General features: G+C 55.4%; 1 protein-coding gene and 1 long non-coding RNA gene across 3 annotated transcripts; one reads left to right on the forward strand and one right to left on the reverse strand.

Annotated features, from left to right (window-relative positions):
- Nucleotides 1-8473: 8473 nt before the first annotated feature.
- SIRPA (signal regulatory protein alpha) lies at nt 8474-49092 on the reverse strand. 2 transcript variants are annotated; one of them, XM_040638084.1, is made up of 9 exons: nt 48945-49092; nt 47843-47930; nt 30465-30818; nt 25620-25940; nt 24694-25032; nt 22729-22836; nt 19798-19822; nt 13307-13358; nt 8474-11056 (listed from the first exon to the last, which is right to left on the reverse strand). In XM_040638084.1, the coding sequence occupies exons 2-9, from the start codon at nt 47919-47921 to the stop codon at nt 10802-10804; spliced, it is 1533 nt and encodes a 510-aa protein (XP_040494018.1). In that variant the 5' UTR covers nt 47922-47930; nt 48945-49092; the 3' UTR covers nt 8474-10801. The 2 variants fall into 2 exon arrangements, with proteins under 2 accessions (XP_040494018.1, XP_040494019.1); XM_040638085.1 differs by having other exon boundaries at nt 13319-13358; nt 48945-49091.
- Nucleotides 49093-57895: 8803 nt separating this feature from the next.
- On the forward strand, nt 57896-60414 carry LOC121104545. The gene is made up of 3 exons (XR_005836857.1): nt 57896-57996; nt 59682-59941; nt 60121-60414. It is a non-coding gene; the product is annotated as an uncharacterized LOC121104545 (long non-coding RNA).
- Nucleotides 60415-66772: the final 6358 nt, after the last annotated feature.

Genomic DNA, 66772 nt, shown 5'->3' on the forward strand with positions numbered 1-66772 from the left:
TATGAAGCTGTTTAAAAGCGTGCGGTCGGTCTCTGCGTGTTACTTGGAAGGGTGCCGCAGACATATAAAGCCATCGGGAGGAGCCCATTTATGCCGACAGCAGTGAGCCTAACAGGAAGAGCGGCCGGGTTTGGAGGACTCGCAATCCTCGGGGCCCGGCTGTAGCCGTGTGCACACTTCTTGTCTCATTGGAGCTTCACGGCAATCCGCTGTTGTAAGGAGAGTTTTAGGGGCCTTTCTGCAGAGGAGGCCGCTGACACAGAGAGGTGGAGAAAGTTGCCCAAGGTCGCACAGCTGATGGAAAGTAGGGGGTGCAGGAAACGAATCCAGGGTGTCTGACTTCCAGAAACATATGCACTCAGTGGTGTAGAGCGATGATCTCCGCGGGTGGAGACGGGCCGAGGTGAGATTCGGGAGACGATGGATGGCAGGAGAGGGGCCCAGACGCCAACACTGTGTGATCTCCGGCAACTCACTTCCCTTCTCTGTGCTCACCTGGGAAGCCAGGGTGGTGGTCTGGGGCTCCCGAGAGGAATACGTTGGATGATGTACCCAAAGTGCCCGGGCCGGGCCCCAACACGTGGTAGCTGTCAGCAAAGTTGTGAATGTTCAGGGAATGGGCGTAGCCTTCATAGCCTGAAAGCCGTGTTCGATTTCCCAGGCCACGCGGGGTCTCCAAGGGGCCTGGGTGCTTGGCTCAAGGCAAGGGTCTTCCCTTCGGGGCCCAGGCACTCCCAGCTGTCGCCCCCGACCCCACCCCGGTGCTGTTCCCACCGGGCTGGAATGTGACCCCCGGGGGCGGCCGGGCCCTGGGAATGCGCAGGGGCCATTCCCGAAATAGCTGAGCTGCAGGCCAAGGTGCTCAGAGCGGGCGGCGATTTCAAAGGGCCGTTGGCACATCTCTTCAAAGACAAGACTTCAGAACTTGTTCTGCGTCAGCAGAACGCACGGCTTGGAAGGGAAATCAAGTGAGGAGATGGTGGTTCAGGACGGCAGTGCGAGCCCGAGCAGCACTGTTTCCACACAAATGCGAGCGGAGAAGAGAGGCTGTGGTCTTGGGCTCACTCCCCGTTGGCTTGGATGGTGCATTTGGGTGCCCTGCGACCTCCCCTTCCAAGCGCACATCGCTGACCACAGCTCCACATTTATTGCTGTGATTATGTGGTGATCCCCTCCCCCGTAGACACCCCAAGGGCCTGGGACTTTTCTCCGGCTCCCCCTGCGTCTACAGTGTAACCTACGGTAGATGCGGGGTAAATCTTTCTTGAATGAATGAGTTTTTCCCTCCCGCCAGCTTTGCCATGTTGGAGAGGCCCTGGGATTTAATCCTGCCTCTAAGACTAATTAGTTGGGTGACTTTGAACTTTGCTTTCAAAACTATAAGGCCCTGTTGTCAGCCTGTCTGGATTTGAACCCACGCTCTGCCTCTTTCTAGCCTCCTCACCTTGGGAAAATTCCTTAACTTTCCTTGTGCCTCAGTTTCTTCGTTTGGGAAACAGGGGCCCTCACAATGCCTGTGTCACAGGTCAGTGTGGGGGCTCAGTAGCTTAGCCCATGGAAAGAGCTTACAGTAAGGACTGGCACGGAGGAGTCTAGATGAACATTAACTCACATTATCTTATTATTATTAAATCTACTTTATGGAGATATGACTTACAAACAATAAAATGCGCTCATTTTAAGTATACCATTCGATGAGTATTGATGGCTACGCCCACCCACGTAAGCACCACCTCAATCAACCTAAAGGACATTTCCATCTCCCCAGAAGTGCCCTCTGCCCCTTCGGCCAAGCCCTTCCTTTCCTCTGCTCTGTTTCGCTGGTTCTAGAACTTGGTATCAATGGGATAACACAGTGTTCACCCTTGAGTCTGGCTCCTTCTGCTCAGCATAACGTTTTTTGTTTTTTTTTTTTTAAAGATTTTATTTATTTATTTATTTATTTATTTATTTATTTATTTATTTGAGAGAGCGAGAGAGAGCGAGAGAGGGAGAGAGAGAGAGAACACGCAGAGGGAGAGGGAGAGGGACAAGCAGACTCTCCACTGAGCAGGGAGCCCGACTCGGAGCTCGATCCCAGGACCCTGAGATCATGACCTGAGCCAAGGCAGACGCTTCCCTGAGCCGCCAGGCGCCCCGCATAACGGTTTTGAGGCCCATCCGTGCTGTTGCGCGTATTGGTATTTGTTCATTTTTATTGCTGTCCTAGTACCAATATTTTCTCATCTGTAAAACGAGGGCAGTAACTTCCATCTCGGGGCAGGTGGTGAGGACCAAGCAGGACCCTGGAGCCACACCCAAGCAGTGCTCTCTCCCCCGGCCCCCAGCTGTCCCCACAAGAGGGGGCCCCCTCCACCGCGTGTGGGAGCCCGGAGTGCAAAGGGTCAAGTGCTTTGCGGAGCAGCCCTCTGAATAGACGCGCTGTGGCGAGATGATGGCTGTGTTTATAAAGCAGATTTGTTATTTTTTAATTCTTCGCCTCGTGTCCTTTCCCCTACTTCTCTCTTTTAAGGATAATTAAAATGCAAGCAGGCACTCCCTGCGAGGAGACAGCTGAAGATGTAATTGCCCCAAGAAAAATTTTCCAGCGAAAGTTCCTGGGGTAATGGCAGCTCCTGGCCCGGCCGCCGCAGCACCTCGGCCTCCCGCACATTACCTTGGCGGTAATGCGTTCATCTGCATGTGTGCGGGGCGCATTTGCTGGCACCCTGGGAGCCGGGGCAGGACGGAGCCGACAGCCTCTGTCGGGCCACAGCCCGCTCGCCATTAAACCCTCATCCCGCCTCCTTCTGGAGACAGGTCCGTGGCCCAGAGCCATGTGACCATGACCGGCTGCCACACCAGCTGACCCTGCCCGGAGCGGGCCCATGGAGGAGAAGGCCTGGATGGCCGTGAATGGCACCTTCCCCCACGAGGGCTTGGCCTGTTCTCCTTGAAGCAGGGCCAGGAGGACGCGTCTGCCGGCCAGTGGCTGAGCCCCACCAGCTTCGAAGCTGGCCCGGCCGCCCTGGGGGTTGGGCCATCTCAGGGTAAAGGAATATCTTCAAGATCTCTCATCATGTTTTCTACGTACGGCCCCGGTCTCCCCGGAGGAGGCATCAAAGGCTCAGACAAGGGTCACTGGCTCCTTGCCTGGTGGGAAGCACACATCCAGTTTTTAAAAAGTGATTGCTCTGAACCCAGGATCACGATGAAAGGCAGAGTGACTCCGTGGGAAAAGTCAGCTGGCTTGGGGTTTGAATCCTAGTTCCAAACCTGTCAGCTGGGGCACTTGCTGTTCTCCTAAGAGGCCCCGCAGTCTCCAGCTTCTGGGCTTTTCTACGTGTTCTCCTTTCCTCACCTTTCCTCCCTTCCTCCCTCCCTTCCACCCACCCACACATCCATCCTCCATCCACCCAGTCATCCTCCCTCCCTCCCATCCTTCTCTCCCTCCTCCCATCCATCAAACAAGTATTTATTGGATGCATTCCCTGGGCTAGGCGCAGGAGTGTCCCTGGTGAGCAAAGCCAACACCCTCCAAGGCCTGAGGCAGCTCCCAGGACAGTGGAGGAAACAGATGTTTTTTTTTTTTTTTTTTAAAGATTTTATTTATTTGACAGAGATAGAGACAGCCAGCGAGAGAGGGAACACAAGCAGGGGGAGTGGGAGAGGAAGAAGCAGGCTCCCAGCAGAGGAGCCCGATGTGGGACTCGATCCCGGAACGCCGGGATCACGCCCTGAGCCGAAGGCAGATGCTTTAACGACTGCGCTACCCAGGCGCCCCGGAAGAAAAAGATGTTAATCAAGGAACCACAAGGTCGACACCTAGCTACAAACAGTGACAAGGGTTGCAAAGAGAGTTTCTGGACAGGTTCTGGTGGTGTTTAACAAGGGAACTCAGCCCAGTCTTTGCATTGGAAAATAAGCAGGAAAGAGACCCAGCAGATGTTCCAAGCAGAGGGAGTAGTATGTGCAAAGGCCCTGTGGTTCATTCCAGGAACTGTCAGGAGGTTAGTGTTTCCAGTGCAAGGAGTGATGGGGAGAGTGATGCAAGATGGGGTGGACAAGCTTGGCAGGGCTGGAAGGATCGCTTCTGCTCAGTGCTGGTTCCAGCACACCCTCTTTATCTGGCTCATTCTTACTCATCCTTTAGGCCTCAGCTTGGGGTTTCCTCTTCAGAAAGCGTCGATTGCCCTATGCACACTGAGTGAGGCCTGTGTACTTTCTCCTAAAAAGAAAAAGTATCCAATACTTGGAAATAAGGCAAAGAAGGTGGAACTTTCTTTCAATGCCTACTGGGGCATTGTTTAGAAAGGCCCACTGAAGGATTGGTTAATTCTACAAGGAGTGTGGCTGAGTTTGGCTTTGCCATTCTGAATTTGCATCTATCCCGTTTCGCAACTTCCTGAAAATTACACACGGACACCCCCTTGTCCAGATGCTCTGGCTCCCTTGCACCCCATGAGCTCATAAGGGTGTGGCCTAGCTTTAGTCAGCGTGTTTTCCCCAGAGGTTGGCAGGGCCAGGCACACAGCAGGAGCTGGAGAAATAATCACTGGCTGAATGAGTGATCTTGTCTCTTCACCTCTCTGAGCCTCAATTTTCTTACCTGTGAAATGGACAACATTGTGCCCATCTTCAGAGGAAGTAAGAGGTCGGTGAAATAAAGAATTCAAGTGCCAAGATCTTGTCTGTCACATGGCAGGCTTCAGTCCCCTTTCTCCCAGGGGCTGGATCCCAAAGGCAGGAAGTGACGTTTTGGTGTTGGGGAGCTCCTGGTCTGGTTGGGGGGCAGGCAGGAGGGAGGATGACTCACCGTGGGGCCAGGGCACTCACAGGTAGCTCCACCTGGTACCTGGCGGGACTAGGCTGGTCAGAGAGTCCAGTCCAGGCCAGGCCTGGGAGGAGCAGGAAGTGTCCTTAAAGAGGTCAGGTGGGCTGTGGGGAAGAGGAGCCTGAAGGCCAGGCTGGGTGTTGGACTCCCCAAAGTTGGTGAGAGGGAGCCACCCCAGGCTAATGAGGGAGGAGGGAGCTGGTAATATTGCTTCAGCCACAAAGGGAGACCCACCACTGTTGAGCTCCTCTGAGACCCTGGCCTCAGTGTGAATGGGTGTGAATGGGTGTGAATGTGTGTGTGAGTGTGGGGGGTGAGTGTGACTGCGTGTATGGATGTGTGCGAGCGTATGGGTGTGAACGTACAGGAATGTGGGTGGTGTGTGTAAATGCAGTGGTGTGTGTGGGTGTGAACTGTGTGGGTGTGAATATGAGTGTGTCTGTGTGTGTGAGAATGTGTGTGTGAATGCCTGAAGGTGTGGGGTGCGAACGTGCAGCTTGTCTGTGTGGGAGCGTGAATGTGAGTGTGCGGACTGCTGTCTGCCGCACGCTGTTGCAAAGGGTCTGACGTCTATTCTCTATGTAACCTTCCCTGGAGCCCGGACGTGAAGAGTCCGTCCCATTTCCCAGGAGCACAGACTGAGGCTCAGAGATGAAGCCCCTTGCCCAAGGTCACAGGGTGAAGACCGTGCAGAGGCCTCCGTAGCCCGGGAGCAGTAAGGCGGCCTCAGTGGACGGGTGATGCCAAATAAATGGCTCACCCTGTGGCCTTGGCCTTCCTCGTGTTGCACTTTTTCTTTCACTGTATCCTGTGCTCTTTTGGTCACTGGGAGGCTATCGCTGCCAGTTGCTCAACAGTGTTCCCAGGGCCCTCAGCTGCGCCTGGCGCGGGGCTGGGCTCCGGACTGTCAGGTTGGGGCGGGCGTCCTAGGTTGAGGGTGGGGGCCGAAGCCCCAGGGGGACAACCTGTCTTTTTTGAGGTGTAACTTACACACGGGACATGCAGACATGTTCAATGTGCACTTGGTCTACACCCGCAAGCCCCCACGTAACCCCACTCAGATGGAGACACGGCACACCCTGTCGCCCAGGAGGGTCCCTCAGACTCCTCCCCATCGCAGCATCCCTGCAAGGACAGCCGCCATCCCCCACCCGTCACCAAGGTTTTGCCTGTTTACGAGCATCTGGGGCACATGTCTTTTTGGAAAGCATTTTCCATTTCAAAATCCTGTGTTCAGAAAACAAACCCGGACCTCCGCAAACACAGCGCCATGGTTGCAGTTGGCCAGGCTGAGCCCCAGGGAAGCTTGAGGTTATGTCAGCTGGCCGGTGACCCGGCAGGCGACTGGGGCTGCTTTCATACTCTGATGTTTTGGTGGTTGAGACCACATGGCATTTCCTGGCTCCCAACAGAGCCCAGTGCACGCCAACACTGTCTGTGCCCCCTGCTGTGTCTCCAGCAACCCCCACGCCCGTCCAGTGCCCACCCACACCCACAGTGACACCACTTCCTGGACAGTGGCGCTTGAACAAGACACACAATCTCTCTGTGTTTCCATGTTTTTATTAAACAGAGCACCATCATACTACCTACCTTCTAGGTTTGTTAAGAGGACAGAGTGAATCGATTTTAAATAAGTTAATATTTGTACAGAGTTTAGGAGACTATCTGATACGTAAAAAGTACTTATGTAAAAATTAAATAAACAAAGCTCGGTCAAATTTTGGCTGGTGGGAATTTTCTAGAACACGCAGGGTTTTTCACAGTTGGGCGTTAGAATCTGGCGGAGAAGGCAGAGATTTTCCTGATGAACACATAAAAGGGGCCGGGAGAGGGGCTGCAAATGGCCTCTGGGTCCTCATGGAGGGGGCGGGGCGTGCGGTGGGTCCTGTGGTTCTCCTTTGCACAACGCAGAACCAGAGGAGGTACCCGATAATGCCAAATGCTTGACTGATCTCCTGGCGGGCAGGAAGAGGGTCACTTGGCTCCTATCAACTTTCATTTTGCCTGCCAGCCCGCAGCCCTGGAGATCTGGGCCGCGGAGAAGGCGGGCCCAGGTGCTGCATGAAATACATCCCCAAGTCTCCTTGCCCGCACTCGCTGTCGTCCTCCCCCACCTTCCCAGAAAACGCAAGGCACTTCCCCGCCCACTCAGCCTGGATGCTTGCCTCGAACACCTCACCCTGCCAGCAGCACCCAGGTTTCCTAGGTTGGGCCCCGAGGGAGGCTGAGAGCCGAGCTCTCCGTCACAGTTCTCTGGCCGGGCCTGCGAGGCAGGTGACTTCCCTGAGCCCCGCAGGAGGCTCCTTTGCCTTGGGTGCCTTAGATCTCTGATCACGGAATCAGGCCGAGGGCTCGGGGATGATCCCACGTGGGCTTGGGGATCCAAGTGCGAGTCCCGACTCGACGACGGGTTCATTGCGTGAGCCCGGCCAGGTGCCCCGCGTCTCCCATGCCTGCACCTTCCTTCCCTGCCAGATGGGCACAGCCACTGCTATCTGGCCGCTCTGAGAAGTGAACGAGGGGGTAGGATGTGATGAGGAAGAGCGAGACTCTCTGGGGTTGAAGCTTCACTCTGCCACGGGACACTAGGGGGAGGACTTAGCTTCTCTGGGCCTCGGTTTACGCATCCGTAAAATAGGGTGACAAGAGTTCCCGCCTCATCCGGTGATTGGGGGGATTAAATGAGGGAAGGCCTGGGAGGCACCAGCACATTCCTTCCCATCTGGCCTGATCTGTGCCAATACGTGAGGTCTCAACTGTTAACTCGGGGTTAGAAGCTGTGCACTGAGGTCAGACAGCTGGAGCCTTGAGTCTCCGCGACAGCACTCGTCAGCTGTATGACCCTGCATAAATTCGACCTCTTCCTTGTGCCTTACCTATTCCTGAGGTCAGGACTATTTCCTACCTCAGGTGTGAGGTTTGAAGGAGCTCATCAAGGTCAAGTGCTGACACACAGTAAGCACCACTTGTTAATATCATATGGCTGTCATTATAGAATTGTCATTAATATTATTAATATTCTAATGGAGGAGAGGTAAGGGAGCCAACATTTGTTGAGTACCTATTATACGCTAGCACTTGACACGAATCATTTGGGATGGATAGTCTAGGCCAAGCACCGGGTTTCCGCATTCAGTCGATGGGGAAGTGAGGTTCCCAGAGGGTGACCCACTTGTCCAAGATCCCACAGGTGGGGAGGGGCGATCAGTCCCAGTTGTGCAACGTCTAGGGCAGGAAGGAAGGACCAACACTTAATGAAGGCCTGCCACGTGCCGAGCATGGGGCTCGGCACCCCCTGGCCCCCTTCGATCCTTGCAGGAACGCTGGCTGGGGATACGACCGTCCCCGTTGTGTCAATGACACAGTGAGTCTGAGTCTCCGGGAGAAGGCGAGCTATGTGGACTCTGCAAAGTGGTGGAGCTGGGATTCAAACGCGATTGTCTGTCGAAATTCTGCCTACACAGGTGTTTGGGGCACAACCTTCCACCGACTCCCTCTGAGCCAGGAAAAACAAAGTCGTTGTGTCTAGAAAACCCAAGAGAGAGACCCAAACCCTGCGGTCTCCAAGCCCCGGGGACACACGCCATCCTCTCCCAGTCTCCTGGGGACAGGAGGTCACACGCGCAAAGACAAAAACACTCAACATCCAGACGGGTCGTTGTTACCCAGAAATCTTTATTACAAAAATATTTTGCAAGCCAAAAAGTTTAAGTTGCAACTATATACAAAATGGGGCCTGTTTCCTTCCTAGCAGTCTTAAAATAAACTCCCGAAACCACGCTCCTTTCCGCAGTGTTGTTTCGACCTCTTCCTTTTCCTGGGGTTCGATACACAAGGTATGGGAATCTCCAGGCTGCCAGGCTGGAGCTAAAGCTGCACAACTTCCTTGGCCTCATTCCCTTACTCCCCTTCCAAAATTCAAAAGAAAATAAAATTAAAATGGCACCAAGAAAACATTCTCTTAAAATTCTGTGTGCGTGTGTGTGCGTGTGTGTGCATGCGTGTGCACGCTCAACGCATGTGCCTTCTCTGGGCAGAAGCGAGGGAGACTAAGGTTTACAAGCCAACCTTTTGGAATTTGGAAATGGCCCGAGCCAGGTGGCTGGGCCACTGTGCTCCCAGGTGCCACAGAGAAACTCTGGCTCATCAGGCCAAAGCTGCCCGCGTGGCCTGTTGGCTCAGCTGATTCCTGGATGTCGTCATGTAAAACGCCAAATCACTGTCCCCAGAGAACTGGGTCTGAGCTGAGCTCCCCGTGTTCCACGTGTAGGACTTGCTGGTGGGCAAGATGCCTCAGCTCCTCGTTCGGATGGCCTGGAATCCCTGGGGCATCCACTGGCTGAACCCAGGGTGGTGGGGAAGAGGAAGCTCTCAGCTCGAAGAGTTGGTCAGTTCTACGTGAAGTCTGAATAAATAGGGCTTGCCACACGTGCTGGCCCTGGGCCCAGCCAGGCCCCCACCTCCCATCGGGAGGGTGGGGGGGATAGGGGTAATTGATCACAGCATCTGCCCAACCTCCTGGCTGTCTTGGATTTATTCCAGTTTGATCCCGAAAGGGTTTGAGAGCAGAAATAGAAGATTCCTCTTGCAAGGGTCAGCTCAGAGAGCTGGAAAGGGGGCAGTCACTAAAGGGGGTGGAAACAGCCAGGCATAGCTTCCCTCCCCTGCATGGCATCCGGTGCTTGTGAGATGGCAGGGAGCGGGGAGGGGGGCATGTTTCCTCTCTCCTCTGTCTGGATGAGAAGACTGAGGCCTCAGGTCTCGCCAAGACTGCACTGTGAAGGACGCAGCCTGGAGAAGTACTGGGCAGGTTTGGGCTTAGCGCACTGGGGGCACGGAAGGCAGCAGGACCAGCCACGTGGCTCAGCTGAGAGCGCGGCCACTTTTGTCCTGGAGAGAGAAGGCTAACGTCTCCATGGAGTGGCCACACAGCAACCTTCCTCCCCATCCTCAGGGTCTGGGACATGGAGGAAGTCCGTTTCTGCTGTAAGAGGATCCCTCCAGGACCACCAACTGGTAAACCTTAGACCACACAAGACCCAACCAGGTACTTCAACACATGACAAAGAGCCAAGATAACGTTGCTGTCGTTTTAAGAAAAAACAAAACAAAACACCACAGATCAAATTTTCTAACACCTCAGTTTCAAGATTGCACATTTCACATTTCTCAATAATTTACAGGCGTCCACAGCGAGAGGTTGCTGAGTTAGTGCTAGCTGGAGGAAGCAAGCTCAGGTCTAGAAAGGACAGGAGGGGCCATGTGGAGCGTCACGGTTGGGATGGTGGGTCCTCAAGGAGTCTCGGAGGGCCACCAGGAGGAGAAGGGTGTTGTTACTCAGTCCTCGGTGGTGGTGGTGGTGGTGGTGGTGGTGTGGGAGTTCCTTGGAGGATCCTCCCCTCCCCCAGGGCTTGCGCCTCACCAGTCCAGGGATGGGGAGGCTAGGACTGTTGGAGCAATCTCACCAAGTCTTGGGATGCGGGTCCCAGAGGGTTTTGTGGTTTTTTTCCCCCAGCTTCTCCATGGATGGGGCACTTCGATCTAAAGGGAACATTTGCCCCAAGCCCCAGTTGGGTGGTGGTGAAAGGAGGTGGGGTTTTCTCCCTCCTCACCCCGGAAGATCAGGCTGCAGACCATCAAGGGGGCAGTCAGGGTCTCCAAGACCATGACCAAGACCCACATGTCCATGGAGACAGGCATGAGGATTCTTGGACCCCCGGCAGCTCTGGCCAGTTCCCAGGTCGGTCCCCCGGCTGGTCTGGCAACATCGGCCTCCATGTGTGGCGATGTGGGGGGACGGTGGCTGCCCTGGAGATGCTGGAGAGCCAAGTGGGTTGGGGAAACGAGAGCCAGCCCCATCCTGGGGTCCCAGGGCCTGAGCCATCCCGGCCCTCTGGGAACTGGGCTGGCTGTCCCCATCACAGCTGTCCCACGTGGGACAGGAAGGCTCGTGAGGACAGACCCTAGAGACGAGCACGGTCCCACTCATTTCCTCTGGACCTGGACGCTGGCGTACTCCGAGTAGGATGGCTCGGGCTTGGGGGCTGGCTGCTTGGGGACCCGGTTGAGGTGGACCATGTCCAGGTCCGCGTAGGTGAGGTTGTCCTCGGACGCGGGTGGTGGGCCGGTCTGAATGCTGGCGTACTCTGTGTGGTTGTTGGGCTCGGCAGCCCGAGGCGCAGACTTCTTCCCCTTGGGCAGGTTCAAGTCTGCGTAGGTGATGTCATTGTTGTCCTGGATCTAAATGTGGCGGAGAGACGTTCATTCTGGAAACCCCGAGCCACTTGTCCACCCATTGGCATCAAGGCTGGATGCTTCTGTCTTCCCTTGGGCCCCACTGGCTCAGCCCTAAGTCACGCCCCGCTCTTCTCCGGCCCAGGTTACCTGCCTCCAGCCTTACCCTTCCAATCCCCACACAGCCTGAAGCAGCTTCCTGCACTCAGCCAGCCGGGTCCCTTCACAGCGCTGCCTCAGTGTCCCTCCTCCCGAAGCTCTGTCCTGCCTTTTCAGCATTCTTCCCTCCACCTGCTGTCCATCCCTTCTCTCGTCATGAAACCCACTCCATCCTGTACGTTCTAGCACAAGCACCGCTACATCCTAAGACCCTGCCCTTGGCCAGCTCCACGGCTCCCGCCCCGTGCTTCCTCGACCCATGCCCTTCCACGATGGCACCCTCCACCCAGGACTGACTCCGTCGGCGGGTCCGAGTAGATCCCGACCCGCAGTGGGTGGAGACAGTCATTCACTTACTGGTTTCTTCAACACATATCCACTAGGTGTTTGTTAGAATATAGGAAGTAAGGCTGGCGTTGAAGAAGCCCCATCAGTGTTGAATGGATGGATGGAAGGATGGATGGATGAATGGATAGCAATTTCAGCCTCACTCAGGGTGAAGCTGGGGTCCAGGAGACAGAGGAGAGGGGCGCGTGAGTATGAGCCCCCAGGGAGCAGATGCGGTAAGATGCCTGGGGTTTGAGTCTCGGTTGTGTTCTCTCTTGCTGACGGACTTTGGGCAATTCACTTAACCTCTCTGGGCCTCGGTTTCCCCATCTGTAGAGCAGCGATATGCTAGTGTCTATTTCCAGGGTCCCTGTGAAGATCAGTTATGATCACCCAGGTAAAGCTCTTAGAACAGAGCCTGGCACTTATCGAGTGAACACCTACATTCGATAAATGTTAGCCACCATCTACCACCGAGCAAACCCGAACGTCTCCCACGTGTTCGTCTTATCACTCACAATGGCCGCCTTAAAATCACTCATCACGAATTACAAACTCTGCTCCCTCTGTGCCCCGCACCTAGACCGCAGAAGCACAGGGGGCGACAGCAACCACTGCCCCTGGTGGGTGCATGGTGACCACCGCAGAGCTTGGCTCCCGAGGGCGTGCCATCCCAGGGAGCACCTTCTCTAGGCCCAGCTTAGCCTCTCGTTGGAGTTACTTACCCCATTTTACAAGTGAAGAAACTGAGGCCCAGAGAGGTTAAATACTTTGGTCAAAGTCACACAGCTGGACAGGTCCAAAGTCTGGTGGACTCTAGCTGTGGTCTCACCACACAGCCCCTCTGTCTCGGACCCTGCACACTCTCCCACTTCTCTCTGGGAAACCCTCAGCAACAGCAATGAATTCCCTCCTCGGCAGGGGCTGGCCCCTGGCTGGGGATTTGGGCTGCAAGCTCCACGGGGCTGGGTTGTGAGTGCCTTGCCCGCCGCCCAGGGCCTGGCACACAGTAAGTGCTCAGAAAGTCCTGGCTGGCTGTGAATTCTGGGCGGGGCTTCAATGACCAGTTCTCACCGCCATCCTTTCCCCTGAAAGTTCCAGAAAGAAGTCCAGAGGTAAAATGACTGGGGACAAGGCCTTGTTTTCAAGTTACCCCTGGAGCTTGAGGTCAGGGCCACTGGGGGCTGTCCGGATCAGGACAGCAGGCCTCGGTGATTAGGCCGACAAATGCTGTGCCTTTTACCAGCCCTGACTCTCTACAACAGATTGTATCTAAAACGATGACAACAGCCCGGGAAACGTCAAGGACAGCTGGTGCTCTCTCGCTCTCGGGTTCAGGGCAGAGCCTGTCTCATTACAAGGGAAAGAGGAGCCCTCTGCCTCTGAGGTCTGACAGCATCAGGCTAGGTTTCCCAGAATTAGGCCAACCATACTGCCCACGCAATTGCGTTCACAGTGTTGAGGAGAAGGCTCCAGAAAGCGAGTATGCCCTTGCACGAGGCAATTAGTGAGCGAACTGTGGACAGTGCCCCCTGGAGTTGTACAATGCATGCGCTGGGTCAAGGAGGCTGTGACACTCTCCTGGCTCGGGCAGAGGGAGAGAGTGCACAGAGGACAAGGGGGACATCAGGAATGCCAGGCTCCCCCACTCTCCCCACCCCCCACCCCCTGCCCCACTCTGGGGAAGGAGTCTTAATTTAGAACCGGATCTGCAACTCTGGTTGAGGCAAGGAAATCACACCATCAAGATTCCCGGGAAGGGCATCTCACCAAGGACTGTACCTGGGTTATTTCTCTTGTGTTCTTCTCGGGCTCATGCAACCTAAAAAGGAAAGAGACGCACAGATAAAAATATCCTCACTATCTCAAGTGCTCATGCAAATTGGTAAGAATAACATTTCGTTCCATTTCCTATACGGGTGCAGCAAGTCACAACAGAAACACAAGTGTTTATCAAATGTTTGGACCAAAGGGCCGATCTCACTGAGAAGGCATCTGAAGCAGTGCACTATCTTTTTTTTTTTTCTTCCCAACCTACTTTTTCAGCAAGGATCTTTAAAAGTTAAAATACTGGGTGCTGGGGAAGGTATGGTGAAACAGACACATTCATGCATTGCTGGCGGGAAGGGCAAACCGTAGAAGCCTTTTGGGAGGCAGCTTGGCAAAATCAAGAGCTTGGAAGGTGTCCTCATCGTTTGACTCATAAGTGCACATTTTGGGGGGAATTCAAAATATAGAAAAAGCGTTATGCACAGAGGCATTTGTCACAGAACAGGATGGGGAGGACTGTTTATATGGTAGAGCTCTGCCAACTGGGACTGGTTAAGGAAATCAGGATAGGTTCACAGATAAAGACTTAAAAGGTTTATGAGATTTTTTTTTATTACAAATGATTACATTAAAATGATAAGGGACACGACAGCATTCTCCGTGGAATGATCTCAATTCTAACAACGTATGGATAACACGGGAAGGAAACAGTAAAATGTGAACAGCAGTGGTCTTTGGGAGGTTCTTTTTTTTTCTTCCTTTTAGTTCCCATATTTTCCACACCTTCTATATTCTACACATCCAGGTCTTAGCATTAGAAAGAAGAAAAGAGAAGGTGCAGTGTCCTGGTTAATCAAAGAAGCTGTTCATGTGCTTGATTCTGTAATGGGAGGCTGTGGCTTGGCTCACTGCAGGGTCATGGTCAAGGTGGGGAGCGCACCAGAGCCACGGTTCTGCAGGAGTTGTGTAAATTCTCAGGCCGGCAGCTCTGGGGATGGGAGCCTGGATAATGTCAGAAATGAGCAATGGGGCTTGGCAGCAGGGTTATTAATGGATTTGGCACGAGATCTTGGCTCAGAAGCATTTCTGGGGCATGACAAGCCCCACGTGGCCACAGAAACAGGCCTCTGGGAGCAGGGACACCGGCTGCTAAGGAAGATCATGAAGTCTATCCACACCCCTACTGCTCCAGGGCTTCCAGGGCTCCCCGCTGCCTCTAGCTCAAGTAAAACCCATCACCCATCAACCCATCGTAAGCCCCGTGTGGTCTGGCCCCTGTGCACTGCCCCAGGCCCCTTCACTGCCTGACCTTATTTACCCACATATGCACCCACCAAATATTTCACGACGGCCACTCGATGAGACATCCTTTGCGTCAACAACAGCCTGGAAAGCCGCCCTCAACCACTTTTCCTCTTGGTTAACTTTCGTGCATTTTTCAAGACTTAACTATGGTGTCACCTCCTTGGGAAAGCGGCTCTGACAGTGCTGGGCTGGCTGGGCTGCCCTCCATGATACCTTCAAGCCTCCTCGCCTATTTTCCTGTCTGCCATATGTGTCCGTCTGCTGCCTGCCTGCCGTGATTCCTCAGCACATGGGTACAGGTGCGTAAAAGTGACTTGGAATGAAGACATTCAGACTGCCCCAGGACCTTTGCACGGGCAGCCCTCCTTGCCTCTTCCTTTGCTTCACTGCTTCTCTTTCCTCGGATTCTATTTCAAATAGTCCTTTCTCTGGGAAACCTTCACTGAACTTCAAATTCCATTCTCAGAACACTGGGCTCCTCTCTTTCAGAGCAATATTGCAGATGAGACGCAATTATCCATTTTTTGTGTCTGTCTCTCTTATCTCTGAGAACGGCACTGCTATTACCCATCTGTATGCTCAGGCTAAAGAAATGGGAATCATCCCTGATTCTCTTCCGTCCTCCTTTACAAACCGTGTTACCCATCACAAGTCGTCTTGACTCTGCTTCCAAAATCCGTATCAAACTCAGCTACTCAAGTCTCCTCCACCTTCCCAGCTCCCTAGATTCCTCAAGAGCCTTCTCCCTGGTGTCCCTGCTTCTGTTCCCACCCCTCAGTGTGCCATTCTCCACATGGAAAAGGCATAGGTGAGGTCATGTCATTTTCTGCTCAAAACCCTCAACCCCTTGTCAGCGCACAGCGAGATTCATCTCCGTATCCAGAAGGGCGCACGGGTGCCGTCGGCCCTGACTCGATGCTTTAGTCTCCCATCTCTTCCCCTCGCCTGCTCCAGCCCGGCTACCCTGGCCTCCCCCGTGTTCCAGGAATATGTCCAACTGCTCCTGCCTCAGGGTCTTGGCACTGGCTGTTCCCTCTGCCTGGCCCACTCTTGCCCCAGATATCCCCGTGGCGGGAGCCTTCCCGTCCTTCAGCTCCCTTCTGAATGACACCTCCGTACATTTTCCCTGACTGCCCACTGCACCCCACCCCCTGCTCTGCTCCCTGCCTAGCTTGATTTTATCTAGCCAGCACCTGTATCACATGGTGTATTAACCTCCCACCCAGCTTGTTTGATGGCCTGCCTCCTGATGGATCGTGGGCTCCACGCTGGAGCCCTGACACCCTCTAACGGGCTGGTGCACTGTCAGCACGCCCTACGTATTTGTTGAACGAATGAATGAATGAATGAATGAACATTGAATCAAAAGGGCCACGAGACCAGGGCTAGCATCTTTTTTGCTTTCCTTCGCAACCCCCCAGCTTACGCCCGGGCACTGAGCTGGGCTCAATTCCAATGAATAAATGAAAGAATCAGAGAAGCCCTAAATATTCCAAGAATAAACGCAGTGAATGCCTGACAAGCGAACGAATGGCCGATCAAATGAACCCCAGTGCCCAATTAAGGGAACAGAGACATATTTTTTCTCTCGTCTGAGCCGGGGAAGATTACAGACCATGTTCTACCGGTACGTCCCTAACCCAGGGAGTTAGAGATACCCAGCTCCTCCAGCAGCCCTGCAACCTGAAGGGCCCTCTGAGCTCAAAGCGGCGGCACCCCCCGCTCGGCACCCTCTCCAAGGTCCTCAGTTGTTATTCACACCCGCGTCTTTCTGGAAAGCGTCTGATCCCAGCCGGCTGAGTGAAGCCGGCCGCTGCATGGGAACCACCATCCCCGCTCACCAGCTAGCGCTTTGGTTTAGGGAGATGAAAGGGAGCAAGCGATCTCACGGCTCCCTTGGTAGGTTCACGCTGGAAAAAATAAAACACAGGCAGAAAATGGTTGGCTTCTCTGGGGAAGAAAAAATAGGCAGCAGGACACATGAGAGCAGCGATGAGCCCCGCCGGCTGCAGCGTTGGGGAAATCTGGGCTGGAGCCGGAGTTCTGGCACCTGCCGGCGGTGGGGCCTTGGGAATGTCACACGGCTTCTCCGAGCCTCGGTTTCCTACGCATACACCGGGACAAGAATAACCTTCTAGAACAGGGGTTCTCAAAGTCTGGGTTGGAAGCAGCAGCAGCAGCGCCACCTGGGAACGTGTTAGACATGCAAACCCTGCATCCGAAACTCCCGGGCGAGGAGGTGTCCAGTAATCTGTGTTTTAACGAGCTGTCCAGAAGATTCTGCCACACGCTTGAGTTTGAGAAGCTCTGTTCAATTCACATGGGGTGAGAGTAAATCAGAGGGGTTTTGCTATAATTAAAATGACTGTTGGGCCACTAGAGGAAAAGACATAGATCGGTTCCCGGGACGCAGTAAGTGCCTCATAGATGTTAGCTGCTGACGCTGTCGTTACTATTATGGATGCTGTCCCTTTCCTTTGGGAACTTATTGTCTAATTGGGGTGATAAGACAAACAAAATAATGACAACAATAAAGACGAAGTAAAAAAGAATGATCCTCCCATATCTGAGGCCGTGAAGGCACTGAGAAGGACAGTGTTGGATTCAGAAGAGGAAGAGACTGTGGACTGGGGCCGTGGTTTGGGATGGCAGTCGTCATTCCTCACGCATTTGGTTCACTCAACGAACCTTAACTGACCACCTATTCCATTCCAGGCACGGTGCCAGTTTCACCAGAACCTGAGGGAAAGCTCCCTGCCCTCAACAGGGGGAGGGGGGTGGGTTATAGCATGGGGCAGGCGCAGAGGCAGCCTGAATACACGGTGGTGTCAACACAGGGGCACCAGGAGAGCTCCCAGGACGGGCCCCTGTCCCTGAAGGGGGGTGGGTAATGCCCTCGCTGAGCCTGGGGGAAGGGCGGGAGGTAAGCAGGTGAAAAGAGGGGTGCCCACCCAAGCTCCCGTGTCACACAACTTCAGGGAGCGCTGTTCGCAGAGCCCACAGTGACTGCTGCCGCACACCCCCCCCCGCCCCGCGCGGTGGAAACCCTGGGTGGTGCGGCAACACATCTCAGAGAGAGAGGCCGGCACGCGAGGGCTGGGAGGAGAGCGAGGACACAGCATGTGGGAGGCTGTGAAGGGAGTGCAGCGTGGCTGAGTCACGGAGTGTGAGGGCTGGGGCGTGGCCAGAAGTGAAACTGTCCAAGTCAGTGGGGGCCGGACCACTAGGGGCTTGAGGGCCTCAGTGGCACGGGTGGACTCTGTTGAGGGCCGTGGGGAGCCACCAAAGGTTTTCAGGCAAAGGACAGAAGTGAAGTCTTGGGGTGCCTGGGTGGCTCAGTCGGTTGAGTGCCTGCTTTCGGCTCAGGTCATGATCTCAGGGTCCTGGGATCGAGCCCCACATCAGGCTCCCTGCTTCATGGGAAGCCTGCTTCTCCTTCTCCCTGTGCCTCTCCCCCCAACCCCACCGCTCATGCTCTCTCTCTCTCGCTCTCTCAAATAAATAAATAAAATCTAAAAAAAAAAAAGAAGTCTTGCCCTTGGAAACGAGTGTACTTGGTGTATGTGCACGGAGCATTCCCATTGCCCCCGACCTTGGGACTGTCCTTGACTCTACAATCCATCCACAAGTCCTCTTGACTCTACCTCCAAAACATATCTAGAATTTGCCCCTTTCTCAGCCATCCCACCGCCACGGTCCAGGCCACCCACATGGGCTTGGACCACTGCAGCGGCCTCCTCCTGGACCTCTCTGCCTCCACACTCACCTCCTACAGCTTGCTCCCCACACGCCGGGCAGGGCAGTACTTGTAAGACAAAAGTCACATCATCTCCTTCCTATAGCTCCTCATCCCACTGGGAGTCAAACCCTAGACCACTGGCCTCCACCCCGAACCTCAGCTCCTGTTCTGCCATTCTGAAATCCACAAAGCTCTAAAAAAAAAAAAAAAAAAGAAAGAAAGAAAGAAAGAAAAAGAGAAGAAAGAAAGAAAGAAAGAAAAGAAAGAAAGAAAAAAAAGAAAGACCGTGCAACCCATTTGTTAGCAAAACCTGACCTGAACCAACAGGAAGCTATTTATGGCTTTTATTTATGGCCCATGCGGGGCGTGCCCATGCAATTTATTTGTTGTTTCCAGGCAGGTACATTCAAGTGGTAGATTATGGGGTTCTGGATCTCTCCACTGGGGATGAATATCGGGGGCTTTCCTTTAAAAGCTGGAAAGTCTGAATTAGTAACAAATCTGGCTGCGTGGCCTTGGGCTGAGACCGTGGACCTGCGTCTCCCTGGCCTCACCTCCTGCCCTCCCCGTGCCTTCCGGCCCAGCACACAGGCCTCCTCTGGTCCTCTCGCCTTGGCCATGCCCGCTCTCTCGCGCAGCAAACACATCCCCCTTCACAGTTCCTTGGCTCAGTCCCTGCTCGTGTCCCCTCGTCAGTGGAGCCCCCCCCCCCATCCCGCCATCAATCTCCGTCCCCTTGCTGGGCCTGAGTTGTCACCACCCGACACGACAGGACACATCCCTTTGCCTCTATGCTTACTGCCTGCTTCTCTCCCTGGGGCCTGAGCCCCATGAAGGCCTGGGTTCCTACTCACTGCTATATCCTTAGCACCTGGAACAGCAGCAGAAGTCACTGAATACAGGAGTCAACAAACTAACGTGCAGTCTGTGGCGTAACATCATCACCTTACCCTTTGAGCAGGCCCTCGGCTGCCGGCGCGGACGGGGGTGGGGGGATGGGGGGACAGACGGTCTCTGCCCTACTTGTCCCGGCATTCCCGGAGCCGCCTGTACCAAGGTACTCAACACACACTGAGCGAAGGGAGGAAAGAGCAAAGCACACAGCTTGGATCTGGGGGCCTTGTGGCACGGGGGGGGTGGGTGGGTGGCAGGTTTCTGCCACCATCCAAATGGGATCGGATGAGGGTCTCGCTGTCTGTGGACAACAGGCAGGAAATCAGAGCCTCCGTGTGCCGAAGAAATCCCTTCAAATCCCCTCACTTGAGACAATTATTAAACACGGACCTGGCAGAGCCGCTTACAAAGGAGAGAAAAAGAAAGGCTGCCCGGCATGGGGGTGGATGGTGCTTCACAGTTTGGGGGGCTGTCAACCAACCTACCAACCAACTAACCAACCAACCAACCAACCGACCACTACAAAGGCATCCTCGCCCTGCAGAGCACTTACCTTGTAGAAGAAGTGGAGCCCTTGGCTGAAAGAGAAAAGAAACCAAAACCAGTTATTTAACCTAGAAACACACCGTTCTTACGTAACGTTTTGCTGGGGGCGGGGGGCAAAGGTTTGCCTCCGGGGAGGTTGTGAGGAATTGTTGAAATCACCTCTGAACCACAGAAATCCCCCACGCCCACGCCGGTGGGATGGTCCAGTATCTTCCATCAGGAGGACCAGTGGGCTGGGCCTTCCCCTTTCCCACCTCCAGGGGTTGCCGCGGTCAGATCCCAGAGCAGCCTTCAGCCCAGGAGGGGCTGACTGCCCTGCCTCTGTCTGGCCTCACTTCCCTTCACCAGGTACCTTACACCTGAGACCCTACGGGAGCCGGGAGCCCAGTTAGGGCCCTTCACGGCTGAGGGACAGATTCCAGCAGGGCTAGAGTTGGGGGAGCAGCTGCAAATCCCAGGTCTGCCTCCAACTCACTCACTATACGACCCTGGCTGGGTCACTTGCCCTCTCTGAGCTCGGATTTCAGCTCTCCAGCTCGCAGGGGTGGGCTGGACATCCATTTCTTTTCATGTCACCACTTTCCAAAAAAGGATCTTAGGCGGGAAGAAAGGGTCCATCTGGTTCAGAGATTTTAAGCCTACGATATGGGGCATCCCACAGAGAAGCTGCTGGGGTTTGGCCACTGTTTGACTCCCAGCCCACTGTAAAATTGTAATTAAAAAGCACCCTGCACACCAAAGGTGCCCTGCACTGCACTTGACCGGGCTAGCGGCTGCCCCAGTGCAAGAATTCTCCCCGCCAGGGGAACGCCTGGTGCCTGGACAGGCAGTGGGTTTTTTAGGTGAGCAGGTAGCAGTTGGAAGGCCGCAGCTCAGCATCCAAGGTCTGAATGGGAGCTGGCGGGCCGCAACGTGCTGGGACACCAATCACCCTCATTTTACAGCAGAGGGACTGGGGTCACACAGCTGGTAAGCAGGAAAGCTGAAATCAGGACATTTCATAGCAAGTATTGAAATAGAGGATGGGCAGACCCCCCCAGGGACCAATGACGAGAGAAGGGTCATCTCATTAAGGCGGAGATGATGTGCAGAGTGGTCCCAGACATAGTCCCTGGGGACCCACCACGTTTGAATCCTGGCCCCACCACTTAGCAGCTGTGAAACCCTGGGCACGTTTTCTAACTTCTCCATGCCTCAGTTTGCTCCTCTGTAAAAGCGGGTCTGTGGTGAGAACAGAGTGCGTGGCACGTCATTAGAACGGAGAGAGCGCTAGTCATCCTTGTCACCGGAGCCTATGTGAGAGCTGGGCTCTGCACACAACTAGACCCGTCACTCAGGGGCTGGGCCCCTTCCCCAGCTTCTGCAGCTCTCCAAGCCCTGCTCCTCTTCTGGAATACCCAGTTCCTACCGCCCAAGCCCACAGTAATGAGTGCGCGTGTGCCAGAGCCTGACATGGCGCCCAGGGGTGAGCCGCTGAAGAGGGGCTGGGATTGCACTCATGGCCACCATGAATGCCATCCGATGGGCTGGCCTGTCACCCTCAGTGAGCAGTGGAGCCTGCTTCTCCTCCCTTCCTGTGTGAAGGCTTGGACTTTAGGGAAAAACCACCAAAAGATCAGTTGGCAGAACGTCTTCCAGATTCCAGAGAGGTGGGGCTGGACACCAGCCCTTCTGGATGGGGGGCTCAGGCTTGGCCAGTACTCACAGCCGAGTCCTGCCAGCCAGTCCAGGAGGGAGGGAAGCTTAGAGAGCAGAGGGGAGGGGGCACAGAGGTGTGTGACCATTGAACCACACGCCCATCTGAGCCCAGCCCAGGGGTCCGGGTGCAGAAAGGCAGCTCAGGACAGCACTACGCAGTCTGTGGCATATGGTGGGTCACAACCAGCATTTTAAAGAGAATTTAGTACAGAATATGACAGAAAAGAAAATATCAGAGTTCCAATTTTATCTACAGGAGTGTGGTGTGCGTTGAGTGGAGACACGAAATGTATTTCTCTAACTCGGAGTCAAGTAAGTTTCAGAAACACTGGCTTAAAATTGTCTCCTCCAAGAGTGCCGGAGAGAACACGTATTTTCTGAGGTCTGAGAACGTTGTTTTACGTGAGATTTTGTGTTTCGTAACTCTCCTCCAAGGGAGGTACTGCTATACCCATTTTACAGATGTGGAAACTGAGGCTCACAGAGGCCAAACTGGTTGTTTAGAACATGTAACGAGGCTGTGGAACCCTGGTTTGTCTGATTCCCAAGTCAGAGGCCTTGTCACAGCAACAACTCCACGCACGCACACGGACGAGGGCATGACGTCCTACATGTGCGCCTGGACCCTCCTGCTGTGGAGTGCAAGGCTGTGTGCCTCGCCGCTGTAACGACAGCTTTCCAGGAAGGCGGCTCCTGTTTCTGGGCTCACGTACAATACTGACAACAGGAGCTAACGTTTACTGAGCACCTGCTGTGTACCAGGCACTCTCCTGACATTTTACATGACATCGCCCACTTAATCTTTCCCAACAGTCTTGGAGGAGGGGCTGGTATGATCCCCCCTTCCTCCAGCCTCTTGCCTAGGGGCTGGGCAGGTACCTGGATGGATAAGAGGAAAGCAGACGTTTGCCGGGAATTCCCGGCAAATACTGTTTCCTTCCTGAGACCCCCTTCACGCCCTGGCATCTCCCTGCTTCCCAATTTGGAAGTGATCCTGGGAGGATGTGAGGCCTGGAGCAGTGACGGCTATCTTGCAACCACAAGGGGAGGCCGAACCACATTGCAGCCTGGCGAAGGTGTTGTGCCAGCCTCGACACTGTTACCGCTGGGCTTCTTGTGGAAGCAACTGGACTTCCTTACGGCTTCAGCTCCGTTAGCCCAAAGCACCCCCGTGGGCTCTCCCTCTGGGAAGGACAGCCCAGGGGCCAACTCTTGGGGAGAGAGAGGAGAACGCACGCACCTTTCTTCTGTCGGATTCGGAGGAGGTAGAGGGCTGCGATGAGCAGAGCCACCAGCAAGGCACAAACCACGCCCACCACGATGAAGATACTCCGGCTGTCATTATTGTCTAGGGACCACACGGAACAGAGGCTTCACGTATGCAAATTAAAAACAGTGAAACTTACTACCCACCTCCCCTTGTCGCCGCTAGGTAGGCGTCATTAACTGAGAACATCTGGCCATACATGTTCTGAGCCACACGGGCACGTTCATGGGTAGGCACACACTTCCCCACGTGGGTCACCCGCGGGCCGTGCAAAAACCATGCCGAGGTGCTGGGAGGGAAAACGTTCGTTTCTGACGGCGACGGAGGAGCCCTGGCTTCAGGATGTGGGCAGAAATCTCACTCCCAAGGAACAGAAACATGTTCCTTCTCATCTGGAATGAACCAGAGTGGCCACCATCACGGCCCAGACCTTCTGAAATTCTGAGTTGCAACTGACTGTCACACATAGGCTGGGGGGGAGGGTGGGTGTCAAGGGCAGACGTGTGCAGCTGGCTACTGGACTCCACAGAGCTCTCGCGAGCTGTCCACTCATCTGTGCCCGGGACTGCGGCAGAGGAGCTCAGAACCCAGGACACTTGCAATGGACACTGTGGGGGTAGGGCGGGTGCCAGGGCACGGGCGGGGGGTCCTGCACTAGAGCATTGTGCGTAATTAGGAGCAGGGCTCTGAGCGGCGGAAACGTGGGCGCCTGGTTGTATGACCTTGAGCAAGTCATTCAAACCTCCCTCTACATACTGACTTGGTCTTGTGCTGTTGAGGCCGATAATAATCTCTCCCTCTTCGTATAGCTCTGAGGATTCACCTACTCACTAAACCACCAACCAACACACTCACTCCCTCTCATTCTTTTTAAAAGCATTTTCTGAGTGTCTACTATGTGCCAGGCCTTGAAGCTACGAGGCTGAACACGACAGCCCTGGTCCCTGGCAGCCGAGTCTCAGAGCTGAAGGTCAAGCGCACCTTCCTCAACACGGCCATGAGCAAGGACCAGAGAGAGGCCCTGACTAGTCCAAGGTCACCCAGCATGTCTGTGACAGAGCCAGAGTCGAAATCCACACGTCCTATCTCCTAGTATAGGGCTCATCCTATGGAAACCAGGCATCAGTGACATCAAAGGGACACCCTGCGGGGCCCTAAGGCGCCTAGAGCTCCCCTATTCCCTCCCAAGATGCACCGAGAAAAAGAAACGGTCTCTATCATAATCCTCAGCCAGATGCAAGGCAGAGCCATGCTAATGACAAGGGATGGAACATTCCATAGTGGCACCAAAATGCCAACGAGGTGCTGCCACTTTGCAGAGAGAAAAGAGAGAGGGCGACAACAGGTTGGGAGGGGCTGAGAAAATCACACCCGGAGCCTCTCCCTCGAACAGGGGAGTGGCAGGGCTCTCACCGTCTTAATCGGGCACGCACTTCGGCCTAGAAATGCTCTTTGGGAAATTGTCCCCCAGAAGCAGCTGCACATGTGAGAGAGTCTGTGCAAGGTCATTCATCACAGCAGTGGTTCTGCTTGAGATAAGTTGCAAAGACTCTGAAGCCCCCATCCCATTCCAGGGGTGCAGGCTTGCGAAGGCAGCCGAGGTGAGAAAGAATAGCAGGAGGGGGTGGCTGGCCTGGCGTGCTGACAGTCTCTGCCAGGCGCAGGAACAGGAGGCGGGAAGCTAGAAACAGGCCAGTGTCCCTCCCTCCCTTCTTTCTCGAAGGCATGCTTCTGTCCAAAGATCTACAAAGATATGTACCAAACTCTTACCAGTGGTCAGTGCTGAGGTGTGGGCTTTGGGGGAGGGGCGCTCACTGTAAAATTCGCCTTTCTATCTACAGACCTCTAGATTTTTCCATAATAAACATGAATTACAACTTTTAGTGTTAAAAAAAGATAAAATTTAAAGTGCTAGGACAGTCGGCATTGAGGCCTCACCCTGGGTTTTATGGGTTTCCTGGTCCTTCTGGTGGGCAGAGGCCACAAGGGTATGGTTTTTGGTGACCGCGGGCTGCCCGTCATGCTGCACCTGGCAGGTGAACACCACATCTTCCCTGTGGGCGGACGAATTCACCAGGAGCCAGCTCGTCCAGTTAAACGTCCCATCCTTGTTCTCTATGAGGTTCGAGGCCGTTGAGGCCGTTTCTGTTCGGGACACGTTTCCGTTCTCCAACCAGGTCAGCTGTAGGTGCTGGGGGTAGAACTTCGTCACTTGGCAAGTGACATTCACCTGGTCCCCTGCCACGGGTTGCTGGGAAACCTCGAAGGTGGGCGGAACTGAAACAGCACAGAGCAGAAGCTCTGACCTTATGGAACAGACAGATCACAGGGGAGGGTTCGAGAACTTAGCTCGCCCCACACAACGAGGGAATCACCCAGAACAGGGCTAGGCATGCAGCTGGTGCTCAAACACTGAGGGTAGTCTCTGCATATGAATGAAATCCCTAAGCACAGTGCCCAGCACACAGTAGGTGCTCAAGGACTGGTAGCTCCTATTAGGCTAAGAATGAGTGAAATCAAGATACTCAGTCCATGGCATGCAGTTGGAATAGAATAACTGTAGCAAAATAAATGACATCAGCAAGCACACGGTGGCTTGGATTACAGCAGGTGCTCAATAATTGGGATTGCTATGGTAAAGTAAATGAACCACCCAGCACAGTGCTGGCACACGGTAGGTGTTCACCCCGCAGCTGCCATGAAAACAGTAGGGGATGACGGTGCATCTAGGTGCGCGGTGACTGGGAGGGTCTGTCAGATGTCAACCCCGGGCAGTGGAAGGCCTGGGGCAGGGAGTGGGGGAGGGGCAGGCCCAGAGACTTGGGGGCAGACCCGGGCTTGGGCTGGGGGTGAGGAGGGTCTACCTCGGAGGACCGCAGACAAGTTGGCAGTCCCACGGAGAGGAGAGCCCCCCTGCAGGGTCACGTGGGTCACCTCGCAGATGACCTGGGAGCGAACGTCCCCCGGGGCCAGCGCCAGCCTGGTCGTGCTAGAGATGTTGTAGGAAGTGCCGTTTCCCTCTGCGTCCACGGTGGTCTGGGAGGCTGCGAGCTCATTCCCGTTTTTGAACCATCTCAGGGTGATGTTTCTGGGGGAGAAGCCGTGGGACTCGCAGGTGAAGCTCACTGTCTGCTCAGGCGAGGCCCTGGCCGCGGGGCCCGACACCACGGGAGGAGAGGGTTTGGCTACAAGAGGAGCATTTATGATCAGTAAGCATGACTGTGGTCATCAGCAGTAAGGACACGTGTGTGACACCTTGGAGAACCCTCGGCCCTTCGGATAGTGTGGGGAGGGCGGTGTCATCTCCTCATCGCACAGAGGAGGACCCCAGGTTCCAGAGCTGAACTCTGAGTTGGGGGCAGGGCCCAGGTGCAGCTCCAGGCCTGAGTTCAAGGTCCCCCTTCTCTTCTCTGCCAGGTGACTTGCCACCAATCTGGGCACAGGAATGACATTTCTGATGGGTGTGACTCTTGGCATCAACCATCCTAGCCGCCTCCCTGCAAACCTCACCGAGGTCAGAGAGTCCGTGCAGGGGAAGCAAGGGCGGAGCAGAACCCCCATGGAAGCCCACTGGAGGCGTGGCCGTGGCACAGTGTGAAATGGGACAGCAGGCATTTCTCCTTCCTGGGGTTGCAGTGAGGGGCCAGTGAGGGAATACAAGCAGTTTTGCTTTGAATAAAACACTGAAAATGCTTCTCAGAACCGAACAAACACAGATCTATCTTTATCCCAAACCTAATTCATACCCAGAACTCTCCGTTTAGGTATTTATGAATTTAATCTAGTTTTCACTCTTTCCATAAATACTCCATAGGATCTAATCTGTGCCATCCCTGAATCCAAGAAGGAGGGAATGAAGGGATGTTTTTCTAAAACTGCGTTCTTCTCTTGGTACCGTTTTGGGTTGAAAACCAAGATCGCTGAGGGCTGAGAAAGCCCAAGTTGAAAATCAAGATCACTGAGTGCTGAGAAAGCCCAATTAAACGTGAATTAATTTCAAGGACAGAGACATGGGACTCCAAGCAGGGGGAAGCCGTCCTGTGTCCTGGAAGCACACACATCAGTGAATCAAAGGGGGGGGGGGCATTTCACCCATAGAAGGTTCTATAGGGTGTCTCCAGATCGTTCCTTATTACCCAACACCTTCTACACCAAACATAGGAAATACTACAAATATTTACATTTGCAAATATTTAACTTGCTTCCTAAAGCACATGAAACATGTTGAGGTCACTTGAATAAGTGAAGTCATGAAATCACGCAGCCCGGACGCCCCTGGAGGGACGAGGGGCTGAGCTCAGTTACCTTCATGGGCAGCATCTTGGGCACCCGACACTGGGCTGATTCCTCCTCGCCCCTCAGCTCCTTCACCCCTCAGCCGGCCCTTTCAGGGGGCCCCCAGTACGGTCCCATTTATGGGCCAGGACTCAGGGAGGAACGCGGCTGACCCAGGACACGCAGTGAATGAGGGGCAGAGCTCATCTCACCACACACACACACACACACACACACACACGCACACGCACACACACACACACGCAAGACGGGTTCATTTTAGCTTCTCGGTTCTTTCTTCCTGCACCTCCGTGTCTGTTTTGGTATAAAACGGATCAAAACACCGCCTCGGTGACATGTGAGAATGTATGTAAAACACAGAACCTGGCATACAGTAGGTGCTTCATAAACAACACCGATGATGATTATCCTAAGATCTGGCCGTGACTTCTTCTGAAACTACCTATTTGTCCTTTAGGCCGTAAGAGGGCAAAACGAAGGCTTAGCGGACACACAAGAGGAGTCCCAAGGCCTGCTCCCCACAGCTGCCGTGCAAAACCCCAAATGAGAAAAGCAGCAGAAACCAGCAAATTATGATTCTCTCCCTCTTCTTTTAATAATCCCCTCAGGAAACAAGTTTGGCGAATTGGCTTTCAAAACACAAACGCGATCACAGGCGTATTCCTGCAGATTAGCTATTTACAGAAAGCTGGGAGCGTTTTGAAAGAGGGAGGACAGATTTTGCCCATGACATTTTGGGTGTGTTGAGGCAGGGAGGGCTCTGGGGCTGAGCGGCGAGTATTCGCGGGGATTCCAGCCCCTGTTCAGAGGCACACGGGCTTCCAGATGGGAAGGTCCCCTAGCCGGGAGCTCGGATCTGAGCAGGGTGTTGGCTGCCCCTTCCCCGGGGCCGGAGGGCAGGAAGCAGCTCGGCCCCAGGCCTGCTCCTTGGGACGGTGTCCTGGCCACTCCACTCGGGCTCATTTTCCCAACAGCTGTCACGGGCACAGGCTCTTCTGAAGCACCTACCCACCAAAAAGCTCCTCTCCCAGCCCCAGGAGCACAGGGGGGAAAAAATTCAGTGTTTAGCGTCCCCTGGAGTAGTTAAAAAATTCACCTGCCCGGGCTCATGTCTGACGAAGTCAGTCAGAATATCTAGGGGGAGCCAGGGGCTGGGGATCTTTTTCTCCCAGGTGATTCTAAACGAGAAGTCCAGGGTGCAAGGCACTCAATATCACCCCCAAACCCCACTTACATTCGAGGCCTGGGAGGAAGAGTGACTTGGCCACGGTCCTACGGCTCGGCATATGCTAGCTACATTCCTGGGACACGGACCACGTGCCAGGCCCTGCTGTGGTGCTTTAAGGCATTCACTTGTCCAGTCCCTGCAGTGGCTCTGCAGGTCATGCTGTCACAGACAGGCGAGGACAGCGGGCCAACGTGGGGATGAGTCATCAGAGGTCACAGAGCAGGGAAGGCAGAGTTGGGTGGGAGCTTGGGCAGTGGGGCTCGGCCACGCTCTCAGATGCTCTGTGTGGATGTCCAAGAATCGCCTAACCCCCACATCCGGGGCCTTCTGGACCTCCTCGCCAGTCCCCAGCCCCCTGACCAGCAGCCTGATGGTTGCCAGGTCACAGATGGGACACGGAAGCCCCAAGAGAAACGGAGACTAGCCCAGGATCACACAGTTCTGAGAGGAGCACCGGCCTCCCCGAGGGTCTGTGCCCTCATCCGGCTCCCTGTGTCCTCCTGACGTCCTGCCGAGGCTGGCATGATGAACCACTTTGTACAGGTGGCCCCCAGCCTTGACATTCCCAACAGAGCACCTTCTTTAGTGACCGCCACCCTCCTCGTCCCTCTGAAATTCTCCACCGCAAGCAGTTAGGGGGAGGGGTCCCTCTGGGCGCCCAGACCTGCTGACCCTGTGGCAACAGAGGGAAGATGCGGGGTGCCTACAGCGGAGTCTAGAATATGAACTCTGGCTCACGAGGCCCTAGACATCCTCCAGAAAGTGCTTCCCCAGCATCCTCAGTCTGCAGAGCCAGGAATGGGGTGCCCCATGTTGCTGGGCTTGCGGGGGCCCCTCTGCTCTGTCCAGGTCATTGCCCCAGGCTGCTCAGTGAAGGAGCAACATCGCACAATGGGGAAAGACTCTTGATGCTCTTACGTGTGCAGCCATGTCCTCCAGGAGCAGGCTCAACACTTCATGAGATGACTGTGTATCTGTCGGATCTGGGGGTGCAACGCTACCCCACCTCCCCCCAAGGACTCTTCTTTTCAATGCATATTGCTGAAGAACAGAAGACGGTATTTTAAAGGAGAGGGTGGTAGCATTCTGAACTTTGGAAAAATGATGAAAAGGAGACACACTGGCTCCCTGTTCAGAGGGTCAGCGCACCTGGGTTTTATACAGCACCTACTCTGTGCCAGGCTCTTCCACGGAAACAGTATCTGTAGCTCGGGCAGGAAGGAGCCCGCCCGGAATCAGATGGGTTCTGGAACGATCTCACTCACTGGGTACGTGAGCATGAGCAAGACCCTGTCATCCCGTGACAGGCTCTGAATGTCTACACGGGGGCTTGGATGTGGCAGCCCAGCGTCCTGGATCCTGGGCCCCTGGCAGCAAACCCTAAACGATCACCTTTTGCGTCAACGGGGCAACCTTCATCACCCACATGGGGCACCTCTTCCCTGGGCGAGGACATTCTGGATGCCCCAGGTCTGCTCGGAGCCTGCAGTGACTGTGCGAGTCGGGCCCTGAATCACACGAGGGGGTTCTGGACGGACCCAGAGCACAGCCCAACCTCTGGCATCTCCTCCCACCTGGCCTGTCAGAGTAAACAGTGCGTCTGTGCCTCTCAGAAATGTCTCTTCCATGTGATGTTTCTAAAGACGAAATAAAGAAACACATTCTTCCTTCTCTCTGCCCTGGAAGTGTTTATTCTCATTGGAAAAGAAGGAAATGTCCGCTTCATGAGAGAAGGGCCCTTGCCTCTTTTGTTCCCTGCTTCCCCGCACCCAGAGCAGAGCCTGCATACAGTAGGTGCTCAGTAAACGCTGAGTAAAGAGCAGAGTCAGCCACATGGAGGGGGCTGCTCTCTGGAGGCAAGAGTGAGGTGGGACCTTGTGACTGGGCAAGCCATCCAGACTTTCAGTCCCTCAACCTTGGAACCAGAGGGCTGGTCAGGAGTGGAAAAGGTGAGAGCTGTGGAGTCCACAGACTGGGGTTCTAGAGTTTCCCACTGTTTTCTAGTTGGGGGGGCCTTGAACAAACATCACAACCTCTCCGAGCCTCACCTTCCCTGATCTGTGGAAGGGGCTGAAGTCAGGGGCACCCACCACAACACCTGATTCGTCACTGTTCCTCAGACAACGGAGGGCTTCTTACTGACTTGTCACCAGCAGGGGATGAAGGAGGCCCAGGCCATACTCACCGCTCACGGTGACCTGGGTGCCGGGTCCAGACTTCAACTCCACATCAGGGCTGCCTCTCTGGAACTTCACACAGTAGTAGGTTCCGGTGTCTGCTGGGGTGATGTTACTGATGCGGATGGAGAAGTCCATGTTGTTTCTCTTTGTGGCGTCAGAAACATTTGTTACTCGGGGGAAGTGGCCTCCTCTGAAATTGTAGACTGACTCCCGGGCTGGCCCTGTGCCCCGGAACCACGCAACTGGCCCAATGGGGAGCAGGGAGGTTACGGTGCAGCGCAGAGTGGCTGTCTGTCCGGCTGCGACAGACACTGACTTGTCAGGCTGGATCACCTGCAGCTCCTGCTCTCCTGCCGCACCTGGAGGGAAACAGCGCAGGAATTTATTGCTCCTGACGGGATCCTGTACGTCCCCTCAAGTGTTTATCCACAACAGCTCACTGACAGAGAGCGCACCGTGAGCGGGCCTGGGGCTCAGTACACGCCATGCAGCCCTCCCCATGGCAAATGAGGAAACTGAGGTCAGTGACGTGCCAGGGAGCAGGCCCGAGGTCCTGAGCCCCCCTCGGAGGATTCATGTCTGAGCTGGGCTCTGAGCTTCCCAGGATGTGAGGGGCCCAGTGTTTCTGACAGAGGGCACAGCGGGGCAGGGGCTCGGAGGTGGGGGGCAGCACGGTATGCGTGGGGCTCTATGGGGAGCCTAGGTTCTCTTTTGGGTCTGGCCTGGAAGCAGGCCCCAAGCAGGGACGCCACACCCAGCAGCTGGGGCTCGTCCAGACTGTGGAGTCATGAGGCGGGAGGACTTGGATTTGAGTCCGGGCTCAGGCCTACTGCTCCGACAAGGACTTGGGCCAAGACCATCCGACAGGGTGTGGATGTGAGTTCTGAGCAGGTCCTTCCATGGCTCTCGAGCCTCAGTTTCCTCATCTGTCAATCAGTTACTGTGAGCCCATCTCAATGGGTCTGTGGCAGGACCAAACAACAACCCCGGCCAGGGACAGCATCAAAAAGAAGCATCTGGTCTTTGGAGCCATCTGACCCGGCTAAAACCTGGCTTGCCTTTTATTCACACATGACCTGAGGTTATCCATTGGTTGTGAGACTCAGTTTCCTTATCTAAGCAGCACCTAGCCCTCTGCTTTGTTCTGAGAAGAAAATGCAATGACACGTAGAAGTTACTTAGCACCACGCGGGGCACAGGGAAGCTTCTGCCATCACACAACAAAGAAATTAGTGTGGGGGGGTCTGTTGTGCGAACTTCACTCCTGCCCTTGCTGATGTGCCTGCAGGCCAGGCCGTCCTGGATGCTGGGGACACACAGGGGCTGGACAAACGTCAGGCCTCAAGGACTCCCACACTGGGGAGCTGGAAGGCTTCCTAGGGGTGGTGGAGGGGAGAGGCCTGGGGAGCAGTGGGGCACGTGAGACAGGGACTCCGGGCAGAGGACATGGTGGTGGTGATGGGGAGGAGGGAGACACAGCCAGGAAGGCGACCAGGCTGTGGGAAGTTGCTGAGAAAAGCTGCTGAGATACTCAGGTCGTTGTGCACCCAGGGTCCGATTCTGAGCAAGGTGGGGGCGGGGGAGAGAGGAGGGATCATAGGCCCTTGGAGAAACACAGAGGTGGGGAGACAGAGAGAGGGGATGACCGACACAGGCCGAGGGAGAGGCAGACAGGCAGGGACAGCAAGCGAGGGGGATGCAGTGGGGGAAGAGAGAATAAAAGACAGACTTGGGGTCNNNTAGGTGCTGATGGGTGATCTGTCTCCTCCTGGTCACTCACTGACCCGCAGTGTGACCTTGTCCTATCCTGATACCTTGTCCTATGCCACCTTTGCCTTGTACACCACGCAGGGTGCAGCCAATGCCCTGGGCAGCACCCTCTGGCTCTGGCTGGGCAGGAGAGAGAGCTGAGACTCTGCCACCTGCCCCTGGCCTGGCACCACCCGCTGGCAGGGGCAGGGTGCCCAAAGGCTGGGAAGCCCACAGATTCCAGTCTGCCCTCGCTGCTGGCAATCCCAGGGCCTCAGAACAGGCCTCTCCACCTCTGTGCCCATTGTCCCGGGCCTGCCTCCCAGGCTGGGGGTCACCCGGTTCTCCTAGCGAGTGCCCCAGACGCAGAGCTTCAGGTAGACGGCGGCCCGACCCTCCCTGTGCAGGGAGGAAACCAGAGCCCACAGGGGGCAGGGGCTCAGGGCGGAGCGGGTGGCCAGGTGTGGGACAGGCACACGGAGGAGGAGGCCCCCAGAGGCAGCCGGCCACCCCGACACACCACAGGTGGCTGTTAGCAGCACGCAGCCAAGAACCACCCCAGCGGGTGTGCATTCCAGCACGGGACCCCGGAGGAACGGGAAATGCCCCTTGGGGAAGAGTGCAGGCACTGGTTCCCCTCTTACTCAGCTCAGCACCCGCCCTCCCTGGGCCTCCATCCCATCATCCGCAAAGTGGAGGTACCGGCGTCCACCCCCCAGGACCGTCCTGAGCACTGGGACACAGTGGGGCATAAGCGCATGCCTCATAGGGGCTGGGTAAATTTCAGTTTCTGTTCCCGTTATTATCACAGATAGAACATTTATCTACTTGATTGTCGTGTTTCCCCCCAACCAGGAGGTAGCATCCACACGGCACTGCTTCCAACCCCCTGCCTGGAACAGTGTCTGGCCCACACCGGGCCCTCAAGTACCGTGTGCTGAATGAACGCACTCATGAATGAAGGAGGGATTCCACTTGCTCCCGGGCAAAGCCCCTCTCCGAGGCTTTGCTCGGCTGTCTGCCGAATGGAGCTGCCACGGGCATACCCAGGAGGCAGGAGACGCGCGAGCTGGGAGCCCGGGACCGCGCCCAGCCTCCAGGCGCGCGGAATAGATGCCAGTTATTATTATCCTTATCAATAACGCGGCGCAGGGCTGTGAGTCAGCAGCTGGTGAGGGGAGCGGCGCGAGCGAGCGGTGGCTGCAGAACCAGGCGTGCAACGTGTTGGAGCAGGGCTATTCTTGGGGTGCAGCCGGAGGCCTGCAATCACACCCCAGGCAGGCGACAATAAAATCTGGAGTTGGGGAGGGCTGGCCCCCCCCCTTTTTTTTAGCTCCTCTTGAGCTCTCTCCACCAACTGCAGCCAGATTTAGGCGGCTTAATTAATTAGCTAGTGTTTATAAAGCGTTTGAAGAATTTTAAAAGTGCGACGTAAGTGCCAAATATTATTTTAATCTGTGTATATATGTGTTTTTTCCAGCAGAGAGGTTTTTTTTTTTTTTTTTTTTTTCCCTTGCTTGCTATGCTTTTCTTTTTCTCGGCAGGTTCTGTGCTGGGAACCGGGCTTGTTAAAAATCACTCCTGCGGTTCTGGGCCTGGGGTCATCATGCTGGCATCGCGGACAGAACCATTTCCTGCTCTGTCCCTGCCCTCACTGGCAAGGGAGAGCCGCGGTCCAGGGGCCTGAACCGTCTCCAGGAGAGGAGGGCGGCTGGGCAGGCATTCTTGCATGCTGCTGGTGGGAGTGGAAATTGGAACATCGTCTCGGGAAGGCACTTTGGCAGGATGTAACAAAGGTGTGAAAGCTGTTCATCAGCCTTTGCGGGTCTGTTCCGTGAGGACATAACCCCACACAGGGCGTGGGGTTCCCATATGACTATCTTGAAAACGTTGGGGGAAAAAAACCCCGGGTGGCCCGTGAGAAGGGATGGCTAAGTGAATTACGGCCTATCCCCTTCGTGGAGTTCCAGGGAGGCCTAAAACGCCACCACCACAAAAACCGGTAATCTGGACATTTTTTTGCAGGGCATAATTACAAATGATATTGTGATTATGCAAATAAAACCTGTCCGTTGCAAAGCATTTAGAGAAAATGAAAAAGTATAAAAACACAACAATCATCTCATAGAATGCCATCAAAGGTGATGCAATCCACATTTTGATGTTGTTAAAATATGAGTAAAAACAATGGAAAATCATACTCGGGTAACTAAGAATATGAGCAAACATTTAGCTTCGTTTACTCAGGTGTTCTTAGAAAAATAAAAAATTGGAAATGTCCTAATGTCCAAGAGAAGGAGACTGATCGATCCTGTGTTGGTGAACCCCCACGAGGACCGAGTCTACAGCCATTAAAAATGGTGGCGTAGAATGACAATTATCAACGTAAAAATATACTATGAGGTCAGAGTCAGTTACCGAGTGACACGTTCAGCGTGATCTCAGACTGCGAAGTTAAAAAAAAAAAGTGCATGTTCAAGACTAGCGGTGCTTAATTCTGTAGGAGATTTACAAGGGATTTTGCTTTTATGTTTTCTGTTTGCATGACTCGTGCAATAAAAAAATAAGAAAAACTGTGCTTTTGGTATGATTATGACTTTGTAAAATAAAATAAAATTATATTTAAATAAACAACGGCAAGTTACTATATATACAAGGCTATAAAACGTAACTCTCCCTGGATCATGAATCTAAAACTGAGGGGTATTTCCTTCTATTTTGGGTATTTTTCAGATTTCCTAAACTGAACGAGTATTAACTATTTACAACATGCTATTTTATAATAAGAAAATCTATACATGTAATACGTATGTTACATACATGTGTACTGTTTAAATGAGCCTCCCCTCCAGGAACCTTGTCTGTTTTGTTCACTGCTGCTTTCCCCCAGCTCCTGACACCGTGCTCGGCACGGACTAGACGCTTGAGAAACGTCTGCAGATCCTGACGGACCACTCGAATGTCTCGAGAAAAAGGGTCTAGCATGACAAACACCGTGATGCTGGGGGGTACTGTGTCCAGGAAACGAGGCCAGACATTGGCCCATTTTCTTCTTTCACTTTGGAGTTAACAATATATTGAAATCTCGTTCTTTCAGTGAACATGGACTTCTTTTGGAAAAGAATTAAAGTCATGAAATAAAACCTGGGAGTCAGTTTTCTAACAGGCGAAGTCAGCCCAGTGGGTGGTGACGGCCCCCTGTATTTGTTGTAAGGCAGGTTGGAGGCCAGCCTCAGATTTCCACAAACCCAAGGAGCCCAGGAGCCTGGGAGGCCATGGCCAGAGCTCTGGCCGTGCCTGGGGCTCAGGACCCTGCTAAGGTGCAGACAACACCCACCCCCCCCAGCAGGGGAGCTCAGCGGCCCCTTCCCTGACCACGATCATTCCTGGCCATCCTGGGGGCGCGGGACGGTGCTGGTTTATGACCCCCCCACACACACACCTTGTCAAGGGCTGCCTTTGGCGTCTTCTGGGTTATGATTTAAGGGTGGTGTGTGACAGCGTGCAATGCAGGAGTGTGGATGAGCGTGCACACCGGAGTGAAGGAGCAGACTGGGAGTGTGTACATATGTGCATGACTGTGCCAAACAAAGGGGCGTGTGCACGAGGGAGCATGTGCAGGACACGAGGCATGTGCGCAGGCGAGTGCAACAGTGTGCTCAAGAGTGTGCGCGAATGGCGCCCAGCAAATGGCGGCACAAGGGGGTGTGAACTCTGTGTGGGAGAGCGTCCGAATCGTGAGTGGTCTGGGTGTGCGTGAGCACGGCGGGGCGCGAGAGGTGTGCCCGACGGTGTGAACAGATGTCTGGAAGGGATGTGAGCACGGGGCTGCCTGTGAATGTGTGTGAGGGCAGGGGAGCCCAGGAGCGGGGTGTGTGCACTCGTGTGTGCATGCACGTGTAGGGAGTTTGCGGGTGCGGGGCGGGGAGCCTGAGTTCGATGGGCGTGGTGTACACTCGAGTGTGAATGTGTGTGCACTGGCAGAGGGCTGGCGGTGTGTGGGGAGCACTGTCGGCATAACATCCGTGTGTCCACGTGCCCAGCTGCGAAGGTGTCTGGCACGCGTGGGCTTCCACACACCAGGGTGGTGAGAGAAGGGGCGGGACAGGTCTGCCACCAGCTGCTGGTGGGCGAAGCCCGGCGTGGCGGCTGGCTCAGGGCACCTGCTTACTACTTGCTTAGGCGGCGAAGAGGCCAGACCCAGACTCTGGCCCCCACGCCCCAGAGCAGGGAGCAGACAGCCCCTGGGGCTGATCCACGGGGCGCTGCCTGGGTGGAGGGCTTGAGGATCCTGCAGTTTCCAAGAGGGGGGCATAGGGCTTGACGCAAGCGTGCCGGGGCTCCGACAGCCGCAGCGAGGCACCGACTTTCTCTGGAGGTGGCCTGCTCCATTCGTGCCCTCTCGAACCCCACACCAATGCCAGGCCCAGTCCTCGATGCCATAGGACACAAAGCTGAGTATAATGGGTCCTGGCCCTTGTGGAGCTGAGTCCCGGACGTAGGCGCTGACCACCTGGAGGGAGATCGAGTGAAGAGGGGCTGGGGGACGGGGTCCCGGGAGAGGAGTGGGGTGTGGGAAGACCAACTGAAGGTGGTAGCCGCCTGAGCTGGGTCATGAAGGCTGACAGAGGCTGGGGAGACGGGAAGGCATTCCAGGAAAGGGGAACCACAGGAGCAAAGGTGCAGAGGACAGGAAAGGGGTCTGCACAATCTGGGGACCAGGGCGCAGGTCTTGGGACATGCTTGCTAGCCGGGAGCAAGCTGGGTTGGGGCTAGCCTGGGACTGGGCTTCGGAGGCCATTTGCACGGGAGGCTGGCACTGGGAGTGGTCTCCTGGCGCCGCCGGACAGACCCATCATGCTTCAGTAGACACTACCAACCGCATCGGAGCCAGTGCAAATGGGGATGCACGTGGCCTTGTAAATAAAACAGGGGTACTCTCTTCTCCAGCCCCACTCCAGGCAACTCTGGGAACTGGGCACTGGCCCATATCCTTGCAGGGAGCGGCTGCCCCTGGCAGCCCCTCCACGCAGCAGGGAAACTCCCAAGGGGCCAACAGTCCAGAGCTTGGGCTCTGGGGCCAGAAGACCCATATGTCTCATCCCCAGCGGGGACACTTGGCAAAGTCACTCTTCTCTGAGCCTCTGCTTTCTCAAACCTGTAAACAAGGGGGTGCAATGGTCTCTCTCCCCAAGGTCAGATGTTAGTGGTTAGAAGAACGGGATTGAGGACTGTCCCCCTCCCCGCCCTGTCCTACAGCCCATTGATGAGCACATCCTGCCAGTTCTGCTGCCAGGATTTGGCCAGACTCTAATCTCTTCTAGCCACCTGACCGCACCACCGCCCTGACCTGGATCCTCACCTCGACATTCCAACTGGCCCTCTTGCCTCCACCTCGTTTCTCTACCATACACACTCTCCTTGCAGCCAGAGACGCCTCTGAGATCTAAACCTGATACCATCTCCTTTTGCTCAAAACCCTCCTGCAGTCTTCACTGCACTCCAAGGGAGACCCAGAATCCTTCTGGTGGCCGCCAGGGCGCTACAGCTTGCTCTCAATCATGCCAGATGCTCCATTCACCTCAGGCCCTTTGCACTTGCCACTGCCTCTGCCTGGTACTCTCCTCCCCTGGATATCTACACTCTGGCTCCTTTACCTCCTTCAGGCCTACCCGAAAGGCCTTCCCTGGCCACTCTGTATCAAACACGACCCCTTCATGGCCCTTGCTCTGTTTTATTTTCCTATATATCATCACCCACCACACGACATATCACACAGGTATCTGTCAGTTTCATTAGTGCCATCTCCCTACCCTGGACTTACCTATAAGCCCGTGGAGAGCACGCACCTAGTTTTGTTCCCTGCAGTCTCCTCCAGGTTTACGTGCGTGCCTGGTATTCATTGAATGTACGTTCAGGTTTAGATTCTAACTCTGCCACTTACGAGACTCCAGGAAAGGTCTTAACCCCTCCGGACTTGTGGTTTCCCATTTGTAGAAAGGATGATAATAACCCCAGGGTTGTTCCAGAATGAAACAAGCTAATGCATGCGAAGAGCCCAGTCCTGTGCCTGGCGGAGAGGAAGCACGTAATGCTGGGTAGCTGTTACCGTGCGACAGACACGTAAGGATGAAGGGGATGACGGACGATCACAGCTTTAAGACAGAAGCTAAGGCTTCTCGCCGATGCAGAACCAGCTCTGCCCGACATATGCACGAGACCACTCATCGCTGCACGGGTAAGCAGGCTGAGCCCACCGCTGGCTAGGAGGCCCAGAGGTGGGGAGAGTCAAAGGCCCTGGTGAGTGTTTGCAGGGTGCAGGAGGGACCTGGAGGTGAGGAAGCAATGCCTGCAGTGTGGCCCTGTTTGCAAAGCAGCAGGGAACGAACTACCAATATGTATGCTATAAACACGCTTCATGTCGACCAAGGCCTAGGCGGCCCCGCTGAGTCAGGGAGGGCATACAGGGGACACCACCCCATCACGCACTGTACTTGGTGCCTCGACGACCTAAGGACCTTCTTCTCACCTTCCCATTTGGCAGACAGAGAAACTGAGGCTCAAAGGTGGGGTCTGGAAAGGTTGAGAACCCAGGTGCATCCTTCCGACCGCAGACCCCACTGTTCCTCTAGGACAAGCCCGGGTGCTCCCATGGGTCCCACGTGTGCATGAGGTTACATCATGGGGGGCCCTCACTTAACTATCGTGACAACAGCCCGGCGAGCGGAGTGCCAGTTGTCGCCATCCCCCTCTTCCAGGTGAGGAAGCTGGGACCCTGAGAGGCAGAGCGGGGCCAGAGGCAGGGCTCAAACAGACATCTGCTCCCGGAGCTGGTGCGGGATCGCTTCTCCCTGCGACGATGGGGTCCCCTCCAGCTCAGGCTTCTGGATTCTCAGGCTGCCAAGGACGCGCACACATTTTCCCAGCTGAGATAAAGGCCCCCTTAAAAGAGACGCGCATTTATTAAACGGCATTTGCCAAGGCTCCAGCACACTCTGCTGCCGACAGCAGATAGTCTCGGGATGAGATTTTTCCCCGAGCTGACACTACTCACTGATGCCTTTTATAGCGCTCCTTGCAGCTCACAAAGCACTTTCCACAGCTCTTAATTCCCTTAACCCTCAACAGTCCCCGTGCGAGAGGAAACGGGGCCGAGGTTCCATTTTGCAGATGGGAAGGTGAGGCTCAGAACAAGGAAAGGCACACGCTCCAGAGTACATGCTTACAGGCTAAGTGGCACATGTTGGATTTGAACTCAGGAATGGGCCCCCGAACGGACGCCCATCCCACTGCCTCCCGTGCTGAGAGGGGGCTGGGGTGTCAGCAAGACAAAGGGTGAGAAGTGCATCTGGGTCGGGGCACCGGCGCTGGCAGAGGTCTGCGAGAGGGCAACCAAGGTGAGCCTCCACTTCACAGAAGGAGAAACTGAGGCTGAGAGGGGCAGCCTATGGGTTTCCAGTCTCCCCGCCAGTGATGGATGGAACGGAGGTCCCACCTGCTCTTTCCAGCCCCAAACCAGGACACGATGACCACGCAACAATAACAGTAATAGTAACCACAGCTGGACAGCACCATGCACCGCTATTACCAGGAGCATGACGGGCCTCGCCGAACCGCCACAGGGATCCAGGAGGACAGGGCTGTTACCACTCCCGTTTCACAGAGGACAAGACGGAAGCTCAGGGTCATGGGCTGCCGAGCAATGTGACTCCACCTGCGCCCTCACCCGTGGCACTGGGCAGCCTCACACAATGAATGGATCTCTGCGAGCGGCTGACCTCGGGCTGGGCCTCCAAACCAAACCCGGCCGAGAGATCGGAGCACTAATTGCATCACGTTTCATGGTTTGCCAGCTCATTCATCACAGTGTCTACACCGGGGCAAGCCGTTTTGGACAGCCAGAATTTTAAGTACAAATTCTGGGGTCTCTTGGCTACCTTGCTCCACCCGGGCTGGCCCTGATATTTGTGTGTTTTAGGGATCTCTATGACAGCAAGATGGGCGGGGATTTGTGTCGTGGCCTTGGCCCCAGCCACAGAAGTGGGACTGTGTAGTAGCGAGGGCAGGACTCTGCTTTCAGACCAGGGTTACTGCCTGTGTGACCTCATAGCTCCGAGCCTTCTCCTTGGGGAGAAAATGGGGATCTCACTACCTACCTGTTCCTTCATTCAGCCATATGTATTAGGCTGCCTACTGCTGGCAGCCCCTGTGCTCAGGCCAGGAGGCCCAGCAGTGAATAAGACAGACACAGTCCCTACTCTCATGTAGCTTACATCCTCGTGGGGAACACGAGGCTGAAAGAATGACACAAATATAGAAATGGCTAGGAGTGCTCAAAATCAAATTTGTCGTCATGTTAGAGAAAAACAAGGGGACCCGCTTTCAGAATGGGGTGCCTGGGAAAGGCCCCTCTGACAAGACGAGATTACTACTGAAACGTGAAGGAAGCAAGAGCCAGGGATGGTGTTCCAGTAGGCAAGAAGAGCATGTGCAAATGTCCTGAGGCAGGAAAGAGGCTAGTGCATAAGAGGGCCAGAAAGAAGGCTGCTGTGGCCGAAGCCCACAGAGGAAGGAGAGGGTGGTATGAGATGAGGTCAGACAGACAGACGTAGTCCAGAAAATGCCATGCCCCATGGATCACATAAGAAGTTTGATTTTATTCTAAGGGCAGTAGGAATCACTGAGAAGTTTGGAGCAGGAACAAAGAGGATTTGATTCAGAGAGCAGCTCTGGGTGGTGAGATGGGAGGGGTCAGGAGTGGAAGCAGGAAAGCAGTGACGAGGATGCTGCAGCATTTAGGGCCAGGGCTCAAATCCTAGCTCTGCACTTAGAAGCTGTGTGACCTTGGGCAAGTCACTGCACCTCTCTGAGTCTCTTTCTTCACCTGCACAGTAGGTATAATAATAGTTCCCATCTCACAGAACTGTGGTGAGAATTTAACGAGGCGATGCACAGAGTAATGATTCTATCAGAAGGCCTGACATGTTCAATGTCGAGGAGCTCAGGGAACCAGATCCTATTTTGTCTGGCCCTGACCTCTCCCAATTGCCACACTACCTGTCTCCCTTGACTCCAGCTTCACTGGCTTCCTTGCTATTCCTGGAACATGGAAAACTCATTCCAGCCTCATGGCCTTTGCACTTGCTATTCCTTCTATGGGGCTCATTCTCCTGATAGTCCCATGGCTGCTCCTTCAGTGTTATTCAGGCCTCCACTCCTCAGAGAGGCCCTCCCTCTGTCCCCACCCAACCTTCTTTTCCCTCGTCCTGCTTTCCTTTCTTTATAGCACCTGTCTCCACCTGATGCAATATTTACTTGGGTCTATTTTTCTTCCTCACCAGAACGTCAGCTCCATGAGAACAGGTGTTTTTGTCTATCCATGGTTGTATCCCCAGCAACCAGAGCCACCCTGGCTCATAGTAGATGCTCAAAAGTATTTGTTGGACCAATATTTATAATTAAAATGATTATACCAAGAATAGCAAAGTGGTTAAGAGTAAACCGAGGCTGGGATCTGGCTTTAACTCTCACTGGCTACGTGGCCATGGCAGGAGCCCAACTTGGCTTTCAGGAGCCTCAGTTTCCTTATCTGTGAAATGCGGATGAAGGACTCCATGCTTTTCGGCACATCGTGAGCGGCAGACAACACAGCCCATCGAGGGATGCACGTCAGACTAGTAATGGTTGATGTGACACCTGATATCAAGCATTTGTTTTCCAAAACTCCCCCAACCCTCCGCTCGCTCCCAGTAAAGTGGGGGGCAGGCAAAGCAAGAATGATAGATCATTCTGGAAGCCAGGGGTCATCCCACCAGTCCTGCTCATTTTTGTGTATGTTCAAAATCTTCCAAAATAAAAAGGTAAGCAAGGAGAGCACGGTTCGAGGCTCAGCTCATCCCTAGCGCAAAGCGCACTCTTTCCTTCCATCGAGGGCTTCCATTTCTGGGGGACACGGTCGGCTCTGCAGAATGGTGGCAATGGGCCCGGGCCTGGGAGCCCACCCCCTGGCCGGCTCTCCAGGCGGAGGCTCCCCATCTCCGTCCTGATCCCCTCGGCTCCTGGCACCAATCTGCGGCCATCTCACCGCCTGCGCCCCCATATGGATGTGCCAGGAAATCTCACAGACACAAAGAGCCGATTTGTATGGTGTCCTGACTTCCACCTCGGCTGTTTTGCATCCCTCTGGACCGAGGGCCTGGCCAGACACCTGGCGGGGAAAATCCATCTTGCGGAGGGCTCCGTGAGAAGACCTGTCCCAGCAACGCCCAAGGGAACAGGAAAGCAGTTTCAGCTGTGAAAATAGATGCTTCCTTCACCAGTATGGGACGGAAACCCATCTTGGGAACACCCCCCACCTCCGCCTCCTGGGAGGATACACTGATTGACAGAAATACGAGAGGAGCATCAAGAGAGCAGGATGCCAGCCCCCCGGGCCTCGGTTTCCCTACCTGTAGAACAAGGCTAAGAGACATCTACCTAACAGCCTGCCCTCTGCAGTCAGGCCGATCTGGGTTGTCACCCCATCGCTGCACTTACTGTGTGGCCTTGGGTAAGTTGCTCCACCTCTCTGAGCCCAGTCTCCTCATCGGTCCAATGGATCTGATCACCGAGCACACCATCCAGGCTAACCGTGAGTACCACCGGGATCATACAGGCCAACTGCTCAGCCCAGTAAGTGGCTGGAAACGATGGTTCCCATTATTATTACTTTAGTATTTTTCCATGGAATCTGGGATCCTGTCAGATTTCTGGCTTTAACGATGGAAACTTCCAGCACAGCCCAGTTTTTAAAAAGCCTTGGCCTGGACAAGAGGGCGCCTGGCGTCCCACCCCGGCCTCGCAGTGGATCTGCTCTGAGCCTGCGAGTGCTGGGCTCTGTCCCACAGTGGGGCACAGTGAGGTGCGCAGTGAGACCACCAACTGCTCTCCCAGACTTCCTCTCTGGCTTTCCTGGTCTGGGCGTGCACAATTCCAAACCTGTGGATCCGGACAGAGACACCTAGAGGCAGGCTGCGCCCACAGCCTCAGTCCCAGGAACAGACAATTAGATCCCACTGGCCTGGGGTTCCGCTGGAGTTGTCCAGCCCCCAAGGGCCCCGAAGCTACAGGGAAAAAACTCCAAACGGAACGGCACGCACTCCCGTGAGAGCTTTTGCTACTTTGTGAAAGCTGTGCCAAGTACTTTACAAAAGTCAGCCCCACTTTGGTAGAGGAGGAAATCCAAAGAGAACAAAGCAACGGTGGCTACGAGGCTGGGGGGCACGTGCCCGGCACGGACTCCTACTCCGTGCCAGGCATAGCTGCGAGCATCACCCGTGCAGGAGTGGACTTGATCCTTGAAACGGAGTTTGCTGATGTCATCTCTGTCTTACAGAGGAGGGAACTGAGACCCACACCGAGGGATCCAGAACCACCACGCCCACCAGGTGCTAACCACGTATGCATATGGCGAGAAACCACGTATGCATATGGCAAGAAAACAAGGCGAGAGCAACAAGTAGCCTCAGTCAGGGGTGGAGACAACCCTGGGGGTGGGGATGGTCTGGAGAAGAAGGAGCTCCCTTGGATCAAACTAAAGGCAGAATAGGTTTGGGCCTTTGAAGATAAGGAGGTACAGGGAAGGGCAGCTCTGGTGGCGGGAACAGCATAAGCGAAAGCAGAGAGATGAGAGAGTTTAGCTGAGGGCACGGATGGGTACAAAAGCGTTTCCCAAACTGGGCTAGGCCGCGTGTTCGCGAGCATTACACCAGCCAAACGCCTCGTGTTCATATGTTTGGGGAACGCTGGAGTAAACAGGGTCCAATTTGGGATTCTACAGCTCTGGGGCTTCTCGGGTCTTGGGTGCTCACGTGCTCGAGGGGCCGGGCCAGCTTCGGTCTACAGGGAGGAAGCCCTCGCATCTGGCAGCTTCTCAGTAAGGCCTGTCAGGGAGGGAGCCCGGCACACACTGCTGCACTTTTCTTTTCTTTTTAAATGTTTTTGTAGAAAACCTGGACCCACTCAACAGTCTTGAGCCGGGGAGTGACATGATCTGTGTTGTGTTGACAGGCCAGAAATCTGAGCACATTTAAAAAGGAGGGGGGGAGAACCTTCCATCAGTCCAAGACTCTACAAATAAGAAAATAACCTGTCGCACGGAGCCATTGGAAGCAGCGAGCGAGTGTGTGTGGGCTCCGTACAACAGTTTTAGACTCCCTTCCTCTCACACACCCCCTCTCCATCTGTCGCAAAGGGCACCGGGAAGATGCAAGGAGGAATATTCCAGCTCTGGGGGCCTCCAGAGCTCGGCAGCCCAGATGGGGGGCTCTGGTGGAAACCACATCGCTCCCGTGAGCTGTCACTTTCAAGGGGCCGTTGATGTTTCCATCTTCAGTGTGCCTTCCGAGAAGCGACCGTGACTCAGAGAAGGGCTTCTGACCCAGAAGGAACTCTTGACACACCTCCGTCTAAGCCCGGAGGGGGCTCCTCTCATTCCCTCCAGCCTGGACTAAGTCACTCTGATTAAGTCTGTAAAGTTCTTCTCTCAGAGGCTGGATTCAAAATCCCGGCCCCCTGCCACTTACTCCTGAGACAAGTTACTTCTCCAATTTGGGACTTGATTTTCCTCATCTGCAAAATGGGGCTAATAGCCACCTCATGCTTTGCTTTGCTGATTAATGAGATGACACAGGCAGGCCCTCGGCGCACAGGCTGGGGTGTAGTTGCCTTTCAAAGACGGGGTTCTCCCTCCGCTCCACGTGTGGTTCACATCAGGACTTCAAACGTGCTGCCTGACTACAAACACAGGAATGAATCACACCGCAGGTCTCCAGAGAATCGGTAAAGGAATACTTCATGGCCAGAAAGTACCCGGAGAACACCATGGCTTTAAAAGAAACTTCCAACAGCCTAAGCCCATCGGGGCCAAAGTGTCCCCCACCCCCTTTGTCTTCTTGAGAAAGAGGAAGTGAGATTAACTTCACCAATTAGGAAAGTACATGGGAGCCACCAACTTGTCCCCCTCTACGAAAGGGTCAGAAGGTTGCTAGGGAGCCCAGCTGACCCCCAACAACCTAAACCCCAACGTGGCCTGGCCTCCTCCAGGCCAGAGTGAGGAGCCAGCGGGAGCTCACCAAGGTCTGCCCAGTGGGGGTCCCGGAGGTCCGTGACCTCAGTGGGGCCAAGCAAGGAGCCTGTAGACTCAATGCCAGGTGCTGCGGCCTGTTGCGGAGTCCCGCTGCCCCGGTGTCCCCGAGCCCCCTGCCCTGCTCCCAGCCTCCGAATCTCCCTCAGCGAGGTTGTTTTAGGAGACAGGCCTCACGCTGGCTCCAAGAACACAGGTTGGTGACTTCACTGGCATCTTTTTAGAATTTCCCTTTGGCAGCATTCGTGCTAAAAGCAATCTTTAGAAACTTCTTCTCCTGCCTTCCCCAACCCAGATAATTCACATGACCAGCCCCCTGCAAACAGCGATCATGTGACACCTCCCGGGCTGACAGTTCTGCCTGAGACACTAGTAGTCATTCAATCTAACGCCACCTTCCTAAGCCTGACATTTGAGTTTCTCACTCGAACAAATCTATTTTCTTGGAAAATTGGACAACTGCCTCCTTCTACCTTCCTGCCCTTCTGTCCCTGCCTCTCTCCTGCTTTGTCATAAACTCCATGCTGGGAGCGGCCGAGGGAGGGGCCCGAAGCCCCATCCTGCAGCCAGACCAGGTGAATCCCACACAAGGCCCAGAGCGTGACCAGGAGCCCCGAGGACACAGAGTGAAGAATGCTGGCAGGCTTCAGCTATGACGGCGACACCCCACACCTGCCCCACCACCCTCAGCCAAGAAATTTATTCTCACCTCCTAAGATTTATTTATTTCAAAGTTAATCTTGGCCCCTCTGCTGCTCCCACTTTTTCAGGCTATTGATGCTGAATGGATTGGAACGGAAGTTTTATGGCCTAATCTTTACCATTTTATAGATTGTTTTTATAGGCAAAGAAGGGAGATTTGCTCACAAGAAGGGTGTCGGTGTTCCCAGCCAGCGCCCCAGGAAAGGCAGGCTGCCCATCCGAACACTTGTTAATCAGCGTCACTGGTCATTTGCCAGAAACTGAACCACAGGGTCCTGGTTGAAAAAGGGTCTGGAATAGACATTTAGAAATTAACTTGGGCCCAGTTCCCTGTTTCAGGAAAATTAAGTACTTGTGAGGGACACTTGTGCATTTCCAGGCCAGATCCAGGAAGGACGTGGGGCAGGAACTAGGACTTTTGCAGGGTATAAATGGCTGGCTCGGTCAGGAAGGAGCATATCAGATCGGAGATGCCACTCACCAGGCAGACATGAATGTATCAGTGCTTCCTTCCTCCCAGCCAGGACCCAAACGTAATGGGAAGACCCGGAGTGGGGTGGGGGGGTGCCTACGTAGATTCCTGGGGTTCTGGGGAAACTGCAGGGCAGAGAGAAGCTGCTGTCCACCCCCACTTCTCCCTCCACCCACTCTTTGCTACTTCTCCCTTCCTCACTGCTATCAGATGGTTACCAGTCTCTAGGCAAATGCAAAACGCGGCGGGGGGGGGGGGTAGGTACTGAGCTCATCTTTACCTTCCTGCTCGAGGAGGGTGGTGCAGACCCCCTCTGCCTACAACACAGCTTCAAGGAGCCAAAACACAAGATTGCCCATTCTTCTCCTCCACCCCAACTCCTTTAAAGCCGTTACTCTGCCGCCTGTGCCCTCCCAGGAGACCCACGGTTTTGCGAAACCCCTTTAAGAAGCAGGACTCCTGAATGGTGACCTCACCCCTTGGCGAACACACACGGTAGCCTTCAGAGCCCGCCTGCTGGAGACAGCCAGGTGTTTGATGTAGGCCAACAAAAAGACATGCTCAGAGCCACAGGTAACAGCCCCACAGAGCACCTGAACTGCAGGGAGCTGCCTGGAAGCCCGGGGAAGGCAGGCAGGAGGAAGTGGGGGCGCGGGGAGAGCAGCAAGGAGCAGACCATCCAGCAAGAGGCTTTGGCAAGCACAGGGACAATCCACCGTGCTTTCGCATCAGGATCTGTTGATCACAGCAGCTCACCCCAGAGTTACTGCGGCCTCCCTTCCTCTCTCTCTCCCATACACACACCAACACCGTGTTGCTCGGGCGCACCGGAGGGAGAGCTCACTCGTCCCTAACTGCAACAGCCTGTTTCCGTTCCCTGCCAGGCAGTACCTGGGGGACCTCTGCCCTGACCCCCTCCTCTCAGACCCTGAAGTCAGACGACGTGTGGAAAGCGTAAGTCCAGGGAAAGACGTTCTAGAGAAGGCAGGGGCACCCAGCTCTGAAAGCTGCTGACAGCCTGCCTCCCCCATCAGATTGGGCAGGGGCTGGGTGGACCAACTCATCTGGCTATGTCCCAGTGCCCAGCACAGTGCCCAGCACAATGCCCACACAGTCAGAGTCAACAGAGAGAGGGAGAGTGGGTCCTATCCATGGCTGTGTGACCTTGGGCAAGTGGCTGGCCCTCTCTGGGCCTCAGTTTCTGCATCTATAACCCCGGTTACAGACATGTCTCCCCTTACTACTGCTGGACATTAGCCCAGTGGCTCCCAGTGGCGCTCTCACAGGCCTGGGCCCACAGTTTGGGGACGGCCGCGACCAGGGAAAGGGGTGCTTACCTGTCCAGACCCAGGACGTGGCGAGCAGCAGGCAGAGCAGCGGCCCGAGGCGGCCGGGGGCCGGGCCGGCGGGCTCCATGGGCCGCGGCTGCGGAGCGAGGAGGGAGAGCGGCGGTGAGTGCGCGCTCGGGCGGGCGCAGGCTGGAGCGGGGAAATGACTAAGGCTCCCCCCTCCACTCCCCCCCACCTCCCCTCCCGGCCGGGCTTCCCTCCCCCCCTCCCCGGAACAGGCGCTTGGAGCGGCTTAGGAGCCGCCGTCACCACCGCGATTTTCGGAGAACCCCCCCCCACCCCGAGAGATCGAGAGACGGAGAGGGGGAGAGACCCCAAGCGCGCGAGAAATAAAGCCAGGGAACGGCCAGGGAGAGGCGGCAGGAGAGAGAAACAGACCCGAGGGAGCCAGGCGGAGAGCCAGAGACACGGAGAGGCGAGAGAGGGGGAGAGGGGAGAGGGGGAGAGACAGAAAGAGGGAGAGAGAGAGAGAGAGAGGGAGAGAGCGAGCGGGAGAGGAGTGAGCGAGGCGGCGCGCAGATCGCGGCCGCCAGCGCGGGAGAGAGGAGGACCGCGCGCGCAGGGGCGAGGGGCAGCCCGCCGAGCCCCACCGAGCCCCGCCGAGCCCCGCCGCGCCGCCCCCGCCGCTGCCCACCTGCCCCGCCCGGGCTCCTCGCGGCGCCGGCGGCTTGGCTCGGCTCGCTCCCGGCCCGCAATCCCGGCCGCTGCCCCCGCCCTCCCGGCAGCCCGGCCCCCTCCCGCCTGCCCTCCCCGCCTCCCTCCTTCCCGCCCGCCCGGGGAGGCTGTGGGGCTCGGGCCCGCCAGCCCCGTGTCGCTCGCCAGCCGCGCGCCCGGGGTGAGGGAGGAGGCGAAGGGCTGCGTCGCGCTCTTGCCCGCTCCGGGGCCCCAGCTCCCCCGCCCGGCCCGCGGCTGCAGCCCGGGGAGCTGCCCCGCGATCCCCGCCGCCGGCGCGCCCCGCGAACGCCCGGGACCGGACGGGCCGCCGGCTGTAACAATGTGCCAGTTCGCGCGCCCGCGCCGCTCCCTCCCAGCTCCCCTGTCCCCCGTCCCCGGCCCCCAGCTCCGCTCCGCCCGCCCGCCGCGCTCGGACCTGCGCCGCTGGCGAGGTCTGGGAGGCAATGGGAGCGCCGCCGGGGCTGCCCAGAGGCCAGGGCCCCCGCTCCACTTTGCGCAAACTTGTTTTTCTAAGGTCTGCGCCGCGAGCTGGCTACATCGTCCTCTTAAGGTGGACTGGGGAAGTTGCGGCAGACCTCCTTCCCCTCGCCTCCGGACTCGGGGCCGCGGTTAGTCCCTGCTTCCCGCCGGCTGGCGAGCGGCTGGAGGCGGCACGGGAGTGGGGGTGGAGGGGGGACGGGGCGGGGGGTGTCTGCCTTCTGCCCCTCCCGGAGTGGCCCTGCCCCTGGGCCCCAAAGCCGAAGGCCCCTCTGGGGGGGTGGGCGCGCGCCGGAGGGGCCCGGTTCTTTCAGAGCTGGGCCGAGGTGAAGGAAAAGCAGGAAGTAAGTGAATGTAGGGGGAAGGGGGAGAGGAAGGAGAGAGTGATGGTACAAAAATAGCGTGTGTGTAGGAAGGACTTCAGTACTGCCTGGAAAAGAGGCGCAGGGAAGCAGGGAGGAGAGGGAGCGAGAAGGGGGGCTGTGGCCGAGAAACCAGAAGGGAAGGGTCCGGGCCTCCCCCGGGGCAGTGGGCTCTAGGCCAGGTGCCTCTCTGTCAGGCGGGGCCCATTCAAGGGGTGCAGAAGGCCCAGGCAGGGGTTCGGGGAAGAGATGGGGCTTGAAGGCCAGAAAATGACAGGCAGGGGGGAAGATTTGGGTAAAGGAGAGCAGAGGCAAGGGGCCTGGAGACGGACAGAGCCTCCTGGTGAAACCACTCTCTCCGCCCCTCTGTCTCTGTCTCTCTTTTTCCTTGAGGGAAAGCTGTGTTCCCAACAGCAGCCAGGTCAGTGCTAGGGAGTGGGGATGCCCTGGTCGCCTGGCAAAGGGAGGGAGCAGACAGTAGGCGGTGGAGGAGTCCAAGACCCTCTGCTAATTGGACGGATTGGGGCTTGGAAATAAGCTATAACCAACTTTGCTTCCCAAGGCCTGTAAGAAGGTATGAATGGAGTGAGGTGGAGGAAGGGCCAGCCCTATCAATAGAGAGGCACTTGAGGCTGGGAGAGGGAGTGGACTTGCCTAAGACCACCAAGCAAGGCCTGGGGTAAAAACAAGATTTTAATTGTTAATGAGGGGTCACAGTCTGTGTGTACCCTGTGGGGAAGGCTGAAGACCTTAGCCCAGCGAGCCCACCCCCAGCCCCACCCCAGCCTCCCTGTTGAGGCCTGGTCCTGGCTCTTGTGCTAACACCAGGAGGCAAGCAGGGTACACCTGTTGAGAGCAAGGACCAGGCTCCCTGGGTTCTAATCCTGCCACCCTTCTCTTCTGATTGGCTAGACCTGAAAAAATACCTTACCATTTCTGCGCCCCAGCTTCCTCATCTGCAATGAGGCTAACAGGAGGAGCAACTTAAAAAGGCAGGTGCAAGGCTTAGATGAATTCACGTTTGTACCGCACTTCGAGAAGTGCCTAGTGTGTACCAAGTGCTACGTGGCATTTGATAAATAAGTAAACTGCTTGGCAACGGTCCTTGGGAGCCCACAGGGTTCTGAGCAGTATTTGAAGTGCGGGGGGGATTTTCTTTTCTTTGGGTGTGGAAAGTACAGCAGTGGCCCACACAAGGTCCCTGTCCACAAAGAATTTACATGCTAGCGGGGAGACAGATAAGTAGACAAGTAGAAATAATTCATGAACAACAGAAGACTGGGCATAGAGAGTGAGGAGTGAGGGCTCATTCAGATAAACACAGGGCCTTCCTGAGACCCTGGGAGCCAAGATGCCAGATGGGGCAGCAAGGTGAGGATTTGGGGATTTGCCATTCCAGGAGGAAGGAATAGCATATATAAAGGCCCTGGGGCCAGCCTGGCCAGAGGGGAATAAGTGAAGATGGGGGAGAGTGGTCCAGCCCCGTGACCTTGCAGACCTTGGTAAAAAGCCTGCGTGTATTCTACAGATAGGAAATCATAGGAGTGTATTAAGCAGGGAAGCGCCATGGTCTGATTTATGTGTTTTAAAAAGGCCATTCTGGTGGAGACCGAAGGATGGGCTTGAGGGAGAGGATCATGGAATCAGGACACCAGTGAGAAGGTGGTTTTGGGGTCCTGCTCGTATTTGAGGTAGGGGGTAGGGAGTCTCCGACTCTGCCAGCCACATCTGGCTGAGACCATGAAGGTGACCCACTCAGGCTCCCGGGAAAATCCATCACCCGAATCCTTCTGGGGTGCAAGGAGGGGGCAGGAGCCGCTGCTGAAGGTCAGAGACGAGGCCGTCTCTTGGCCCCGGCTTCCAGAAGGCTCTGCCATTCACCGTTCCCCAGCACATACACACAGACCTGCCCAGGATTAGGAAGCCCGGGATTAGGAAGGATAATAATTGACCACCTGCTATTTATATAACGCACCTTTGGCAAAGGCGGCCAGCAGGGCCGCCCCAAGCAGGGGCCCCCTTCACCCTCCCTTCTGCCCAGGAGCGCGTCTGGCCTTGTTCTCCTGGTCCAGCCGCCACAGAAAAATCGCCCTTCACGGTCATGGCTTGGAGGTCATTGAGACCAATGGGCAGCTGGGTATGCTGAGGTTGGGGGACAATTTGCCTGAGGTCACACAGATTATGGCAGATAACCGAGGTGAATCAGTCACCTTCAGAGAAGGCGTCCTGGGTTGCCCTGGATTCAAATCGAACTGCCCTTCATTCATGCCCTGCACAATATTTATTAAATCCCTACCATGTGCCAGGCACAGTGCATTGAGACCAATGGGCAGCTGGGTATGCTGAGGTTGGGGGACAATTTGCCTGAGGTCACACAGATTATGGCAGATAACCGAGGTGAATCAGTCACCTTCAGAGAAGGCGTCCTGGGTTGCCCTGGATTCAAATCGAACTGCCCTTCATTCATGCCCTGCACAATATTTATTAAATCCCTACCATGTGCCAGGCACAGTGCTCTATGGGCCCTGGGGGTATAGCGGGGGGGGGGGGGGAGCCAAAGATAAGCCCCTGCCTGCAAGGAGCTGACCGTGGCTAACAGGGGCAAAAAACCAGCTCAGCGCATAAGGTGGGGATGAGGCTACAGGGGAGGATAAGCAGGGAAGGAAGGGCCCAGGAGTGCCCATGAGAGGAGACCAGTCAGGGAAGGCCTCTGAGGACGTGATATTTGAGGGAAGGCTGAAAGATTCAAGAAGGGAAGCCAGAGGCAGCCCCATCCCTGCTCTTCTCCATCACCCACTTCCTGTGGGCCACCTGTCCGCAGTCCCGGCTCTGCCTTCCCGTCACGTCCGGAACCAAACCACTTCTCAGTGCCTCTACCGTCTCCCACCTGGGCACCTTTTTGCCACCCTCAGTCCCCCTTCCCCCAGCCACTCTCCACTCAGCAGCCAGAGGGATGCTTCATGGAAGTCAGGTGACATCCTGCCCCTGTTGTCCAGAGTTTGCTGGAAAGAAGATTCCAAGGAGCATGGGGGAGGGGGTGGGAGGCGGTGGGGATCAGCGGCTTTGAAGTCAAGATTTTGCCAATTTGACTCATGTGACTCAGGGAAATTTTTTTGTGCGAGCCTCAGTCTCTCCATCTGTGAAATGGGAACAACCAGGCCCACGCTGACATGATGGGTCACCGTCTGTGTGTATGTCGTGGGGAAGCAGCCGTGGTGGGAGCAAATCTAGAGTTCGCCTCTGCAGGTGCGGGGACCCTCAATGTGCGTCATCTCACCGAAGCCCCAGCAGCTGCACTGTGTTCCCAGAGGCAGAAAGCAACCAGGCCAGGGTCACTCTGCCGGCTGGGGCATGCCAGGACCCGCAGGGACCCAGCTCCGCCTGGGCTCTGCTCCTCACTTCCCGGAACCCTGGGCTGGCGTCAGCAGGCAGGCCCGCCAGGCTGCCTTTGTACGGGGCCTGTCAGGAGACTATGCTGCCAACCACCTCGTTTTCTGGGCAACGGGAGCCATTTGGAGTTAGAGGCCTCCGCTGTGAAGCCAAAACAATAAAAATAAAAATAGCTAGGACTCCCCGGCAGCCTGGACCCGGGAGCCGACTGTCCCAGAGAGGAGCTCCCGCTGAGCTGGTGAGAAAGCGTAGTGGGGGCAGGTGGTGGGGGGTGCCAGCGCCATGAACCTGCTCCCCTCCCTGACCTGTGCTTGGCTATGGCCACGGCTCCCAGCAGCCACGTTATAGCCACAGAAGCAAGCTCACAGGGACCGAGTGACTTGCCGGGGACGTGCAGCTAGCCAGTGGCCGGGCCAGTTAGGATTCGAACTCGGTTCTCCAGATAGTAACAGTTCCCCTTTGTCTGGCAGCTACTGTGCATCACAGGCATGTTCTTGCGACATGTTCAGATCACACCGAGGAGGAGTACTGACCGTGCCTTCATTTTACAGACAGAAAGCCGCCTTAGGTCTCTGCTCACAGGTCACCTGGCCCGACCACCCTATTAAAATTTTGAGTCACCTCTCCAAACCCCGAAGCACTCGACCCCCTTCCTGAGTTTATTTTGTCTTCCCAGCACACAGCATGACCTGCCAGGGGTGGGGGTCTTTCCGGCCTTTTGTCCATCTCCTTGACTGGCCACAGGTCAGCCCAGCCCAGTGGCTCAGTGCCTGGTTCAGGAGGCACGTTCTGTGGCACAGACCCCTTCGCTGCTCAGACCAGTCATGGGGCAAATTAGCTTGACCATCTATGCCTCACTCGCCCCGACTGGGGACTAACAGAAGCATACCTTAAACATCTCTTGCAAGGGATGAGTTAATATAGGAAAAGATATTGCTGATTGCTGTCGTTTTCTCTTCCTTCTGCAGCCCCAGGGCCTTCAACAGTAAATAGTAGGTTGTCAGTAAATATGCATTCAGTTAAAAAGTGACCTGCCCAAGATGGGGGGGTGAGAAATCGGCAGAGCCTGGATTTGCGGGTGTGTGTGTGTCTCTCTCTGAACCTGTACATCAAAGCACCCCACTCTTGATCACCTCTCCACAGCACCCCACTTTTCCACCATAGCTGCACAGGCATCAGAGCTGTGGTTTTCCTACTGAGCAGGCATCATCATCATCTGGAGGGATTGTTAATACGTGGATCCCAGGGCTCCACCCCCAGAGTTCCTGATTCAGTGGGTCGTAGGTAAGGCCGGAGAATGTGCATTCCTAATAAGGTCCCAGGCGAGGCTGATGCTGCGTTCCAGGGACCACTGAGGCTAGTCCGGCATTCCCGTCGGTGGATTCTGTCTACCACGCTGTTTCCTGTTCTCCCTGCCCAGGAGAGAGCAGAGAGGGCAACGGCATGGCTCAGAGATTGCAGCCAGTGCCCCGGAGCTGAGGGGCTGTGACAGATCACGGAGCCAGGGCCTGGGGGAGCCATGCTGTAATTAGTGCTTTCCAAGGGAAGTCAGCAACTAAGTATCTTGGCAGGCAAGCAGGCAGGCAGCTCGCCTGAGCTCCTTAGGGGTGGGACCAGGCTGTCAGGCCCTAAACACTGTTCTCAGGCTCTGGGGTTCTGGCTGTGCCAGCAGCTGAGCCCAGCTGTGCAGAGCCAAGCCCCCCCCAACACCTCTGGGTGGGGGTGCCCTGCAGGGTGGTGATGCAAGGGCTGGCGTCAGGACAGAGAGCTTATTGCTTTGGCGTGCACTGGGAGACCTGCGTTCAAGTGCGGGCTCTGCCCAATAATCATACTAACACAGCCAAAGTGTAGGAGCACCTACTGAGCCCCAGGCTTGAAGGACTTCAGTGGATTCTCTCGTGCTCCTTACTCCCAACTCACATGACCACAATTCTTATCCCTATTTCACAGATGAGAAAACTGAGGCATAGGGAGGTTAAGGGTAAGCTTGTGAGCCGCAGCATTAGACTCTGAAACCAGGAGTTCTCGTTCCCCGGCCCCCACTCCCAACCTATGTACATTCTAACTTCTACTGTGCTGAGAGCCTGGGGCCCCATGGTGCTGCTATCTCAGGGTCTCCCTCACCACCGCAGGGCTGGCTCCATGATTTCCAGGCCCCTCTATCGCACCTACCCCCGGGCCTGTTGACTCGTTGTAGGCACACGAGCATCTGAATGACGAATGAAATAATGAATGAACAGAGGCATCGAACTCTTCCCAGGGGTGATGGGACAGTACAGCTCAGGCTGGCGTGTGCGTTCAACTCCAGGTTCCAGCCAGCACCAGCTGTGTGATCTTGGGTGCCTCCCGGCCTCAGTGTCCTTATCTGATAACAGGTCGACGGCAGGATTAATAGATAACCTGAAAGAGAGAGAGAACATGTGGGAGGAATGGCCTCTGAGACCCGTGTTTGGTTCTGGCTTCTGTCTAGACTTTATCTCACCTCCGCTCATGCACGAACGTGCTCTGGTGTCCTCCTCAAGCCCCCTCTCTCTCTCCTTCCAGTCCTGCCAGTCGATCCTCTTGGCTCTACCTTAAAAACAGACTCAGAATCTGACCCCTCCTTACCGCCTGTGTCACCCTCCAGCCCCACCACCTCCAGCTCTCACCTGAATTCAAGCAGTTACCTCCTCCCTGGTTTCCTGCTTGCTTTCCGGCCTCCCCATCCTGCTCCGTCTTCAGTCTAAACTTCCCAGTAGCCTTCCCTGTCCCTGTCACTTGCAGTAAAACCCAGGACTCAGTGTGGCCCCAAGTCCCCACATGATCTCACACACTACCCCTTCTCTTGCCCAGGCTCCCTCCACTCCAGCCATACTCCTCTCCTCCGCATTCCTTGAACGTGCTCAGGAGGTGTCCACCTCAGGGCCTTTGCACTTGCTGCTCCCAGGGCCCTGAACCCTGTCTCCCCTTGGAGAAGCCTGTCCCAACCACTCTATCTAAAAGTGTCCCATCATTTCTTATCCCATGGCCCCACTTTCTTTTTCTTGATAGCATGTAACTATTATATACTTCTGGGTTGCCCTGGCTTTCCCTGGTCTCAAACTTGAGCTCCATTCAGGCTCTCTGTGTCTATTCTCCAGCGCCGGGACCTTGTGCCCACACAGAGCAGGGCCTCAGTAAATGATGCAGACAGAGTGAAAGAGGGTGCTGAGCAGCCAGCAGCTCTGTCCATGAGGCACTGGTCACTCTACCGAGGGGCGTGGGCTCCCCTGCCCTGACAGCCCTGCTTGGCCTGGGATTCCTCGAGGAACAGATGTCCTCATTGAACTTGGGTTTCCTTCCCAGGCAGGGAGGCCAGGACTCCAGTTGGCCTCATTCCTGTTCCCGAGAGGAAGTATCTGTCCCTGGGCAGGAACTGGCCTGGCTCTCAGGGAAAGCCAAAGCAACACACACCACTTTCTCCGCTCAGCTTCGGTGGCCTCGGGGCAGCAGGGGGCCGTGCCAGCCTCCACACCACCACTGCCTCTGGAGCAAGGAGGTCCCCCCACCCCAAGCTCGTTAAGTCACCGGAGCCTCGCAGCCATGCAGGGTGAAGGCTGGGCTTGCAGGCAGGCCTCTCCCGGCCAGAGTCGGCTCCTCTCACGCCCCCACACCTGTAGAGCCGAGTGAACAGAGGCTCCGTGAGGGGCAGAGACTACCTGGGTGATACGGGATCAGTGGCAGACGAGGTGATGCACCAGACCCTTCGGTACCAAATCCCTTACGTGTCTTCTTTATCCCCAACCCACCCAGCTCCCTGTGCCACTCCCAGTGCCTGAACTCCGCCACCCGAGTTTCCTCTCTCCTTGAGTGTCCTGCCCTGTCCGGCCAAGAAAGTAGTAACCTTGCCCTGGAGCAGAGGAGACTGAGGCATAGAGACGGAGACAGGCCAAATTCGGCAATGTTAGCCTGAGTTTGCGCCCCCAGGCTTTCCTCTCCCTGGCTTCAAGCAAATAACTGGGTTTAGTCATTAGGTACTGCCGGGATTTGGGCAGAAGGGTGGCCCATCTGTGTTCTGGTCAAAGTCTCAAACAGAAGAAATTACCAGAGAGTATCAGGAGTGGCTGGGGCGGGGCGGTGAAGGTTGGGGGGGGGTTGTTGGTGGAGAGGAAGAGCATGCTGGAGAAGTGAGGGCTCCCAGACTGGTGAACACTGCCCCTCACTGAGCGGGACAGGGGGCCGGGGCCAGGGCCTTGGGGTGAGCGTCAGGGTGGCCCCAGGAAGCTGGACCTGGGTTGCAAGGCCTGGGACCTCACCACAGACCCCAGGGCCGCACAGCGCTGCTGAGCCAGTGGGGCCCCTTGAGCGGGCCGGTGGTTTGGCCATCCCTCAGTCACAGGTCCGGACCTGCCCTGGGCCGAGGGCTGTGTGGGCCCTGGGGACATTCCCGTTGGAGCAGGAGCATGAAGATTAACACTGAAACACACGGTGGAGTGTGTCACTCTGTAGGTAGTGATAGCTGCCGAGGAGAAGCGTGACCGGGAGGGTCTTGCTCAGGGAATGGAGTTTCCGGAAGGAAGTGAGAGGGAGAACCACACCCGAATATCGGCAAAAGGAACAGCCTTTTGACTTTTAGAGCAAGATTCGGCCCGGGAGCGACAGGAAAGCAGCGTAGACAGATTCCTGGAAGCCACCTCCGATTTTCTGGGACTCGCTATGACTCCGGAGCTGAGCCGGCTCTGGAAGGGAGGAAACCCCCAGAATGACCAAGGCTGGGCTTGCTTGCTTTCGTTGCAGTGGGATGGGATCACAGACCACAGGAATTTCATGCAACCCAGGGCTTCTCAAACTTTAACCTTGTTAAATGTGGATTCTGACTCAGCAGGTAGACAGTGGGGCCTGAGATTCTATCATTTCTAACAAACTCCCAGGTGAGGCCCAAGCGGCTGGGCCGGGGAATGCACTTTGAGCAGCAAAGTATGTGTCTTGCCCGCGTGGCCTGGTGGCCTGGGAGTCCTGCCTGCTGCTCAGTTTCAAGCCCGAATCTTTCAGGGGTGTCATTTGAGGCTCTTGCCACATTTTACAGCCTCTTCCTCCCGGCCTGAGGGCCTCACATTTGCCACCATTTGCGCAAGAACCAAATAGGTCCCCCCCTCCCCCACGCAAGCCCCACCCGTCCACTGCTTGATGCCCAAGCTTCAGTGGGAAGCAGAAGGCTTCAGAGCCAGCCTGCTTGGGTCCCGATTGCTGCCCTGTCAGCTACAGGTGGCGTGACTTTGGGTAAGAGACTTCGCCTCTCTGTGCTTCAGTTTCTCATCTGTAAAAAGGGAGAAAAAAAAAAAAACCATGATAGCCTCTTTACAGGGCGATTCTGAAGATTCAAAGAAATAACATATATCAAAAGTCTGGCACACAGGAGGCACTCAATAAATGTTCTATCACTTTCCCACCAGTTCTACCTGTCCTTTCAGGTAGGGATCTATGTGTTTTCATCTCATTATTTCAAGTTTTTCTATTTTTGTGTCTGTGGGTCTATGAAGAATATAATGTATTATCCAAAAAGGAGATAAACATACGTGGGGGGGTATGTTTAAAATATTTTTACTGAAAAATAAACTGTTTTTGCTGATAGGAATAAGATAAAAATGTCGAAGGTCACTATTTTGAAACCCCGTGGAATCGATAGAAACAGAATATTAGAGCTGGAAGGATTTTAAAGGCTTTCAGTTCCCTCCAGCACTCCTTCTCCCACCTGATGCATAAACCTCTCTGTTACGCTAGATTGCCTCTAGCCACGGGGAGCTCGTTACCTGTCTGGGCAATCCATTTTGTTCAGCCCTGGGAATGATTTCTGGAACTCAGTGCCTACATGTGTTTCAGCCGCTTCTGAGCTCCGCTCCCCTGTGTCACAGCTCTGGGGTCTCTCTCCCGAGGGCCCAAAGCCAGGCTGTGTGCAGAGCAGGAATTCAATAATGTCCCACGAATGAGTAGGGGTGGCAGAGGGATGAGAGCGGGATGGGAAGGATGACGTTCTTGCCAGTTATCCTTTGGGCACAACTCAGTGCTGTGTCCCTCTGGGAGGGTCTCGGTCTGAGTAATATGTGTCTTTGGGTTCGTTTGCTTGCGTGTGTCCACACATACGTGTGCATGCTATTGTGTTCCCCTGTGCGGCTTTGTCTCCATAGATGTGTGTACGCTGCACTGCAAATATCCACGTGAGCTGTGCATGTCTTTCTCTAGGTCTTTGTATATATGTGTGTTGGGGGGTGTCACTGTAGGGGTGTGTGTCTGCTTTGATTTGGTTGAATGTGTGTGAGTGCGTGCTGTCTGCAGATGTCCACGTGTGATGTGCAGGTCTCTCTGTGTCTTTGTGTGTCCTCTTCTGTGTGTGTGTGTGTGTGTGTGTGTGTGTCTGCATGAGTATGTCTCCCCTCCCCAGCTCAGCCCTCCTGGGGAGCCAGGAGTGACTCCCCTGCAGCCTGGTCTACTGAAGGCCGTCTGACTGGCAGGCAGCAAGGGCTCCACACCCCTCCTCTGTGCTCGGCGGCTGTGCTAATCACTGGGTTACATGCAGATGGCAAATGTGGGGCTGCCAGGCTTGGAAGAGGGACTGTGGAGGGGGTGTGCAGATGAAGAGACACCAAGGAGCGAGAAGACAATTTAAAGGCAGAAAGGGGAAACCACGCCTGCTTGGCTTTGGAGTTAGGGTTGTAGGGTTCTCTCCCGAGGCACAGATTTTATGAAGAAGATGTGAGGTCTATGGTATTTTCCTTCTACTCAAGCTAGCGTCTTAGAATCACAGGATTCTGGAATTCTAGAATTGTCGCTCTCTAGGATTCTGGAATCTCAGCCTCATGTAACTCTAGACTCTTAGAACCATGTTCAAGGACTCTAATCCTGGGATCTTAGGATCTTCAAACAGAGTTCTTCTCTTTCTCCCTGTTCTCTTGCCTTTCTTTGTATAGAATCATGGCCAAGGAATGACCTTGAAAGTTCATCCTGTCCACTCCCTGGCTCTGGGCTGGGCAGGGGAGAGAGGCTGGCCTACTCAGCTGGAACATTCTTGGGGATGTTGAACTGGAATCTTCCCTTGGCAAGGACTTGTCTCCTGAATGGTCTGGGCTCTCATATTACCCCTGCCACCTTCCGCGAGGACTGCGTTCCCCTCAAAGACAAAGGCGCCTATGTTCATATGTTTTCAGCCATTCGGGAGCTGACATAACAGGTATGAGGGGAGCCAGGCCGGGGATCCTCTGAGGTCCTCGCTGTGGAGGCTCAGTAACCCAGCCTGGGGTGGATGGGGCAGGTAACCAGGCAGCCACATTCCCTAGGATGCCCACCCGGGTATCTCCTTCGTCTCATGGCTTCTCAGGACGGCAGCTTAAAAGGCTAATCCTATTGCAGGGGTCCTGGGAGCCATGGACTGTCTCTGAGGGAGGTCACTCCACTGTACTTTGATCTCGTCCAGGACTTACCCAAACTTCTGAGCATGACAGCTTTTCAGACCCTGACTGCTAACCGTCCCATTTCTCCCTCCACATGTGTCCAGCGAACTGAACTCCCTACTTACCTTGAATCTATTGTAACTTCTTCATGCCTCTAAACCACATGGGCTTGGGGCGCCTGGGTGGCTCAGTCGTTAAGCGTCTGCCTTCGGCTCAGGGTGTGATCCCGGTGTTCTGGGATCGAGCCCCACATCAGGCTTCTCCGCTGGGAGCCTGCTTCTTCCTCTCCCACTCCCCTGCTTGTGTTCCCTCTCTCGCTGGCTATCTCTCTCTGTCAAATAAATAAAATCTTTAAAAAAATATATAAAAATAAAAATAAATAAATCTACATGGGCTTGTTCCTCTCTTCCTCTTGGTCATGATGCAAACTCTTATCCATCCATGGAATGCAAGGTTTCACTCAACTTTAAGTGCCACGAGAGAAAGAGTTTGATTTATTTAATATTTTATTTCCCAGAATCTACAGCAGTGTTTGACACACCATAGACCCTCAATCAATGTTTGTTGAATGACTAACTGATCAAATATACCCTTCAGCATTTCCCCTCTGAGGCCTCTATTCCCCACCCCCTTATAGGTGTCTCCCTGAGCCCATTCCTCTGCTAGGATTGCCTGTCGCCCTAGGTCATGAGTCTTTGCTTACTGCGTTTCTCATCTTTACCAGACCAGGACCCCCTTGAAGTTAGGACGGTGCCCGATCAATCTTTCTGCATATAGCGTCCAGTTCAGAGCCTGGCACCCAGCAGGTGCCCAGTAAACACAGAGCAGTTGCCAGCAGCCCAGCGTGGTGACTTGAAATCCCCCGTTGGTCCCAACTGTGAGCACTGGTCCAAGCTGTTGGCAACATCTGCTCCAAAGTCTCATTTGCAATTATACGTTCCCAGTCTCTAGCCACTTAATATTTAATAACCAGGCGGCTGGCCTCTCTGGCACCCACTTAAGCCCCTGATTGCCTCTTGTCTGAACTTGGCCCCGGGTGAGGCGGAGACCACACTGGGGTTAACTATGAGGCCTGTATCCTGAGTCTGGGGCCAGCATCGGGCCAAAGCCTTGGGCACAGAAGGAAGGAAGGCCTGTCAGCTTGAGGCTCCTGGATGACCTTACCAGGCAAGGCAGGGGCTGCACTTTCTCCAGCTGCCTCCTCTTCTCCTCCCCACCATGTAAGTCTGTGCCTGCTCCATGCCCTCGTAAGCCAGGGAGGAGGAGAGAGGAAAAATGTCAATGGGACCTTCCCTGACTCACATCCGAGCTGGGTGAGGAGGAAGAAAGGGGGATTCCGCCTGGGCTGTCTCCCAGCAGGAAAGGTGGGTCTATCCTCTGTGGCTTGGCCCCCAAGAGCCAGGGCCAGCCTGTGGGGAGGGTGGAGGGGCTGTGGCGCCATGGCGTGGGTGTTGGCAGCCATGCTGGCCTCTCCTGGCATAGGGCTGGGGAGTCCTCCCAAGTCAGCTGTGGAAAAAGGTAAGGCAGGACTAGCGTGACCTGCCCCCCAGGATTGCCCGAGCTGCTGCCCTGCACTGGGAAATCCTGCAGGCCCAGGGAGCCGGCCTCTGCAGGACTGCTAGGGGAAAGGGTGGGGAGCAGTCATGGGAAGGTTCGAGAAGAGGAAACAGTAAGCGTGAAGGCTCTGAGGTGAAGACTCTTGGCACGGCTGAAGCCACGGGGTCGGGAAACAGTCTCCAGAACAAGTTTCTCAGTGGATTCTGGAGGAAGGTGCTGCTGGACTTCGTGCCTGGGAAATCAGAGACTTTTCAGATCCCAGCAAGGATTTTACAGGGGCAGGAGACTTGGTTTCTGGGTCTTGCTCTGTCCTGAACAAGCCCAGTGGCCTTGGGCAGGTCCCTGCCCAGCGCTCATGCTGTCACTGCATGCGCTGGGTGTTTCCGGTGTGGAATCTTCTGTTCTCCCCTCAGAGGTCATCTGGCCCAACCCAGGAACCTGAGACCGAGTATTTATTGAGCATGTATTATGTGCAAGGTGCCTTGCTAAGCAAACCCTTTACTGATGTAGAGTCTCATTTAGTCCCCTGTCACCCTCATCCTCTCTCTTCCCCTCACCCCCTCAGCCATTCACAGGGCCTGTTGAAGCCTTCAAGCACCTTTAAACCCTGACTCTAGTCCATTTGCCTCTTCCACCTCACCCACACTACCGTCCCCAAGCACCACCTGCCCTCCCCTGGACATCATGCTGTCCGCCTCTTGGCTCTCCTGCTCCCACCCTGGCCCCTGCAATCCTTCCCCAACCAGTAGCCAGGAGGCCTTTGAATGATCTAAATTGGGTCATGTCCCTCCTCTGCTTTTGAAAACGTCCTGGGCTGCTAAGGTGCTTAGAACCAAACCCCAATCCTATAGCTGGCACTGCCCTATATGCCCGGTCTCTCCGTCCGCCCAGCCCTGAGGTCGTACCATCTCTGCTGCTCACTTCGTTCCAGCCATGCTGGCCACCTTCCTGCCCTGGATGTGCTGGCCAGATCCAACCCAGGGCCTCCGTGCTTACTGTTCCCTCTTCCCGAGACCTTCCTGGGACTGCTGCCACTGTGGTATCAGGGATGTGCTTCTCGATTTTGCCCTCAGCTGGGCCTCCTGCCGCCTTGAGGCTGGGGGCTGAGGGTCTAGGATGAAGCCTAGCTTCACCCACGCCCCTCCACCCAGAGGCCACCCCCTGCAGCTTCTAGAAGCCCCCCGTCCGGTTGCTGGGCAGTGATCTTAGCCCCCCACCCCCGCTGTGGGTTTCCAGCACCCTTTCTCTCTGCTGCAGTCATCACTACGCCAGTTAATGGAATAACAAGGCACTTTCCCATCTGATGCAAATACCTTTTTGTTGTCAGCGCCAACTCTACAGCTCTGATCTCCCTGTGACCTGGCCCATGGACCTCCTGCTCCAGGCTCCAGCCCAGGTCAGGCTCCCCGCTACCCCCCACTCCCCTGCATAGTCCCCGCAGGGCCAGGGCCCTGGAAGTCACCAGTCCTGTCCCAGCCACCTTAAAGCAAGGCCCACTGTGTGCAGGCCTTTTGCCTGTTCAAGCTTCACATGATTGCATACAATTCAGACCCCCATTGTGCAGACTTGGAGATGGAAGTCTGTGTACCCTCAAGTGGGGGTCTAGTGGGGTCTGGACACGCACTCCAGGCCTGACTCCCTCCCCCATCCCTTCCTTAGGGCTTTATCCTTGTGACCCCTTGAGACCCTATTTCTCTATCAGTTACGTACTAGCATCTCTATTTACAGATGGAGACGAGGGTGGTGACTGGCTCACAGGCACACTGCGGGGGAGTGGGACTCTATGCCCTTGCCAGGGAGCCCAGGAAGGTGGATGTATGAACGTGGGTGGAAGAGTGGGGCAGGGAGCTACCAAAGCTTGCCTCCTTGGAGACTTCATCCTGGGACCCCACACCACCTAGCATAGCTGGCTGGATTCACATTTAGTGCCTCGAGCACACCCAGGGCACCTGGAGGTTGCTGGGGTCACCCAGAGAGAGAAGATGGACCTCCTCCAAATGACTGTATCTCGGAAGATAGCAGGACAAGCAGCAGCCCCCCAACCGCTGGTCAAGCATACGGGGAGGGAAGAATGGGCGTGACGCTCTGCAGGGGAGGGGGCTGGTCAAGGCGGGACTCCCAATGTGGGCAAAGGTTGGGAGGCTAGAACTTGAGGGATTCCCAAAGGAGGCTCCCCCCCTCCTGCATCTCCCCTCAGAGGGTCACCTTACCCACCTCAGACTGAAGGTTCCCCCCCCCGTGATGACTGCCAAGGATCTCTGACTCTTCCCGGCACCCCTCCTGGATGTCCCACGGGCCCTATGAAGGAACTTGCCAGCTACCCACCCACCCTCGGGCCATGGCTCTTCTGTCTGGCATTCACACAGCATGGGTCAGGCTTTCTGCAAGTCAACACAGTTCTGCAGCCTTCAGGTGCCTCTGTCTTCCTCAGGGTGCAGTCCAACTTCTTGGCCAGGACTTTGAGGCCTTTCCAAGCCACCAAGGGCTCCCCCAGCCCCATGGAGCTGTCACATGGCATTTCTCCACGTATGCCTCCAGGGATTTGAACAAGGGGGCCATCTTGCCACATCTGCCTGGCAAACTCCTACCCCTCTGTCAGAGCCCAACTCTCCAGGGGCGAGGGTCCAACAAGTTCCCCATTCCGGGGCAGGGGTCCCAGGCTACGCAGCTCCCTCCCTTAGCGAATGTCCCCATGAAGCTTACAGACTGTGCAGGCCTCTTCCTTTCCCACTAAACTGTGGGATCCAGGACAGGGGTGAGCCGGTAGCAGTGGGCAGGCAGAGATGGACGCTGACTTGAGCTTAGCTCTAAGAGGCTCTGGAGCCGCCACCTGAGGGGACCTGGGGTCAAATCCCGCCTCTGCCCTCTTTTAGCTGCACAGCCTTGTACAAAGGAACTTAAAGCTCCCTGTCCTCCACTTTCTCATCTGTAAAATGGGCAAAATCATCACATTAGCTCCTCTCTGGGGCTGCTTTGAGGATGAGATGAGCATGGGGTGCTTAGAAGAGGGCCCGACACATGGTAAATGCCAGTTCTCATCGTTCCTCCAGATCCCACAGGGGCAGCCCTTCAAAAGGTCTATTCGCCCAACAAATAAGAAACTCATTCTGTCTAGGTCAGCATGGTCTCTAAGCCAGCGTTTCTCAAACTCAGGTGGGCATCAGAATCGGTTAGGGTGGTGTGAAAAAGACAGATTAGTCAGCCCCAGCAGGTCCTGGGTGGACCTGGGAATGAGCTTTTTAGCAAATTCCCTGTATTCCAGTCTGGTTGTTTTTTTTTTTTTTAAGATTGATTTATTTATTTATTTATTTATTTATTTATTTGAGAGATAGAATGAGTGGGGGACGGAGAGAGGGAGAGGGATACAAGCAGACTCCCCGCTGAGCAGGGAGCCCGATGCGGGGCTTGATCCCAGGACCCTGAGATCCTGACGGGAGCTGAAGGCAGACGCTTTACTGACTGAGCCACCCAGGCGCCCCTCCCTGTACCCCATTGTGATGCAGATGGTCCAAGACCACCTCTGGCAGGGGTCAGGGAGGTGTTTGTAAAAAAAAAAAAAAAGGAAGGCTTTGTCACGGAAACCTGACTCCGGTGACCAGCTCCTTCTACTGTGAGCCCCTACCCCAGCAAGGAAGGTTCAGGAATGAGGCAGAGTAGTCAAGGAGCTGCCTCTGCAGACAGGAGGCCTGGGTTCTAATCCTGACTCCCCTCTTCCAGGCTGGGGGCTTTCCCTGTGTCCCGTTCCCCTCTGTGAGAAGTGGAGCTTCCATAAGCTCCCATCTTCCTGCCGCGAGGGTTGGACGAGTCTTCATTCAGAGACACCCCTGAGAGCAGGACATAGCGAGCACTCAGCAGGCAGGGGTGTCTGTTACCTTAGCCCTGCAGCCGTTTGTCTTCCGAGGCCTGCTCTCCCTGAGTGTTTTATTTTCTGGTGATGGATTCCAGCTCATGTTCGGGGCCTGCACCTGCATACAAATGCCAAGAGCATAGGCGGCCCCGGGATCTGTCCTCGCCTGCTCTCTGCCAAGCACCAGGCTGTGAGTTTCCAGCAGGCCCGGAAGTCCCAGGGCCTCTTATGAGGCCGGGACCACCATGCCCTGTGGTGGCCGGAAGCAGCCAGACTGCCGGTCCCTTTGAGAGTGGTGTCCCCGTGAGAGAGTGACGGCTGGGAGGTCTTCGGGGAGTTGGGAGCTGCTGGGACAATCGGTCGCTGTTTGGGGGAGTGAGGTTGGCAGGGCCTTGCCCCTCGGCACTGAGCCCCTGCCAAGCCCCTGCCAGGCCCCTGCCAAGCCTGGGCCTGGTTTCCCACTGCCTGCCCGTTCCAGGGCGTTCAGGGAGGGGGCCTAGCGGGGACTCACGGCCCCTGCTCCAGAGCCTCAGCTATGGTGGAGGAGACCAAGCAGGCTTGCAGAGCGGCGGACAGGCTCTGCCTAGGCCCTGTCATCTGCTGGGCCAGGGCGGCTTGCTTAGAACCAGCCCCACACAGACACTCACTGGGCTGCCAGGGTCCACGCGGGCCACGGGGATGCAGAAGGCCTGTGTGCTTGGGTGGCCCCTGTCATGTGCCTTGGTTGGAGAAACAACAGGGAACAAAACAGAGGCTCTGGCCTCGTGCAGCCTGCGTTCTCCTGCAGGGAGAAGGGAGCAAAGCTGGAGACGGTGGCGGGGGGAGAAAATAAGGAGCCCAAGGGGACACAAGGTGATGGTGTAGGGCTTTTCTTTTCTTTTCCACTTTTTTTTTAATTGACGTATAGCCAACACATGACGTTACATGAGTTTCAGGTGTACAACATCGTGATTCGACGAATCTGTATGTTCTGCGGTGCTCACCGCAAGTGTCGTGCCCCCTGTCACCACACTACACTGTTACCATACCACTGACTATATTCCTTGGGCTGTATTTTTTTTTTTTTTTAATTGCAGAGGCCGGTTTTGCCAGAGGATGAGTAAAAGTCTCTCCAAAAAGGTGACATTGAAGCAGAGACTTGAAGGGTGTGGTGGAGGAGGAAAGACGCGTGGCTCTCTGGGGGAACGTTTTTCAGGTGTAGGGAATA

This window comes from Ursus maritimus, unplaced genomic scaffold (genome assembly GCF_017311325.1).
Source record: "Ursus maritimus isolate PB19 unplaced genomic scaffold, ASM1731132v1 scaffold_22, whole genome shotgun sequence".
NCBI classification, from domain to species: domain Eukaryota; kingdom Metazoa; phylum Chordata; class Mammalia; order Carnivora; family Ursidae; genus Ursus; species Ursus maritimus.

Bases quoted from the DNA above. Each gene is read 5' to 3' on its own strand.
- SIRPA (XM_040638084.1), bottom strand. From the start codon at position 47,921: ATGGAGCCCGCCGGCCCGGCCCCCGGCCGCCTCGGGCCGCTGCTCTGC. The intron at 13,359-19,797 runs GTAAGTGCTCTG...TTTCCTTTTTAG, and splicing joins GGCTCCACTTCTTCTACAAG to GTTGCATGAGCCCGAGAAGA. The intron at 11,057-13,306 runs GTGAGATGCCCT...CGCCACATTTAG, and splicing joins TAACCCAGGTACAGTCCTTG to ATCCAGGACAACAATGACAT.